Source organism: Mytilus californianus, unplaced genomic scaffold, assembly GCF_021869535.1.
Source record: "Mytilus californianus isolate M0D057914Y unplaced genomic scaffold, xbMytCali1.0.p SCAF_18, whole genome shotgun sequence".
Classification (NCBI taxonomy): domain Eukaryota; kingdom Metazoa; phylum Mollusca; class Bivalvia; order Mytilida; family Mytilidae; genus Mytilus; species Mytilus californianus.
In genome coordinates, this window is record NW_026262666.1 from 962360 (window position 1) to 1023307 (window position 60948).

Below are 60948 nucleotides of genomic sequence, written 5' to 3' on the forward strand. Positions count from 1 at the left end.
CTACCCCAATTACGACCCTCATATAGAACTATAGTGCATGATTTTGTAAAGTTGTCTTGGCTTACTTAAAATCTCAAAGACAAGTCGACCTTCAGACAGTTTTGGTTATCCTTTAGTATTTTTGATGCTTACAAATTAAAAGTTTATGTATTTTGTTATAACATATGTCATAACAATGATAGCATCATGAACATGGAAACTAGTATCAATGATTTATATTGCATATACTTATGAATTGAATAGAAATTTGCTGTTTTTTTCTGTATTAAAATTTCATGGTTTTTATTCAACCACAAAATCCATGAGTGTTTGTTTCTCTTCAATAATTGTACCTTTGAAGTACAAATGATCCTAAATAAATCATTTAACTATAAATCAATCTTTTCCTTTTTTAATTAATTTACCTTCGTTGTCAATACGGTATGATAAAGAACTTGCAAAATCTGTGTTATTTTCAGCTGCTTCAATACTCCTAGGCGTTGGAAAATCATCAAAGGATTGATGAATTCCTTTTGACTTCACCTTTTTTTTCTTTTTGACCTTATGTGACCTTGGGGTCGTATCTTCCTCCGTTTCGTTGTCAAAAGATAACGTTTTACCTACCACTATATGTTTGCTAGGATTTGTGTCACTATGGAAACTATTTTGATTTTCAGTATAAGGGTTAAGTGTATTCACTTCAATCTTTGAAACAGATTGAACAGAATGCTTTGAAGGTTGAAAAATTTCTCCCATGTCCTCATTTTCTTCAATTTTTTCCTGTAGAGCTTTCAATTTCTTTTTCTTGCGTTTTTTCTTTCCTGTTGGTTGGTCTTCTGATGAAAACTTGGTACCTAATGGTTTCTGAAGGGGAGGTAACCGTGGCGTTGCGCGACGACTTTTCTTAGAGGTTGTGTCAATGTCACTATCCTGTTCAGAATCATAAGGTAATTTGTTTTCACTACTTAGTGTGTTTAAATTTCCATTGTTCATGTGATTTTCATCATTACTTAATCCATTACGTAGACCTAAATATTTCAAAGACCGACTTGACCTTATTTCACCTTCAGATTCATCAAGGTCATTATTAACAGTGTTATTATCATTGGTATCTCGTCCTAACATCTTCAGCTCTAATTCCTTCTTCTTTCTCTTTTCTTCTTTCATTCTTTTTTCCTGTAAGGAAAATTAAACAAATAAATCATGGCATTTCATTGATGTCTCATTTTTTTTATAATAAAAAATAAACATGTTTTTAATCAGGCAATAAAAATTACAAAAGAAATTGGCAATGAATATTCAAAACTTTTTCTGATGACGTTCTACTATAACATGTACAAATACACTACTATATGACTTGAATTTTATGTTGTGTGGTCCTTTTTCATTGATGTATACCCCAACATATCCAGTTATTCATGTTTTTCTACTCAGGTATAAACTCATTTCCACCTGCCCACAGTAGGCAGCACACTTCTTCAATCTCAAATTAATTCGAGATTTATCTAAAAATATTAAATCCAATAGGTTAACCTAAATATTTTTTCTGATATATAGAAGGTTCAATTCATACGAAATGACATGTACTATCAATAGGATAGGCACAGGGAACCAGAAACTTTGCCAACTCCAGTTTGCTCCAGCATTGACAGATGGTAATAACTAAATTTAAGTTTACTGTAGTGTACATCTCATTTTATTGTTAGTTCCCATAAATACACAAAATAATTTTAGTAAAGGCACAATTCAATACTGGTTACAAAAGATGTCTACATGTATAACATGTATAAACAGACAATAGAATAGTATTCCAATGTCCCTTTCCTCAACTTTCATCTCCTATATTCTTAATTTCTAATCAAGTAATGAAAAGGACATGGTAACTTTATTTAATTGTGTATGTCCAATGTGAATAAGTATTTTATATAAGAAAAAATTCAATCAAGAAAAATATCTAAATATTTTAAAATTTGGCTTAAAACTCTTAAAAAATCTGTAGGCCTATCTATCTTATACTAGGTATTTTCGCTCTATGATAAAATTGGTGGGATAAACTTTCCCTATGCATTATATTATTGTTGCTCACTGGGAAAATATACACACAAAAACCACTGACTTGTATTAAGATATAAACAACATAAACCTGATTGAATGACCAGAGAATCGATAACAAATACACGTATACATGTACTACACACTTAAATACACATCATTCAAAGAACATTCAAGGAAAGTGAATAATGTACAACGTTTTTGTGACAATGCAGCATGCTAAAAAAATTTAAGGTTTTGATAATTTTTGTGATGTTATAACAGCATATTTATGCAAATATCCATGTAAATGTGATTTATTTTTCATTTTATTATTATAATTATGTGCAAAATGTTTGGGTTTTGACAACAATCAATATATATCTTTGTTAACATTAATGAACATGTCACCGTTAATTGGGGATATGTGGCTGTGCAATTGATATAAGTTAAATTCCTTCTTTTCATTCAGAAATTTGTATCTCTATTTGGACAGATATGTTTTAGCTTGTACAGTAAACTATCACATATTTTTTCATCCTTTTTATAAGTTAAACCCTATCATCTCATAATCATAAGATATTCAGAATTTCAGTGTACTGTAAATTCAGAATTAATGTGTGCATTTATTACACAGCTGATTACTGCTTAAAATGTGAGATCTATTTAATGCGATTGCAAAAATTTTGTGAATGAAAATCACTACTGAAATTATTAATTCAAGTCTTAATTGGTGCGAATCTAATACTGGCGCATTTTTCTCATTAATAAAAACATCACAATAATTTCTGAATTTATCAAAACTTATAAAATATATTTTTATTCTGAATTATGTTATCTAATATGTATGATACTTATTTCTGTGCGTATAACAAATCTCTCTGTAAAAACCTTCATTTGGAACACTCAAGTCTAAATGTTTGGAAAGAAAATATTTTGATACAAGATTATGGAGCTTCATAACCAAAAAAAAGGCTTTAGCAGTAAAGCCAAAATAATCTGAAGTCACCTTTTGCTTGAGGAAGCTTCATTCTTAATTAAAAATATTAAAAAATCAATAGTTCACACGAAAATTTAGAGAGTGTAGCTAGAACATGCATCAAAGAAAGACAACTCTTGTAAAAAATCATGCAGAGGGAGACAATTTTTCAATGGATCCAAATGGGAAAGAGATCTATGTAGCTTGTAATATTTAAATAAATCCTGATTCCTCTAGCTGTTTGACTTAAAATGTATAAATAAATGCATAAACTTGTCAAAGATATTTTGTGGTCAGTATTGAATTATTCGCTTTGAACAGACAGAAAATTTTAAATTAAACTAAAACCACTTATGATATAATTTCCAGAAAAAAATGCATACATTTGTCAAAGATTTTTGTGGTCAGTATTTAATTTATCAACTTTCAACAGAGGGAAATGTTAAATTAAATAAAAAAAATAGATAACATAAATTCAACCATCGTCCAATTTAAATACAAACAAACAAAAAGTCAACAGCAATCTGCTTCTGTTTGACAAGTTATTCAAGCTACTTGCAGAATTAATCTGTTATGTCATCAAGAGAACTTGATAAGAGTCCACATTATACAAGTAGTTCACCTGCATTTTTTATTGTCCTTTTGCCAACACAATTTAATCTCACATTTTGCAAAAGTTTTGAGTTCAAAATCTTAACTTATTTTTTCTTAAGAAAAATTATTATAATTTTCATGGGTGAGCCAAAAATATAAAACATTTCAGAATCATAAATGTTTCCTTCGAAAATCCGGTTAAAAAAACAAAAAATAGAACAGAATAAAAAAATCCAAGGTCAACATTGCCTGTAATGTCTTATAATGAAAGAAATGGCATGCCCACTACATAGAATGGGGAAAAGGAACTGCCAAGATTAAATGAGAACTGCTTGAAATTACAAATTAGACACTAACTAATTTGTGTTCATTCACTTCCATATGCTATAAGAAAATATCATCAAAGAAACCAGGCTAATTTTGTATGCCAGACACGCCTTTCATCTACAGAAGACTCATCAGTGACATTCCTATCAATAAAGTTAAAAGGCTAAATAAAGTACGAAGTTAAAGAGCATTGATCATGAGAACTCAAAATTCTGAAAGGCAACTTTCATCACTGGCAAAACAAAGTTTATTACAAGCTAAAATATTGGAACTTTTTTCATTTAAAGGAGAAATTTGCATCTATTCTTTTAGCAAACAGCAGTATTGTGCATCACTCTTTAGTTACCATGGTTACACAGCAAACTTAAATACTAACTTTCAAGGGAGATTATCTGCAACAAAAATATTCAAGATAATCAAATCAACTGGTAATGTCGATAAACGATATGGAGGACACAATTTTCAAATGTTGAAGAAAATCCCCCTTGTCTGCAAATATTTAGTAGTAAAAACAACATTCAAAACAAAAAGCTCACTACAACACTAATGTATATGTGTACATACATGTATAAACTGAATATAAATCATAGTGTCAAAATACAAAACAAAGCACTTTTAGTTTTTGAGTCATTTCACAGTTTTCTTATCATTCTAATGATAGTTTAATTGCACGAAGACTGAAAATACAGGCTACTTACAAATAGTTAAATCAGTAATAATTATATTTGTGTATACAACTTATCCATAAACAAATGAAATCTAAGATATTTCCCCAAAGCATTACTTTAAGTGTTAATAAATAGGCAGTTTGCACTATTCTGACTTTCTTAAAAGTTTAAATAAACAAGAAAAGCTGAGCATTCTTTAAAAATTCTTTAATCAATTTTAATCAATATGTCTGCCATAGGCTCATATTCAAAGGATCTTTAAGGACAGTTAAAACTAAATTTTCTTCCCTTCCCTCGCCAATTATAGTCCTTCAAATGCTGTATATCATATTATGTACAAAACAATATCTTTTCCATAATTCTGATATTTTTGTATTCTCCATCATAAAAGATATAAAGTAAGGAGATGTGGTATGAACTATCTATCAAAGACTAAATGACAAGCTTGTAAGCAACTTCAGCAACTACTTGATTTAAGCTTAAAAAAATAAGCAAATATAACATGACAGCAACCAACTACAACCACTGAATTCCTAACTAGTGACAGCTGGCACCTAAAGAATGTGGCAAATATAATGTTATTTTAATATTAACAACTTATATCCTAAAAGAAATTAGTACCTTTTCATTCAGGCTATTAACATCAACACGTTTAAATGGATCACCGTCTAATTGGTCTTCATCGTCACTCACAGGTTTTTCTATCCCTAACCTCTTCCTTTCTTCCTCTTCTTTCTTCTCTCTATCAATGATAAATGACCAAGAACATCTTTCAATACATACTTGAGTGTTAAAAAATTAGGTAGGTGGCAATACTTCTTGACTATAAAAGGTTTATATACATATAATTTTAATCAGTAACTTTGTCATAGTAAATGCTATGAAGAGTTCCACAAATTTTTTTTCATTAACAAAAAAACAAATCTTTTGTATTTAAACTTAGCATGTTATAGTGATGACTTAATGTATCATTCCTCTTATTGGGAAGTGCTGATTTAATATTTGTTAAGTTCACTTCACCATAAAAATTCATCAAAAATTAAGTAATCTGTACACACTGAAGACACTACAATTATGCATCAGTATGAAATATTAAATAAAGCTTTGTAAAATTTTGTAAAAATCAATGAAGAAAATTGCAATTTAAATGAAACGAATAATGTCAATGTCATGAATATTAATTATTTATTATTATAATGTTGTTATCAACCACTTGAACTTGTTAAGTCATAATTCATAAAATACAGAAACACATTAAGTTTTAGGCATTTTTATTAGAATTTGATGGGTAGTAGTTATTTTAGAAAGATAGCTTGAACAATTAAAGGGAGAAAAAAATGCATTGCTGGGTGAAATTAAAAGTGATTCCCCAATACGTTTTTTTCTGGAACAGCCCTTATAAGGAGAGGCTATAAAGAGCCTGTGTCTCTCACCTAGGTCTTTGTGCTTTTTCAACAATGGACACTCTCTAACATTGATGAATAGAATATAATTCATGACTTAATTTCTGTTTATTGTTGATCTTTTATTGCTGATAATTTTTTTCTGTTTACAGTTTCTCTCTATCTTTTACTTTTTGCCCAATACACAAAGAAGGGTAAAAATCTTCATTTAAGGACAATAAGTTGAATGACTGCTATAAAAAGAAAACTGACAATTTTATCTATGCTGACCTATTTTTTGTGAAAAATATACACAAATAGGTTTTGCAAAAATCAAACCTTGAATTTAAATTTTGATATTATTACTTTTATATAGCATTTCCTGAAATCACAATAATCTCAAATGTTCTTGTTTGTTCAACAATTGAATAATAAGTGCATGCAAAATTTTTGAATTTACAGTATTCTATAATAGGTTTCACTGTACCTTTCTTCTCTTATCTTGCGTACCCTTTCCCTCTTTTCAGCTAGTTCCTTCTGTTTCTTTGCAGCCTCGACCTCCATATCCTTTTCCACGCGAGGTTGGTATACAAGCCAGTTATGCTCTAACGTGGCACACATCCATTTCAGTCCAACTTTTATATTATTATCAATCTTTTTACCAGTACCTTTAAGAGCTGAACATGTTTCCTAATTAAAGCAGAAAATATTTTATACAGGTCAAAGAAATGTGTTTTGATTTAATTAATGTTATTTGAAATGGGAAGGACTTTTTTCAGGATGTCGGGTTTGGGCCTATATGTTTGCAGGAATTCAGAATTAAAATTAATCAGTACTCTGGAATTAATGATTTATCTTTCGGAATCAGGTAAAGAATGTTTTTCTTTTCCGGAAATCAGGATGACATCCACCTCCTTCTCCCCCTGTTATTTGATTTTACGTACCGCTGACTGTAGAAGGGGGCAATATGTTCTGTGTCATATGTTCAGTTTCAGGTTTAAGTTTTTGAAGGTAGTTTACAATCATGTACATCAACTTGAATATTAGAACACAATGATATGTTCATTTTAATGCGAATTTTTAAAGCTAGAACTGTACGCTGGACTGTGCATCTCTATTAAATCCAACATCTTACTATGAAATAAAAACTTTGAGGAATTAGCTCTTGTAAATTGTTAATTTCTTGGACTTGAACAGTAACCGTGCCCTACAAGTACTATAAACTGTAATCTACTGTCAACGTAGAAGTTTTGTGAAGTTTTTATCATTGCAAAAATTGCAACGGTATACAATGTAGGTTTGGCAAGCAAAAAATGTGCATGTCATATTTTAATAGCATTATTTGTATGCACCAATTTCTGAAATCCCAATTAATCTGGCAATTGTTCAAAAATGGCACACAAAATTTCTGAACTAACATATACAGTAAATCATTTTTCACAGACTTTTTCTGAGTTTAGCACTTTCCAGCTGACTTAGCGATAACATTTTTTTTTTTTTTATGTATTCAGATATGAGAAGATTCAAGTACATGTTATATTCTCAGTGATTTATATCAATATATTTTTCTACTCACAAAAATCACATAAATATATATATTGCTCTAAAAAATTAGTCAGCTGTAATATACTCACAATTCTACAAGGACATTTATTAGCATTTACTAAATCTTCTAAGCCAAGTTGGTCACATATATCAACTTCATCCATGGCATTTTGGTGGTCTTGCTTATTGGCAAGTCTACAAATATACATTGACATATAATTAAGAAATGTTATGTATTTCATTGGAATGGATATCACCAAAAGTCAACAACAAGATTGAATGAATCAAACAGTTAAATCATATATATATTATATTAAAATTATTTTCTACTTGCAAAAATCATATAAACATGTATATATATTGCTCTAAAAAATTATTCAGCTGTAATATACTCACAAATCTACAAGGACATTATATCTCTTGTGGAGAGTTGTCTCATTGGCAATCATACCACATCTTCTTATTTTTATAAAGCATAGTATTTCACTTAAAGATCACTGCTGCTGGTGTTGAGTGAATTACGGTGAAAAAAGGTGATTTATAGTAATCACACTCTGAGTATGACCCTGGTATATGTTATCTATTGAATATACAGAGAACAGGTGGTACCTTAAGAGCACAATACTCTATATGAGATAAACTAGGTGACTCATAATAAAAAAATCTCTAGATTCTCAATCCTCCAGTCACCTCATCCAAATTTTTTCAGAACAACAAAAAATCTTATTTAGATTTTCGCTATTTTCTTTTATTCTTGTTAGAATTTTTTTTTTTTAATGGCCAAAAACTTTTAAAACATTGTCTTAAAGAATAGAAAATTAAGATGTTTTCTAAGGCTTAAGTGATTTCAGAATGTTTTTTTAGCTGGCAGTCATGAATTCTCACCAAAATGTACTTTTTTTCATTCAAATGTAGTCGTCTAGAAATTTTAGCTGACCCATACTCCTCGGTGAGACAGTCTCTATAGTCTCATGATCATATCCTTGATTTGAGAGATTTTTACTGATTCAGACAATCCTCATAGAGCCTTGATATCTTATCGATGCATGTCAAATTTCTTCTGTGGTACTGCATAGATGCTGAATACTGTGACAGAATGATCAAGTATCCAAATATAAAGGCTGACTGTAAGATGTCGTTTAGATTTTGGCATCTTTTGGTTGCTACATTTATATCATTGACAATACCTCACATCTACAAATGTACTTTAAGTCATCATCAAATAAGTTAACTTACAGTAGTATGGGTTTCCCTGCTACTTTATCGTCTTCTAGTAATCCTTTCAAGACCACTTTTGCCTCCTCGATTCTCTCTGGCGTAGAAGAATCCACCACGAAAATAACTCCATAAACTTCTACAAAATATTCCTTCCATATCCTCCTGATGTTTTTCCCACCACCCAAATCAAAGATTTTTATTTCATAATGGTCCAAAGTCAGACTTTCACTTGTAAAACCAACTGTTGGTGTTGTGTCATGGTGGGTCTCTGAAAAAAGAAAGAAGGTCCAGTTTCAGACTCTCACTTGTAACCTTAACTGTTTTGGCTATACATTGTATCTCTGAAAAAAATTCAATACCAGGTAAATTTGATTTTCAAAAGTCCAATTCAAGACTTGTAAGCTCAAAATTTATTGGGTCATCATTGGCATCTGACAGAAGAAATAAACACTAATATACATAAAAATGCAAGCATGCATGTCATCTTGTGCTACTTTTGTTGGACAGGTAAAAATAAGGCACCAAGAAGAAAAATTGGTCTCATTTTATTGCTTTATCATATTTCAATTTTGGCATATATGTACTTTATCAGAGAAGCCAATTTATTTTGTTTCAAACTACTGTAGATTCATTATTATTCGTTGGAGACCAATTTTAGTGGGTTTCGTGGGTACAGGGGAACCACAAATTCAAACGTTCAAATAATTACAAATTTTCTATAGGCTTTGTATGCAGAGTTTGGCAAAACCACGAAATCAAATATCCACAAATATGCAAGTTTTCCTCAATCCATGAAAACTGATACCCACAAAAATAAATGAATCCACAGTATGCTTTTATCACAATTGAAATGGTTTTAAATGGGTTAAAATGGTTATAAATGTATCTGCAAATAAACATGTCATAAATGTAATAAAACATACAAAGAAGAAATGTTTACTTTTATTCAATGATTCAATGCTAATATTTACTTTCATCAATTTATTTTTTACATTCAAACAATTTAACAGAACTGCAGATACTTTGAATTCTAAATACACATGTATGACAATGAGGAAGAGAAAATCAATCTTATCTCTTGAACAAAATCAATAAGTTCAGACAGAGGTGTTCATAAAAGGGGGAGGGGTATGTCATGGGTGTACAACATGTACAATAAACATGACAGAATGTGAGAAAAAAAGTTTCTTGATTTAATAAAGTACAATGTACAGTTATTCCCAGGAACAAAAATGAAATAAGCATAATTTCTAGCATTTTTTTCCAATTTGGCACAAAACAGGGTAAATTATACATGTGACTTTCACCAAAAGGACACATGAAAAAAACAATAAAATATAGATTATGCTTATTGCTAAAATATCGTTAATATTTTTCCAATATTTGATCTCGCAGAAAAAATCACACAACTTTGTCAAGATGTTATTTCAAATGCTTTCTTATATGACAGTATGCAAACTTAACATTTACAATTGACATTCAAAATACTCATGAATTCCAAACTTATGTTTCAAACTTCATTTTTGTTTAGTTTTGGTATTTTAATTTATAACAGATCAATATGAATGTAAAGAAGAGTTTTTTATATGCAAATCTAAATGCTATCAGAAAGTGAATATATAATTAGTATCATATTAGAACAAGCTTTGAATGTTGTTAGCCTGGCATCTATTGATGATTTAACATGTTTAATGTAATTCTTCTAAATTCTAATAAGATACAATTCTAAATAAAGCCATTAACCATGTTAACAGAGAAGGGGCATTGAAGCCAGTTTTTGGCACAAGAAAATAAAGGTTTTAAAAACTATTTTAAATTTACACATTATGTTTGAATATATGTAAACAATGTATGCTGTCAATATAAATGAATTACTGTGGATTCATTGTTATTCGTTGGATACCAATTATCGTGGATTTCGTGGGTACAGATTAACCACAAATTCAAATGTTCAACGAATTGCAAATTTCCTATAGGCTTGTTACAGACTTCAGCAAAACCACAAAATTAAATATCCACGAACATGTAAGTTTTCCTTAATCCACGAAAATTGGTACCCACGAAAATAAACGAATCCACTGTACACAGGAATTTTTATAATACTTTGCGTCATAATATGCACCGTTTTCATGTAAATGAAGAAACTGCTCAATATATGCAGTTTTCCATCCATACATTTTGTATTTCCTTTGTGGGAACATTAATAATATATTGCGCACAGCCAAGAAACAACAAAATAATGTATAAAAATTGCTTTATTATAAATCATAAGCTATTAACATAATCTCATAAAAAATAAAGTTGATTCTGGTGTGCCCACATACTTTTCCAATGCAATACAAACCTTTAAGTTGATGTATGTAAAACAAGGAAATTTGTGAAATTTTAACAAAAATTATGCAAATTTGGTCATGGTCTGTTGCCATCGTGTAACTTAATAAATGTGATTTTTTTTTTTTTTTTCTAAACACCTTGTTCCTTAGTATACATAAAGTTAGGACCAATTCAAGAACATGCCTGCTAACTTTTTCATTTGCATTAGTACTTGGACCAAATAAACGCCTTATTGCCCTTACCATGCTTACTCCTATTAACAATGTTATCCTTCCACAATAGGATATAATGATTTATTTAGATAATTTTTAAATTTAATTATGTTACATACATTGTATATAGTAAGAAACATTTAAATCTTACTTGACATGTGCTTGAGAATTATTCAGTATGAAAAAATGTATCTCACCTGAAATTTCAACAGTTGCAGCTACATGTACATTGTAAATGAATCTGTTTAATATCTTCTTGTAGCACAAAGGAAACATTATTCACTTCAACCCTCAATTTTTTGCTTTAGTCCTTTCAATTGTTAAACAAGTTGTCATGTGACTACATTATTTCATTCTGTGCACACAGAATATTGGAAGTTTATTTAAGCATACCATTTCAATGACCTGCATATATATACATGATATACATGTACATTGTATTGATGAGATTTTGCTCCTCATCCAATCTAATGCAAATAACATGAATGAAGGGCATATTAACCAATGTACATTAAGGGTACATGTACGTGATTACAAGTACTGTTCATGCTGTTAGGAAATAATGTGAGAATGCAATATCTTGTTCAAAGTGAAAGTCTCTCTGTGAAAATCAAAAAAATGGTGGCCGTGAGTTGATGGTTTCTGCTACAGGAGGTATGAACAAGTATGTACTTGAATAACATGTATAAGGAATCGAAGGATGTCTGATTTATCTTCTTGAACGGATCTATTAGATTTATGGACAGAAACTTATTGCCCTGAGACTTGGACGACAATTTCCATTTTTTCTATATCATATATATGGACTGTGCTCTGATATCCAACAGCTCAGCAAGTCCTAAAAAAGGCTGTCAGACATCAGAGCAATCTCAGACTAACATTACACCAACATATATATATACTAACCTCCAAGTAAAGCTTTTGTGGCAGTAGTTTTCCCTGCATTGTCCAGACCCAAGATAGCTAATGTTACCTCCCTGTAAAACAGAAAGTCAATTATAATTAATTCACCCTTTAAACATGTACTACATGTATATGTATGCTTAAATTATAAATTTAATATTTCTACAGTGTAGATATTAACATGATTAATAACCCCATAATCCATGTAATTTAATATGTTTAAGTATTTCTAGATGTGCTACATGTATATCTCAAGATTTGTTTGTGTACTTAGGTTGCTGCCTCAGTTAAATATATCCAGCATGTACAATGTACATTTTGTACCTTTATTCACAATAGACACTCATCAAATGTTTAATACAAACAAAAATTAATTAGATTTTAATGCATGTTATCGCTATTTTGCGTCTTTTTTCTTTTTTTGTGATAATTTTTCATATCATGCTACTCTCTTGAGAGAACACACGCTATTGTAAATGTAACCATCAAGGATGTCACAGGCAATATAGCATTAAACACATTATCAATGGTCTTTCAAACTCGAGGATGTTTCTTGGCCACATCTCATCTCAGGGCTGTTGCACATCGATGAGATTGTAGCTGAGAAACACCCTCTCTTTTGAAAAACCATCGATAATCTATAAATATACATTTTGGTACACTGTTTACGTGATTAGTTTCTTGGCTAGGTTCTCATTGAGGATAGATATGAGGTGTAGCTGAGAGACTTCCTGGAGTTTAAACGACCATTAATACATACTGGTAGTTTGTTTAATCCTATTTTCCTACAGAACATCAATACATACATGTAGGCTTATGATGTCACAAAATAAAATATAAATACATTGTACATGTACCTCGTACAACATGGCATTTTTTTTTTTAATATTACTTCAAAAGGTTAATTTCCATTAAAACACTCACCTTCTTGGCTGGGTTTTTCTTTTGAGGCATGAAAAACATTTCCCCATCAGGCTAATCATTTAATGTAAATTCAGGAAGAAAATACAAATAATTTCTGTTAAAAACTTGTTAGAACTTGATGATAAAAACCAGGTATTAATTCAAGTTAATGTAATTAAATTAATGTAATTAATCTGCTGTCAAGTCTGGGTTGATTAAATAGTACTGCAGGATTCAATATCGTAAAATTATATTGGTTAAAAACAAATGTTTTCTGTACACAATATTATATCATCTTTGTATTGTCATAATTTGATCTCATGAAAATAAAAACCATGTACTTTTCTCCTTGTTACAGACTAAAAATAAATGAAATTGAATATATCCCGTCCTTTAAAATGTCCATTCCCATATTCTTCACAAGAAAATGTTGAGATATTTGAATCCATATGCTGAAATTAGGCAATATCTAACACATTCTTAAAATTTTCCTTCCCATCGTAAAAGTGTCCGCCATGATGACAACAATCCGGTTGTTTACGTGAGATGGCGCATCACTAAGAAACATAGAAACGCGCCATATTTGTAACAGGTGCGCGGGATGGAAATATTTTCAGTCATGATAATGAAAGAACATTAAATTATTTTTTTTGATATTTCATCTAAGTTTCTTTGAACATTATTAAAATCAGAAAATTATTAAGTATAATGATTTAATTTTCTGCAATGAATGTAACAGTGCGATGGCCGAGTGGTTAAGGCGTTGGACTTAAGTTCCAATGGAAGTATTTCCGCGTGGGTTCGAACCCCACTCGCACTAACGTTTATTTTTCGTTTTTATATTTGAATTAATTATGGTCCGACGGTGACTGATCAAATGTGCATACAATTTGCGTGTTATAGTCGATTTTACTGTGGTTGAGTGATAAAAAAGATTATCATTGGACATTGAGAAACTTTAAGGTGAAAAATAACATGCCGTCTAACAGACAAGACCACGACCAAAAAGGAAAACGACGAAAAGACACACTGTCAAACAATAGTCTACAAAACGTATGCGCTTGTCCATATGATATAACAATAACAGCAGTTTATAAATTTCGGCCCTCTATTATTATTTCCAATGCATATTTACTAATAGATAATAGAGGGTCAACATTTACTTTCAATTGTGCGACATAATAGTAAAAGGCACAATATGAAAATATCAAGCTCACTTTTCGGATTGCAGAATTTTTATTTGAAATTCCATCGATTTTATTTCCTTTGTAAAGGTTCGAACCCTTTACAGACACAATTAAGTTATACATGCAGTCAGCAAGTGCCAGACCTCGCACCAACACTGTAGCAGACTGGGACTAATAATTATACTATACTAGTGTCAGTAGTAGGTGAATAAATCTTCCAAAAAAGTGCACAAAAATACGATATTCATTAAGATAGAAAGATATGAGATAACTAAAGTAGCAACAAAATTCATAACAAACGGTAATATCCGGCATTTTCTATGACACAGGCTGTATGGCTACCTATTTAAGACATAGAAAAGGCGGTATCTGGTTTTAATGAGCTATCAGATTCAGATTCAATATTTTATTAAAGTCTCACCACTTGTAATACATGTAATACAATTATCATAATATATACATTGTATGATATTGTATAAAACAGTAATTTTATAAGTTAAAATACAAGTGCCATTATATAAAGAATTATGAGAGACTATTATAGAAATTAAAATAAATTATAACTATATATATATCATGTCTATAAAACATTTCCGTTCTGTAAAAACATATAACTACATTTGTCATGTCTATAAATATTTCAGTTCTGTAAAACATAACTATCAATCAGGGACTTTCTATACTAAGTTAGTATAGAAAGTCCCTGTATCATCAATCAAGCATATAAAAAACTATTTCTTCTACTTAAAATATCAAAGCTGGTCTTGGCAACCACCTCAAAATCAATCATTACTTTTAAAAAAGATATATAAACTTGTCATCATCAGATAAAATATTAAAATCACTATTACTTCTTTTAACTTCGTAAAATAAACATTCATGCAAATATGCATATAAAGGACAGTCTCAAATAAAACATGGTTCTCATCTTCAATTTTATCATAACAAACTAAGCAAACTTGTTCATTTACAGGTTTGTTTTCATAGCAACCTGTTTCTATTCGCAATGGGGCAACACCACACCTTATTTTGCAGATGCACTTCTGTATCGACTTAAAATTTTCTTCCTCAAATACATCTCTGTTTCAAAAATATCTTTTAACAATTCATAAGTCCATATTTTTTTCCAACATTTTGTGATAATATTCTATTATGCCAATTTACCTTAAAATTTTCAAATAAAAAATCTTCTAACTGTGTTATAACATTTTTATGCAACGCATTATCTAAATTAGTGTATAAATCTAAATTTCTTTCTCCAAATTTTGTCATAATTCTGCTACACCAGTTTTTCTTTTTATAAATAGCATTTTCTAAAAGCCCATCGAAATACTTTATAATTCACTCTATCTGTTGACATAGCATTACATCTAGCCCAATGTGTAAAACCACAACTTCACTGCTTAACACATGGAGGTTTCCAACCCATATCCCCATTAATGGCGTCACTAGATGTATATCTAGCAAGACCCATAAAAAAACGGATAGCTCTGTGCTGAACAGCGTTAATGCAAGAAAAATCTCTAGGGCCCCAGATGGCTGCACCATAACTTATAACTGACCAGACTAAGCTATCAACAAGTTTGGTATATGTATTAAAGCGGAAACCTTCATGTGCTTTACTCTTTACAATTAGTAAACTTAATGCTATCCCTGCTGACCTGGCTACAGCTTTCGCCATCTCATTATAATCAAGAAATTCGGTCAATAATAAGCCGAGATATTGATATTTTGATACAATAAAATTGAGAATGGAAATGGGGAATATGTCAAAAAGACAACAACCCGACCAAAGAGCAGATAACATCCGAAGGCCACCAATGGGTCTTCAACGCTGTGAGAAAATCCCGCACCCGGAGGTGGCCCCTACATAAAATTGTGTACTGGTTCAGTGAAAATGGACGTCACACTAAACTCCAAAACATATAAAGGAACTAAAATTAAAAAAACATACAAGACTAACAAAGGCCAGAGGCTCCTGACTTGGGACAGGCGCAAAAATGCGACGGGGTTAAACATGTTTTGTGAGATCTCAATCCACAATACACAACCCACAATACACAAGTGTTTTTCACCAAATAAAAGTATTACATACCGAACTTAAATTTGTTCGTTTCGACTAAGAGTTTGATTATCCCTGTGTCTTTAGTTTTCTATGTTGTGTTTTGTGAAATGTTTGTCTTTTCGTCGTTTTTCGTTTGTTGCCATGGCGTTGCCAGTTTGTTTTCGACTTATGAGTTTGAATATCCATTTGGTATCTTTCGCCTCTCTTTTAAAATAGTTCGTATAATTCTGAAACCATTAAGTATTCGGTACTTTATCGTATTAAAAAAAATTCTATACTGTTATGAATTTTCATTCCTGAAAAAAATTCAGAATGGAAACATTAAAACATTTGAAATATAAATCGACATTTTTAACAAAAATAAGTGAGGTGATAAAGCGATGAATATTTGTTTTTATTTATATATTTTCCATGCGTTCGATCCCATTTGTTTATAAACTTTGTCATAACTGCTGTAAAATTGTTTGGTGTATTAACTGTTTTCTTTCAGAATCGATTAAATATTATCTTATTTCAACTTTTGTTTACCTTTTCTTTCATCACAGTTTTTTTCCTCACACTTGCGCTGCGCGGTTGCCTTCATATGGAAAACATTCGGTCAAGTAGAGTACGGGAAGACAACAATTCAATAGCAGAAAGTAAAAAAAAACAAAAATACCGAACTCCAAGGAAAATTCAAAACTTAAAGTCCCTTAGCAGTACATTTCTTAAGATTTGGATAAAAAGAAACACACGTACAAATGTTTCATAGTAAAACGTAGTCATTGAATTATATAAAACATATTCACGTTTTTTAATTAAGAGTATCTTATGACTTAAAATCAGGGATTTCGTTAACACACATTACCTAAAAATCATTTCACTTTTGTCATGTCGGGTCCTTTTACAGCTGACTGTATAATGTATATATATACCGTTCGTTGACCTATAATTGCAGAAATTCTTGTCATATTAGACTCTGTATGGTAGTTGTTTCATTGGCAATCTTACCCCCGTCTCCCCTTTTATATTATGTACAAAATGTCAGTGTCAGTGATCATAATTTGGCTATTCCATCGAACCTGTCATGAATAAATGCGAATGCTTTTTTGTTTGTTTGAAATGCATATTGCAATACTGTCGTAATTGTTTTCACATGAGAAAAGTATAGCATTAATGATTTTTTTCATATAAAAACATATCGCTATTCTATTAAAAAAATATCGCACTCATATAAGAAAATATAGTCTTATCAATCTATTACACGTGATAATTGCTTACAATGCAATTGAACACATTGAAAGTGCATTCCACTGTCTTTGCTACACGATTGTCTTAGTATATGTACACGTCAAAATTATAGATGGTACAAATAGGTTTCATTTAATCCAATTTGCTTATTTTCTCGTATAAACACAAAATTCTTGGAATTATATGTATACAATGCATGGGAACTTATACGGACGTTTGTCCTGTTATAGACGTCCTTGTTTTAAAAAAGGAAAAACAATTATTACCGGAAAATCTTCCTTTTTCTGCTATTTTCCCACAATGCATCTCGTTTACAAAAGAAAATATCGATAATCTATTATATAAGAAACTTTTTTTTTCGATTCACACTTTCCTTAGACTGTTACTGTATATCAAATACTTACGGAAGAATTTGTAAAAATACTTGACCAGAGGCTATGTTCGTTGTTGTTTGTCTCTGTAAGTACGTTCAGTTTTTAGGTGTTTTTGGTTGGTGTTGCTTGTTGTACTGTCAAATATCTTTGGTAATTCCTGTTACACTTTTCATATATTATTCATCATTTTCAAATTCAATTTATGTTCCTTCCAAGAGATATCTGTTATCGACGAATTTCTCTTAACAAAAAAAAAAATATCATCTTGCAATGTTCTTTAATCCCGGATTAGCTTTCAAATTTTATTGATGGCGTCCTGTCACTCATTAACACTCATTTTTTTAATTTTTTTCCTCGATATTGACTCAAATTAGAACTAGAATCTAGGACGTGAGGATTTCAACTTTCCAATTGCCAACTTCCCATTTCTCAGCAGTAACATACTCTGTGTCCCATCTTATGGCGTTTACATATCTTAATAAATACGTTTATACGTTCGTGCATGTCAGAGTCATACTATACGGACTTCATCAACAGGGGATGTGCTCCTTACACAAAAACTGTGTCAACAGAGATATGAAGAAGAACGACTGAAATCCACACTACATAAGTTTAACAGTCACCATCACGAATTGGTTGACCAATACGACGTGGCTGTGCACATGTATCAACTCACTAGCCACATGTTTTCACGGTCTTGGATCTTTAGATATCAGAATAGTCATGTGATCTGTACAATTTTACCGATTGTGTCTTATTCCCGATTGTGACATTTTGACTGAGTATGGATTCACATGGCGGGTGATGCATGCATAGCAGGAGAGGTTTACTGGTCAAATATATATCTGAAAGTGAAAATAAAGAACTTTGCAAGATGTCGTTTTTTGTCTTTTTGTCTTTGAGAAGGTTTGACATGAATTCTGTATACGAATGTTACATTTTATAAACGCTAATGTCACAGAAAAATGACCGCATCAATAATATATCATGTCCTGAGAACAACAGTACTGACCAATGTGCTGGTTATACACTCGGTACGTACGAGACGTCCGGTAGCAGTGTAAAGTTTTGTTGAGTGTTGTTATTTCACGCCTTTTCACCCTTTGACTTGATGCTGTATTTTTTAAAAGTAGTGATGAGGTCATTCGGATTTCCAGGAAAGTTTCCCAACACAAGTCACGTGAAAAATTGATTCCAACATATAAACTATAAAAACTGACATGTCAACAAGGACTTGCATATTTTATGTGAAGTAAAGAGACTGATGCATAAAAAGGAAATGTTCATAAGTTTTCAATTTTCATAAATTTTGACACCAGCAATTAATTCAATATGTGTTCTCGAATAATATATGTTTTGTTAAAATCCAAACACTATGTATTTTAGTGGGAATTTTTGTAAATGTTGGTCAACCAGTAATTTCTACACAGAGAATCATTTCGTATTATCAAATGAGACCTTTTTCATTCCAACATTAATACGCCGAATTTCACCAAAGTATAATATGCACATCTACTTATTATGCACAATAACTGTGAACTGTGGAAAATTTCATTGGTCTCCTAACTATCCTTTGAAATTTAGACGTGACAGACAGGCGGACAGTCAGACGGACGGACGGACAAGGCGGAAATTTAAGGACTCCCACATCCTCGATGCAGGGCCCTAATAATGTTTACCCGTCCACTTTCATACCTTGTCACCTTGTCTAAACACCATATATTTTCAAAAGGAGTATCGTCCTATGGTTGAATGAATCAATTGTTCTCTGCTTGTTGATTAATTGGCTTTCCGATACCAGTCCCTGTAATATTATTTCTTTCTGGTACCCATTGTTATGCCCTGCGCACAATAGGAGGGGACATTACATGTTCGTGTCAGTGTATCCGCCCGGTCGTCTGTACCGTATCAGATTAAAATTTTTGGTTAAGGTAATTTACCATGAAGGTGGGGTCACATCAACTTGGAACTTTGTACACGTGTATATAGTGTTGTGAACTCTTAGGATATACCAAATTACAATTTTGACCCAAATTTCAGTGTTTATTGAATAGTGGTAGCGGTCGGTGTATACTGTGCAATGACATTCTTGTTTTCTATCAAAATGTTTTATTCTCTATTCTTTAGTTTAATTATCATTATCTATAATTATTTTTCCTCCATTATTCTCTTTTCTATAAACACATCCAGACCCTCACGAATGTCTATTTGAATTAGCATGTGGTTTTAAGCAAGAGAGCATGTTCCAGCCACTTTTCATTATGTAATTGATTTTTTGACATCCGATGGAAAACAATAGAACAAGAAAACCTCCAGCGTATTTAAAGGAATTTATTCTTTTATCCTTTGAAATGCAGAATGATTTTGCTTCAGTTCCCGAAGCAGGTTATATAATTAACTCTGAAAACGTGGTTCATCGTCAGACGTCAACACCAAAATTAGAGGAAGCAAGTGCTAGCGTTCGTGCAAAAATACCTTCATCTACGAACATTGTGAATGAACTTGACAAAACAATTCAAGAATTAACAATACAAAACAAAATATTGGAACGAGATTTGTTGGCGAAACAACACGAGCTTCTTGTAGCCAAGAAAACATCCGGTGGTGAAACAAAGACTTTATATTCAGGAACTAAAGCGAAGGACAATGGTTAAAAAGTTAAAACATTAAAGCTCCCATCGCTGAATGAGTTACGGGATAGAGATAAAGTCGAAAAACAGGCTAAAGAGCTTACTCGGCAGCTTCTTAATCAATCTTAGTCTTCTTCCGATGATTCTGATTCTTCAAGTGACAACGACGAGGATAAGGACCAAGCCCAAATCAAAGGTAATGATTTACCATATTTAATTTTCAAAGACAAACAAAAACGCACAGAAGTTTCCGGTGAAGCAAGGGCCGCTAAGGATCGAGTAAAATATGATGTGCCATGGCCACATTAGCATGCACAAACTAAATCAGTAAACTATTCTGATAAAGACTTCGGACTAGCACAGCTAGTCAGAGGCGAAACATTCATTATGCATAACATTGAAAAACAAGCCATTTCTGTGCTCAGACAAAAGCATTTGATAAATCTGCTTTATCTCGCCGAAAAATACCCCTTTACCGAGATAAAGGAATTTCATGCCGAAGTTTTGCGTTCGGTGGAAAGGGGTCACAAAAATTGGTCTCATGCATTTGAAGAAGAACAAGGCCGTACTCTCGTCACCCCCTCACATCTTCTTCATCTACACTGACCAAGGCAGTTCTCAAGGATAAGGTTAATCGCAATCCAATTTGTGGCGCCTATCAAGCGGGAAACTGTAGTCGTTTTTGGAGCCTATGTGGACAAAAAGCTATTGCATGTTTGCAGGAAGTGCGTCCGTAAAGGAAAAGACTCAATAGATTCGTATGTTCTACATCCATCGAAAGATTGTCCGCATCATGAATGATGTTCAACTTCAGTGCTACATTGTGAATCTACTAAAATGAGCAATAATTGTATTAATCAACATAATTTTGTAATACCCCCTGTTGTGTCAGGTGTGAACTATTATGAATTTACTAATACTATTCAAAAAGAGAAATCATATTCCCCTGCAATTGTGGGCGTGTTATTGTGTGATAATTCCGAACATGATGTTATAATATTGTGAACCCCCCCTACAATGCCAGGTGTGAGTGCTTCCCCTGATTACTCAGGTGTGTATAATGAATTAACCATGTTTAAAGAGAAATCATATTCCCCTGCAAATGTGAGCGTGTTATTGTGTGATTATTCACAAAATTCATTTGGAATATCCTCTGCAAATGAGGAAGGTGTGTTTAGTAATATTTGTGATTTTTCATCCTGAACATCTATAGGCGAGTGACAGTCAAATTCCGCTAGTTTAGATTTAACAGGCGTTTCTTATTGTGGTAATGCTTGTATTGAAAAAAATTCCCATGTGTTTACAGGTGTGTCTATTTATGAAAATGATTCATATTTATTGCAACCTTAAAGTTTATTATGTAGCACTGATTTTGACACCGTTGTCAAAGATAACAATCACACGAATTACAATGTTGTTGATGAAACCAATAATGTACTTTTAGCTTCAAGTATTTGTCCTTGGTTTACGAAAACAGCAGAGTCTATTGATTTTGAGTATTCACCAGATATGAGTGGAAATATTTTGAAAAATGTGTCGATCAGATTTTGTGAAATGGATATGAATAATTTTTCACATGTTCATGAAGCCGTTTTTTACAGAGGCAAGTCGAATTTTGCGTATTGTAAAATTCCAGTACGTTCTAATTCTAACATACAATTGTGGGAACAACTGTTGGAAGATTATCATGATAAAATAGTGGTTGAATTTTTGAAGTACGGATGGCCGTTAAACTATGTCAAAGATGTACTGCCCGATCCCCCCACACGTCGACAAAATCATCTTTCTCGGTTTTCAAGTTTTATTGATTCCTACATTTCCAAAGAATTAGACCTTGGAGCTATTTACGGTCCTTTCCGAAAGAACCCCCTTTGTTGTCATTTAACTTTATCACCATTATTCAGGGTTCCTAAGGGAGAGTCCAACAGGAGAGTAATTGTTGACTGTTCGCATGGCAACACTTTGTCTATTAATGAAGGAATCCGTTCGGACACTTGAATGAAAATTTTAAACTTTATTATCCTAGACATGAAGAATTTATCGCTTTGCTCTTAAATCACGGTCGTGGGTGTGCCATGTGGAAATTGGATTTGTCCCGGGCCTTCCGCCAACTAGTATTAGATCCGCACGACTTGCATTTACAAGGCTATGAATGGAGGGGACAAATTTTTATTGACAACCGTCTTATTTTTGGTATGCGCTCTTCACCACAGGCCTGTCAACGGACAACGAATGCTGTTTCCTATATGTTATGGAAATCTAACATCCATAAAATTAACTATGTTGATGATTTTGGTAGTGTTAGTGACAATCAGAACGCTGAACATGACTATAATTTTGTTTTAGAATTGTTTCAGAGGTTAGGATTAGAGGTCAGCAAAGAAAAGTGTTTGCCGCCGACAAAAGATTTGACATTTCTCGGCAATGAGTATAACTCAATTGACATGACAGTTCGAATTCCAGAGACTAAATTACAAGAGACTTATGAGCTGTTACAAAGATTTGCCAGGAAAAAAACATTGCACTAAACGTCAGTTACAACAAGTTATTGGCAAGTTAGCTTTTATATTTCCGAATGCGTCCGAAGCGGAAGACTTTTTATTTCACGCATGTTGCAGACATTATACGAAAATATCATTTCAATCATTATCGTGTTCAAATCACAGATCATGAATTTAGACAAGACATTAGGTGGTGGTTATTATTTTTACATGTCAGACTATAATGGAATTAGTATTATTCCTGATGTAGATTGGTCTTCACCAGACGCAATTATTTCCTCTGACGCTTGTCTCAAGGGTATTGGTGGTGTCAACTTCACGACATTTGAATATTTTCATTCGGACATACCGGAGTCTTTGCGGGACATGCACATATCTGTGCTTGAAATGTGTGCGATTTACATAGCAATTCAATTTTGGACATCCAGTATCTCATATAAACGTGTACAGCTGTTTTGCAACAATCAATGATGTGTCGAGATTTTAAATGGGGGATCAGGACGTAATCAGAAATGTTGAATTTGGCACGTCAAATGTGGTACTTATGTGCGACAAGTAATGTTCAATTGCGTGTGAGTTATATAGCATCTGTTGAAAATAGGTTTCAGATTTGCTATCCCGTTGGAATCCATCGGAGAAGAACAGATCACAGTTTTTCATAAAATCTAAGATGTACAATTTAGATTTTGTCGAGAAAGAAGTGTTTAGTCACATGTTTAATGATATCATTAATATCTAGGTGGTCATACATGATACATTTATACTATTTTAGCGCATAATTGGTGATAAGAGTAACTTTGATAATTAATATGGCATTGTTGTTTATCTAATTACTGTTATCTTGTGACTTCCAGGTCTTAAGTTAAGAAGAGCAGTTTTACAGAAAGAGGCAAGCTTGCTAAGGGTGCAGCCTTTCGGCCTGGTACTTATTCTAATCTGAAGAGTCAACTCAATGCATGCCATATTTTTTGTGTGTTTTATAAATTTCGACCATTTTCTTGTATTAAGGATACCTTGTGTGCTAACGCATGTTTTCTATCCAAGAGTTTACGCAGTTTTTCTTCTGTAAAGAATTATATTTCTGTCATTAAGACCTGGAGTCCACTGTTTGGTTATACTGTGGAACCTTTTTTATCTACAGATTTGAAATTGACTTTAAGGGGATTAAGCCATAAGAATCAGCATGTGATTGTGTCAAAATTGCCATTGTTACCGACACATTTAATTGATATTGTTAGGTTGTTGAATATTTATGATTATGTAGATGCTTGTTTATGGTGTTTTTTAACGTTTGTTTTTTTTGGTATGCTTAGGGCGTCAAATCTGGTCAGCAGAAGTTCTGCTTCTTTTAATTCCCGTGAACAATTGATCAGGAAGAATGTTGTTGTTAGTGATAGGGGTGTCCTTCTTTTATTGAAATGGTCAAAGACTAGACAAGATCATGATTACACACATCAGGTTTCTCTATGTTGCTCAGTCGAGCCATTAATATGTCCTGTTCGAGCTTACAGACATCTCGTTTCAGAGAGTTAATTGTTCTTCTTGGTTTAGACCCTTCACTTTATTCTTTTCATTCCTTGAGGCACGGAGGGGCTACATTAGCCACCAAGGCTGGAATTCCTGAGATTTTATTGAAACATCATGGAGACTGGCGATCTGACTGTTTCCAGACTTACATTAAACAGGCCAGTGTTGATATGTATCGAGTTACTTCAGCCATGAATTATTTGATCGGTAGTCAGTTTTAGGGTATGTGCGCCGGTGTATTATTATATGTTTGAATTTTTTGTATTTTGTATTTTATATTTTTTTCCCTCGGTTTGGCGACTTCGTTTTGGGTTCAGGTGCTTCATATTGACACTTTGTTCATTGTAGCTTATTGATACCATGTTTGGTATAACTATATTTGATTGCATTATTATAATAAAGCACACCTTTCGCCAAACACTATTAGTTGTCAATTGTGTTTCTTTTTTAAGAAATCAATCTAAAATAACTTTCTGTATTCAATCACAGTTAATTGACTTTTATTCAAAATTTATATTTTTAATTAACGTATAAATAAATCAATGAAAACCAATCAATCAGTTTGTATTTTTTTTGTATGGGTTCACTTTCTAAAATCTATATGAGTATCACAATTCAATTAATATGCGGAGCGTTATGTGCCCTGACTTTAAATATTAAAATCATGTGACATCTTTCTTTTGTGTAGACATATTACCACCATTGCAGATTATATGTTGTTAATTCCGATTGAGGTACGTATTTTATTTCATTGGTTTCCTGTAGGGTTAAATACATTATACAATTAACATTACAAAAAAATCACAGACACATGCACACACTCACACACACGCACAAACACCAATATCTTGAGTTTGTTTACTAAAATTGTTGATTTTTTATCAACTTTCGTTTTGTGTCTTTCATAAGATATGTTTGAACATATTGAATGTTTTATCATTTGTACCTATTACATACAATTCTGGTTACCCTAATTTCTCTCACTTGATTTCTTTTTAGTTTACGGTAATATTAACATTGCACTAAAATAGTACAAAAAAATGCTACGAATTTCATAATTCGTTGTCGTGGAATAAATTTGTGATAACGAATCGGAGAAATTAGTTATTGAAAATAAACTCATCATAGAAACCAGGATTGAAATTTTGTACGCCAGACGCGCGTTTTGTCTTAAAAACACTCATCAGTGACGATGGAATCAAAAAAGTTAAAAAAAAAAAAGGCCAAACAAAGTACGAAGTTGAAGAGCATCGAGGACCCCAAATTCATAAAATTTTTGCCATTATAGCTAAGGTAAGCATGGTAAGTCGTTGTCAAGGATCAAATTCGTCATCACGGATTAAATTCGCTATAAAAAAAATCGTGATCACACATTGTTTAGGTAACTTTTTACAACGAATTGTAACTCGTTATTTCAGATTAAATTCGTTATCACGGATTAAATTCGTTATACCGATCGAATCAGTCGAAATTATTTTTCACAGATTTTTGTAATTTGTGATCACGAATCAAATGTTATCACAGATTTTCTATAAATCGTGATTAAGAATTTAATTCATTTTGAAGAATTATGGGATTTATAACAAATTCAATCCAATATCACAAATTACAAAAACATGCAATATTTAATTCCACATTTTCAATGAATTTGTTTATCACGAATTTAATCCGTGAAAACGAATTATAATTGCTTTTACCGAAAATTACATTCATGAAAACGATTTTTTAAATTTGTGATATCGAATTCACAATATATTATTGGGAGATCTGTTATAACTCACTTGATCCGTAATATCGAATAACACAAACTGCAATAATTAACAAACAAATTTAATCTCTGATGACGAATTGTTTTTCGGTGTAACTATTTATAGATTTCGTGATAATGATTGTAATCCGCGATTTTTTTTTCAATTTAGAACCTCTAATTTGAATTATATTTTTGGGATATCCTAAATGGGTTTCCTGTGACCTAGACAAGCAAATAGGCAAACGTATGTGACCTGTGACCTGTAACCTTTATCTCACGCTTCATTAATTTACGTCAAGTGGGAATATTATTTCAACGTTATAATCTAACTTATCAGTAGCTTTAAGAAAATAAAACGATCGTGTAACCATGCGTAGACATGTGTCTTGTGAAGACAGTCATCATAAGGACAAAAGAAGGTAATTCCATTGACTTAAATTTACAAAAAGTTCGAATCTCGGTATAACTATCAAAATAAAATAAAAAAAAGAACCGATAATTATTTGGGATAATTTGTATCATGTTTGGATGAATTGTAACTAAATATAAGTCACGGTTCATTGAAGTCAGCTACGTTTAACGTTTAGCGTTCAATATAAAGTCTTTGTAACTATAAGAAAAAACAATCAGCAAAGCCTTGTAGAGATATATATTCTAGAGTTCAGCAAATGTGTATTTAGTCTGGGAAACCATGATTCATTTACTAGTTGTGATTGGCTTTGAACTAGCTTTCAGTAACGGCTATTTCTCTTAGATCAGTACTTTGTGATTTTTAACGGATTTTCGAAGTAAAAATCGGTTATTGATTAGGCGATGTACGTCGGGCAGGCGGGCGGGAGGGCGGCTGCCAAACAGTGTCCGTTAATTTAAATGAAAACGCTTTGAAGAAATTTTTTTCAAATTTAGATATGTTGTTTCCTGTTACTAAATGAAGGTCAAGTTCAATTTTCACGATTTTAGCTTTTCTCGTTAGTCAGTTATAGCCCTTTTCCAAGAATTCAATTTTTGATGAATTAATCCATTTCTGTACGAAGCGAAATAACTCATGCATTCTTAAAAAGATTTTTAAAAGACATTGTATTAATGATAAATGACATTTTGGATTTTTTTTCTTTTCTTTGGTAAATTGTTTGAACAATTTTGTGGTAGGTTTGTTTGTTATTCTGTATAAACTAATTGTCTGAGTGTGTGTTAATTTTAGTTTTTACTTGATCCTGTTCCAGATTTGCAAATTCGTTAAATAACAATCTATTTGTATTAAAGGATATATTTCATTACATTACATTGTGTAGATAAACTTGTAGAATTTCATAGATAAGTTTCAGATCTTTATTAGTTTGTTACAAATGAAAGAAAAAACATTGGGAACTATTAACTATGTATATAAAGTTTGATTACACTAAGTGTTTTTAAATGATTTTCAACTTTTATCAAGATAACACACCATCTGGTAATTGTCAATCACTCAAATATAATTGTAGTGACAGATTTATCTGAAAACTGTTAATTATATTAGATTATAATTTGAAAATAAATATAACATCATATCTAATTACATCATATCTAATTTTAGAGAACTAAAGTTAAATCAGATCTAATTCTAGATTTACATTATTGGTTCATGGAAATAAAGTTATTTCCCTTTGAACAGCAATGGTTTAACTAAGAAGTATTTCATCAAAAATTGAATTCTTGGGGTTCCTTGATATGCTGATTCTAGCAATGTACATAGATTTTGGATATTGGACCATAATAGGTAAATGTCCTTTTTTTTAATTTTTCAGTTCTTTGACCACATTTATTTTGTGTCACAAACCTATGCTGTATCAAATATTCAATCACAATCCAAATTCAGAGCTGTTTTAAGTTTAAATGTTGTGTCCATACTTGCTCAACTGTTCAGGGTTCGATCTCTGCAGGAAAATCCGGTTTGCTGTCACTCTGACAGCCTCTTGTTGTTGTTTAGTTAGTTGTTTCTTTTCTTTCAGAGTCATACACTGTCCATCTGATTTTTACAGTTTGTTCTTAATGAACACAGGCAAAATTTTCTCACGTCAATTTCATATGAATCTCACATGAAATTCACGTGAAAAATTTCACGTGAGATTCACCTCAAACGACCTTATACATGAAACTCACGTGAAAAAGTCAGAAGATTCGCCTCAAACGAGCTTATATATATACGTGAAACTCACGTGAAAATTTACATGAAACTCACGTGAAAATTTTCATGTAAATTTCACGTGAATTGAGATTCACATGAATTTCAAGTGCACTTTACAAAATAATGGTATTTTTCATGATTTTAATTAAATTTGAAAATTTAGATATTATTCGAATTACTTTATTTAAAAAACTCATACGAATTTCACGTGAAAAAAAATCATGTGATTTTCACATGAAATTCATGTGAGTTTCACATGAGATTCACGTGAAACTCTCATGAACCGATTTCATGTGAGTTTCACGTATAAGCTTATTGAGGTGAAATTCACGTGAATTTTACGTGAGATACACATGAATTTAAATTCACATGAAATTGAGGTGAGTGAAATTTCCCTGTATATATGCTGTTACACCACTGTCTCAGGTTAGGGAGGTGGTTGGGTGCTCGCAAACATATTTAAACCCGCTTAGCTGTATGTGCTTGTCCAAAGTCAGAAGCCTGCATTTCAGTGGTGTTCGTTGGTTGCTGTATATCATATTAGTTTTTCGTTTATTGTTTTATCATGAATTCAACTCTTGGTGTTTTCATTTGAATTGTTTTTCATGTTTTCCTATCAGAACTTTTTATAGCTGACTATACGGAATATATTTTGCTCATTGTTGACGACCGTACGTTGACTTATAGTGCTTGCATCTAAGTCATTTGGTCTTTGGTGGATAGTTGTCCATAAGCAATTATACCACATCTCCTTATTTTTAGAATGGTCGGAATGAGACGACCTTTGTAATCGGAGGTTAACTTTGTTTTGTTCTTAATTAAATTCTTCTTAAATAAGTCACAAGATTGGAGTGATTTCGTCAATCTAGGTAAATATTCCATGAAAGTATTAACTGTGTAAAAATCTCTCATCATATGAAGCTTTTTTACACAACGGGGGACTAAATTTGTCAAACAATGTTTGTTGCCTATAGTTTTAAAAAATAATTGTTTTGTAAGAAAAACGTATAGCAAAATGACTTATATTTCTTTTAAATTCTGTTTAATTTTCCCGATTTGAGATTTAACTTATACTTTTAACATCGCCCTAATGAAGTGAATGTTCGCTATTGGGTGTTTATTGGACTTATTTCAGAAGCATGTTTAAGGACTAATCTAATTTTCAAATTACATTTTATGTATTAATACATGCACTTTGTTATGTGTGTTACATATATGTTGCAGGATCATGGCCAGTAATTGGAGTAATTGTGGTGTCTGTGATTATCGTCATATATCCAAGCCATCAGTAGTCTGGTGTTCCCAATGCGATGAAGGACTATGTGGAGATTGTAACGAACATCATAGTATTTCCAAGGCATCACGAAACCATGAAACAGTTTCCATTACCGAATACAAGAAGTTACCGAAAGAGATTCTCCAAATCGCCACGGCCTGTAAAATACATAACGAGAAATACGAACTTTTCTGTAGAAAACACGATTGTCCGTGCTGTAAGAAATGTGTGAATTCTCACAACGATTGTAAAGGTTTAACCGACATTAATGAACTCATAAAAAACGTTAAAACCTCAAACGCCTTTTATGAAATCGTACAAACCCTGCTGGAAGTCGCTGAGAATATCAAACTAATCAAAACTAATCGGGAAGATAATTTAACATCGTTAGAAAAGCAAAAAAGAGAAATTGAAGAAGAAATAAAACAAACCAGGACAAAGATTAATTATCGTCTTGATTGTCTTCAGGATGATTTGTTGAAAGAACTAAAAGCAGCTGAACAAAAAGAGAACTGTAAAATACAGAAGTTGTTGACTGATCTAAAAATAAAGTAAAGAGAGATTACAGAATTCAAAGAAAACATTGATAATATTACACAGCATGCGTCAGAACTGCAAACCTTTTTGTCCATAAAACATTTCGAAAAAGAAATTTCCGATGACGAAATATCATTCAATCGATTATCAAAAGTGACGCCACAAACCAAGCCAATATTTCATGCCAATTTACCAAGTCTTTAGCACAAATCACAACCAGCGTACAGAAGTTTGGAGAAATTAATGTCAGTTCTGATCCATGCAGTTTGTCAATTCAGAACCGGAAGCAAAATCAAGCCCAGATTATGGTAGCTATTCCGACTAAAAATATTGATAACCTGACTCTGACGTTACAGAAAGGTTTCAATACAGAGTTCTCAAATGTCCGAGGTTGTTCAATGCTCCCTGACGGAAAGATGGTATTCTGTTCTTATGAACAATATAAAATAAAACTAGTCAAATCTGACGGATCAAAAGATTTCGAATTAAATACTAGTAATGTCGGACCTACGTTTGATGTGGTATTGATTGGTGATGATTGTATTGCTGTTACATCTGATGGTGCAAAACAGATTTATATAATCGACTTAAAGAACAAAAAACTGAAGAAATCAATAAAAGTTAGTTCAGCCAATGATGGAGCAGTATACAAAGACGGAAATTTGGTTTATTGTGCCAGAGAGAAAGGACTACAGATGATCAGTCTGAAAGGCGAAACCAATACCAATGTTTATAATACCAAACTCTCACAATATGCGTACATTACAACATTTGGTAACAAACTGTTCTACACAAACAGGGACAATGACAGTGTAACCTGTTGTGAATACCATGGTAACATACTGTGGACGTTCTGTGATAAAAGTGTTCTGAGTTCTCCACTCGGTATATCTGTAGACAATGATGGTAACGTGTTTGTAGTGGGACGTGATACTCACAATGTGATCGTCATCTCTCCTGATGGACAACGCTACAGACAACTTTTATCACGTGATGATGGACTGAATTACCCACAGGTTCTGCACTATGACACATCTACCAATAAATTGTTAGTGGCAAATTTCATGGAAATTGCGTTTTTGTATGATGTTAAATGATATGTTGTGATTTTTGCAATTTCGAGTACAAGAGTTAACAAAATGGTCCATTTAACAAACTTAGCTCCAAACTAACACCAATCCTTGGCTTTCAAATATTCGGTTTTGAGCGTTCATGATGAAGGTAAAATCCAGAAAAGCGCTTCGGACGCATGACATTTATAACGTGTTGTTTTTATTTTTAACCGGATTTTCGAAGGAAATATCGGTTATTAAAATGGTGATGTACGGCGGGTGGCTGGGCGGATCTCAGGCGGCTGCCAAACAATGTCAGCACAATAACATGAAAACGCTTTAACAATTTTTTTTCAAATTTAAATATGTTGTTTCCTGGGACTTAATGAAGGTCTAGTTCAATTTTCAAGATTTTATAGTATATCTCCTTTGTGAGTTATTTCCATTTTTAATTTCCAAAAGTGGAATATTTAAATATTTTACTCTTGTTATCTTTTTTTATGACTAAGCATAATGTCTTATCTCACAATAAAAATTGGAGTGACAGATTTATTTGAAAATTATCTATTTCCTAAGTGGTAATGATTATAAGCTATATAATATTATTAGACATTTTGAAGTTAATTACATTATTAATTATTAATTAGATCTGGGTTATATCTTAGCATATTATATCATTGGAGTGACAGATTTATTTGAAAATTTTCTGTTTCCTGATAAGATCTGTAGGACTGTATATATAAAGTTTGAAATTTACTAGAAGGACTGTATAAATGAAATTTGAAATTTACTGTTCATTATTAGACATTTTGCAGATAATTAAGTCTCCCTAAACCATATATATTCTTACCCCTACCCCCCTTCAATTTCAGAATGTGCTTTTATCTTGTAAATGGTTGAGATCCCCACCCCTAAACCATATATACTCTTGTATGGGACAAAAAAACAAATCTAATGAAATATTTGGGGAGTCCCCGGATTCACCAGCACCCCCTTCTTTTTGAAAACTTGTAAACGGTCAAGATCCCCACGCCGAAACCATATATCTTCTTGTATGGGACAAAAAAACAAATCAAATGAAATATAAGGTGAGTCCCCTGGGGTCACCCCACCCCCCTCCTGTTTAAGAACGTGTAAACGGTCGAGATCCCCACCCCTAAACCATATATATTCTTGTATGGGACAATAACACAAATCAAATGAAATATAGGGGAAGTCCATGGGGGTCACCCCCACCCCTCTTCTTTTTGAAAACTTGTAAACGGTCTAGATCCCAAACCCTGAAACCATATATATTCTTGTATGGGACAATAAAACAAATCATATGAAATATTGGGGAAGTCCATTGGGGTCACTCCACCCCCCTCCTGTTTAAGAACTTGTAAACGGTCGAGATCCCCACCCCTAAACCATATATATTCTTGTATGGGACAATAACACAAATCAAATGAAATATAGGGGAAGTCCATGGGGGTCACCCCCACCCCCTTCTTTTTGAAAACTTGTAAACGGTCAAGATCCCAAACCCTGAAACCATATATATTCTTGTATGGGACAATAAAACAAATCAAATGAAATATTGGGGAAGTCCCCTGGGGTCACCCCACCCCCCTTCTTTTTGATAACTTGTAAACGGTCTAGATCCACACCCCTAAACCATATATATTCTTGTACGAGACAATAACACAAATCAAATGAAATATAGGGAACGTCCATGGGGGTCACCCCCACCCCCCTTCTTTTTGAAAACTGATAAACGGTCAAAATCCCCACCCCAAAACCATATATATATTGTTGTATGGGACAATAAAACAAATCAAATGAAATAAAAGGCGAGTCCCCTGGGGTCACCCCACCCCATCCTGTTTAAGAACTTGTAGACGGTCGAGATCCCCACTCCTAAATCATATATATTCTTAAATGGGGCAATAAACCAAATCAAATTAAATATAGGGGAAGTCCATGGGGGTCACCCCCACCCCCCTTCTTTTTGATAACTTGTAAACATTCGAGATCCCCACCCCTAAACCATATATATTCTTGAATAGGACAATAAAACAAATCAAATGAAATTGAGAGGGAGTCCCCTGGGGTCACCCCCACCCCGTTTTTTTTTGTTGAAAACTTGTTAACGGTCAAGATCCCCATCCCGAAACCATATATATTCTTGTATGGGATAATTAAACAAATCAAATGAAATATAAGGCGAGTCCCCTGGGGTCACCCCCCACTCCCTCCTGTTTAAGAACTTGTAAACGGTCGAGATCCCCACCCCTAAACCATATATATTCTTGTATGGGACAATAACACAAATCAAATGAAATATAGGGGAAGTCCATAGGGGTCACCCCCCCCTCTTCTTTTTGAAAACTTGTAAATGGTCAAGATCCCCATCCTGAAACCATATATATTCTTGTATGGGAAACAAAACAAATCAAATGAAATAAAAGGTGAGTCCCCTGGGGTCACCCCCATCCCCTCCTGTTTAAGAACTTGTAAACGGTCGAGATCCCCATCCCGAAACCATATATATTCTTGTATGGGATAATTAAACAAATCAAATGAAATATAAGGCGAGTCCCCTGGGGTCACCCCCCACTCCCTCCTGTTTAAGAACTTGTAAACGGTCGAGATCCCCACCCCTAAACCATATATATTCTTGTATGGGACAATAACACAAATCAAATGAAATATAGGGGAAGTCCATAGGGGTCACCCCCCCCCCCCCCCCTCTTCTTTTTGAAAACTTGTAAATGGTCAAGATCCCCATCCTGAAACCATATATATTCTTGTATGGGAAACAAAACAAATCAAATGAAATAAAAGGTGAGTCCCCTGGGGTCACCCCCATCCCCTCCTGTTTAAGAACTTGTAAACGGTCGAGATCCCCACCCCTAAACCATATATATTCTTGTACGGGACAAAAAAACAAATCATATGAAATAAAGGGAGAGTCCCCTGGGGATCACCCCCTCCCCCTTTGAGAACTTGTAAACGGTCAAGATTTCCACCCCTAAACCATATAAATTCCTGTTCGTAATTTCAAGAAGATTTGAATGACATACAGGGTCAATCCATAGGCGTCACTAATGCATATCATAAACCAATGTGTACTGGACATTGCCCAATGTCAAGCGACAATGGGAATGACGAATTATTGGAGCTTTGTTTGGGAGACAATTGAGACTTCGTAACAGCATTCTGTTACAATTATTTCTTGTTACTGATAAGTTTTATAGATTTTGAAATGACATTGTATTAATGATCAATAAAATTTTGGATTTTTTCTTCTTTTCTTTGGTAAATTGTTTGTAGAATTGTGTGGCAAGTTTGTTTGTTATTCTGTGAAAACTAATTTGCTGAATGCTATATATTTTTTTTATGTAGTAAACTCCTTTAAAAACTAAGCTTATATTGTCTATTAATAAACATATATTTAGATTTCTGATTTTGGACCCAGTTTTCAAGTTGGTCCAAATTGGGGTCCAAAATTAAACTGTGTTTGATTTCAACATAAATTGAATATATATATAGGGTTCTTTGAAATGCTTAATCTAAACCTGTATTTCTTTTCATTATTAATAAGATAATACCACATTGAGGTCCAAAGGGTCCTAAATTACACTTTTGATTAATTTCAACAAAAATTGAATTCTTTGGTTCTTTGATATGCTGGTTCTAATAATGTTTGAGTGTTAAATCATATCTAATTTTAGAGAACTTAGTCATCACTGGTTGTTGTTATTATATTATTGATTATAATTTGAAAAATTGCATCATATCTTATTTTAGAGAACTATTTATCCAGTTTGAGTTATTTCCCTTTGCACAGAAAATATTATGGATAAAATTAACCTGTGTTTCATTTCAACATAAATTAAATATATATAGGGTTCTTTCAAATACTGAATCTAACCCTGTATTTAAATAGTAGATTTTTGAGCCAAGTTTTCAAGTTGGTCCAAATCAGGGTTCAAAATTAAACTTTGTTTGATTCAACAAAAAAATAATTTATGGGGTTCTTTGAAATGCTGAATCTAACCATGTATTGAGAGATTTTGGATTGTGGGCTCCTTTATCAAATTGGTCCACATTGAGGTCCAAAGGGTCTTAAATTAAACTTTTGTCTGATTTCATCAAAAATTGAATTCTTGGGGTTCTTTGATATGCTGATTCTAATATGTACTTAGATTTTTGATATTGGACCATAATAGGTATTTAAATGTCCAATTTCAAGTATTTCAGTTCTTAAACCACATTCATTTTGTGTCAAAAACCTATGCTGTGTCAAATATTCAATCACAATCCAAATTCAGAGCTGTTTTAAGCTTAAATGTAGTGTCCATACTTGCTCAACTGTTCAGGGTTCGACCTCTGCAGGAAAATCCGGTTTGCTGTCACTCTGACAGCCTCTTGCTTTTAAATGTTCTTAAAAATTGAAAATAGTATAGGATTATTATCATACCTGGAATAACTTCAACATGTGGTGTAAGCATTCTAGAAAACGTGTACATACATTTTTCTCACGAGCTATGAAATGATCACAATGACAATCAACACTATTTAAGCATAACAAAAAAATGTGATCCTTTGTAATTTTGAAAAGATAACAATTTTCCTTTTATATCTCCTCGTTTAAGATCCACTTTCTTATTTTGTTCGGATACAGAAATAAGAACGCACTCATTTTTAAACGACCGCAAAAAATTTTGCGGTCGTATATTGGTATCACGTCGTCGTCGTTGTCCGCGTCGTCCGAAGACATTTGGTTTCCGGACAATAACTTTAGTATTAGTAAATAGAAATCTATACAATTTAAACACAAGGTTTATAACCACAAAAGGAAGGTTCGGATTGATTTTGGGGGTTATGGTCCCAACAGTTTAGGAATTAGGGGCCAAAAAAGGGCCCAAATAAGCATTTTTCTAGTTTCCAGACAATAACTTTTGGAACGGTGTATGGATCTCTCTGAAATTATACCACAATTTTCCATACCACAAAGGGATGGTTAGGATTGGCTTTGGAGTGTTATGGCTCAAACCGTTTAGGAATTAGGGGCAAAAAAGTGAGAAAAAACAAGGGTGACCTGGTTAATGGACAATTATTTAGGTACAATGTTGTGTTTGAATCACCTCCCTTACACTGCTTTTAAATTATGTATAAAGAAATGTTGTATTGTCTTGAGGTGACTAGCTGTCAATTTATTTTTAGAAGTTACTATTTTTTATAATTTTAAAAATGCTGATTAAGGTATATTGATTTTAGCCATGATTATGTATGTCATTTTCTATTTTAAGACTTTTATGATGTTCAGGGTTGGACCTCTGCGGTCGTATCCAGCTGCGCTCGGCAAAGCAATTTATTATTTTTGTTTTAATTGCATATGATTGAAGTAAAACTGTAAAAATAAAGCCAGATATCATACTTGGTAGTTGTTAATGTTAATGTTTTGTAACGGTTAATGTTTTGTATGTTAATGCTATGAATGCAAGACATTGACCCTATATATGCTTCATTGATAAAATGGCACGATCTGTTTCATATACTAGTACATCGAAATGTAAAACATTTTTAATGCTGTGTTCATCAATAAAAAGACACTGTGGATAATGTCAATGAGACAACAATATTAGTTTACTGATGTTCAAATCTCTAAAATCCATTAACGCTCACACAATCATGATGGAAAAACATCCTGAGGGAATCGAATGAACTTCAATTAAAGTGCTATTGACAACATCAACAAGGTAAGTGTCTGCTATGCATGCATAACTAATAACTAGAGACCCTAAAGCGCCTATGTCGATCACCTGGTTCTTTGTGCATATTCAACAATGGCCATAAAATATAATTCATTACTAAAATCTCTTTCTTGTCGATTTTGTGTTTCTGATCATTTTGTCTGTTTACTTTCACTCTTTCTACTTTAGTTTTTGCCAAAAACACCAAAAGGATAAAAAAAAACATCATTCAAGGACAGTAACTCCTATAAGAAAAGGATTGACAATTTTGGCTTTGTTTATCGGTCTTACTGATCATTTTTACAAATTCTCTCTATATTCCATGAGTTTTTTTCGCGTAAAAAGGTGTGAAATTTATATGAAGTTAAAATAAATAATAGAACTATTTTATAAAGTTTTGATTTTTTTGTCGATTGACTGGTTGTTATTATTTACCCAACATCTCCTTTTAAACATATTCTAAAGTAACTGGTTTGGACATTTTTCTGCAAAAACAAAGGACCATTAGATTGTAAATTAACACAATGAAATCAACATGAAAAAACCTCAGTGATAAGTCTAATTCGGTTGGTCAAATTCGAGGAAAAAAGGACGGAATTGTGGTTACAACAATGGATCATGTCCGTCGTCATCTGTGAAACAGTCAACCAACTCTTGATAGCGATCTTAAAATTTTCGAAGGGATGCTTTCAACTTCACCACTTTGAACTCTTGGTTTTATAGCTTCCTTGTAAGTAGCAACCTCATTCAAGGTAATCATGATGGGAAATGCAAGTTCTGAAATATTGTATCAACTGGGAGATATATACTCCATATGCAGGTTCTACTGGAATGTTGCTACATAGAAATTGAAAATTCACAACTGGGAAACTGAAATCATCTATTATATAGTAAAGTTTTGTTCTCAACCGACCAAGTAAATTGCTATTGATGAATTTTTAATGACAGAAATGGTATCTTTTTCACGATAACGCGTCAGCTTCCGTGGGTTTCGCCCCCTACCCGGAGGTCCTCTGCCCTGGAGCCGCTGAGGGCGGCCTTCAGACCACTCGCCGAGGTTCATGAGTACACTTAGAAATGGCTTTTCTACGCCACTGCAAGCTCATTGGCAAAAACGCAACAAAATTGGTAATTGGTCAGCTATATTTCTTATAAAAAGTTTACTGCCGATTTTGACATATCTTGTCTTGTAGATAATTTTTTGCAATTTTAAATGTCTTTCTATTTATGAAAGTAATAAAGATAAAGGGCAAAAAAGGCAAAAAATGGTAAAAAGAGCTTACACGCTCAAATGGGTCGACTGCTTTACTGATCACGATGGATTTTATATTGAAAATATTTTAAATACAAGTTTTACTACAAATATCACATAAAGTATCATTATCAATGATCTGTGTAAATCAGGTCTAGGTCAGATTAACCTTGCTAGACCAGTGCACCTTATAATTATTCCATTCGCCAAAAAAAAAAATAACCTTTTGCTTATAGAACGCCTACCTTACCACGAAACTTGACATTGACCAACTAACTGTTAAAAGGAGGTCAAGGTCATATAATATTTGCCAGACAGACTTGTGAAACTTACATTCATTCCATTCATCAGATACAGTTGGGCTATTGATTAAAGTATCAAAGAAACTGATGTTACTAGGTAAACATAATATTTGACCAACGAACCATGCATATGAGGTCAAAGTCAAACAAACCCTGCCAGACAGATATGTACACATTACGATCATTCCATACATCAATATAGGTGACGTAATGCATATATATATAGAAAGGACCAAATTACGGAATGAACCATGAAAATAAGGTCAGGGTCAGATGACACCTGCCAGTCTAACATGTACACCTTACAATTATGCATTACACCAAATAATGTTTACCTACTGCTTAGAAATGGACATAATCACATAACTTTAACCTTGATCAATGATCCATGAAACGAGGTCGACGACAGGTGAATCATGTCAAACGGACATATAGACCTTGCTAGAATTCCATAGACCAAATATTACTATATCAAAACCAGGAGATGTGGTATGATTGCCAATTTTGCAACTATCCACAAGAGTTCAAATGATAAATATGAAAAACAATTATAGGTCATTGTACAGCCTTCAACTATGAAAAATACAAATGCCGTATAGTCGGCTATAAAAGGCCCCGACATGAAAAATGTGAAACAATTCAAACGAGAAAACTGACGGCATAATTTATACTATACAATTTATTAACAATAAATGTGACCCACATGAACCAAGGGCAACCACTGAATTACAGGCTGTGGACTTGATGCAGACACATACATAGTGTGGCGGGGTTAAACACATGTGTTTGCGCTCAACACTCCCCTTACCTGGGACAGTGGCGTTACAGCACAATATAAGATAAAACTAAAAGCACAAATATTGCACCAACTAACATACAAACAATAGAAAAAAGCACCGATCTAAGAGTACTCGCAGTCACTGAAATTTAATTCAAAGCCAATTACAACAAATTAATAAATCATGTTTTCCGAGACAAAGACAAAAGTATCAATCAGTACATATCGAAGGATTTAGTGTATGGATGTCAAATAGTATGACCTTGTGCAATGCCAAAATATAAGTAAACAATTTAAAGATATACGCGGAGACAAGTAAACGGTTATTTCCGACAGTAAAACTACCGATGGACGTCCGCAAAGCTTCAAATACAATACAGTTATCTCTATTCTAATGCAAAATAAACAAATCATTCAATTTTAGTCATTATTATAGTGTAAATTTTCATTAAACGAAAATTCCGCGAAATGGTGTTATCTTCTTTGGCGCCGAAACTAGGTGACGTCATAAGTATGCTTCCGGCATCAAACGTAAACACCGGGTGTTTTCTGGCTTCTTGTCCGCTTCAGAATGTAATAAAATTTGATAAAAAGAAGATTTCTAGGTGCAAAATATGAGTTTTTTGGCTAATTATTGGAGAAATTACATGTCAATACATTCCGGAATTCAAAATGTCGGCTTCCTTAGTTTTACGCTTATTGTCATCCAATCAGAACCATTGATACAAAATAATTGCATTAGAATATCGACTGGATGTAGGATCATGAGTTCTCATAACTATATATATATATATATATATAGGGGAAAAAAATAAGGCTGAAAATGCACCAAATATTTATATTCAATATGAATATTCACATTTTGTCTATTACAACTTCAAATTGTTCAAAAATGTTCTCCATAGTATCCTACCGGTTTCACTGTTTAACAGATCTTCAAGGATATGGTTGCTGGCGACGTCGTCAGAGGTAACGTTTATTAGCGACATTATTATTGAGTCCTCAACGTCATAATATAGCACAACGTAGGTACTTAAAACGAAAGTAAAAGTACTGTAAATTCAGAAATTATTGCGATGTTTTTATTATTGCGAAAAATGCGACAGGGTTATAATCGCAATAATTTTAACTCGCATTTTGAAATTTTTTATATGAATTAAACAGGATTTTTCTTGATATCGTAAAAATTAAAATCGCATTTTAGTCTAAAATGACAAAATCGCAATAATAAATGCACGCAATAATTTCTGAATTTACAGTACATAATTATAAAGAAATGCCTGCCAGATTCTCATTTCATCTATTTAATTTAGGACGGTATTTCTTAATAAAATAATTTTCTTTATTAATTCTCATTGGTTTCGTTGTATTATCTGAACACTGATAAAATGGAAAAATGAAGAAATTTGGATGATTTGATCCAGCGCATCTCAGTATCAATATGTTCGCTAAGTGGGATTTTTCTAGTGCTCGGGACTTGAATTTGCTGTCTATGTACTGTCATTCGTTTTCTAATGGTATTGCCGGTTTGTCCAATATAATTTTCTTGACAACCACTGCAAGTGATGATGTATAGAATATTTTCCGATGCACATGTAAAACTGTTCTTGATTTTAAAAATGTGTCCTGATTTAAAAACGAATTCTGTTCCTTCGGATAAGTATAAACAAGATTCACAGTTTGGTCGTCCACATTTTTGTACCTTTGGTTGACTATTTTCAGTTTGGAATGTTGCGCGGGTCAACAATTTTTTTAAAGATTTCGGTTGCCGTTTGCTTTTAATTACTTTGTGTGAATTAAATAATTTCAACATCCTCTGGTCGCTCTGTAAAAATGGTAAATAGTTATGTATAGTGTTAAAAGCTTCATTATTTCTGGGGTTGTGAGTAGAAATGTACGGTAAAACGTTTTCTTTTAAATGTGATTTAGTTTTCCGTAATTCCTGTAAGCTAAAAGATTTGGCTCTAGTTATTCCGTCATCAATTATTCTCTTCGGATATTTTCGGTCCAAGAGCATGTATCTTAATTTATTTAATCTTGTGTGCCTTAATTCTGGATTTGAAATGATAGTACATATGTTATATTAAAATTTTGTCTTTGGCAATTCATAATTTTACTATAACAACTTTGCCGACAAATTTTAATATAACAGACCAAAACTTAAGTGAAAATTATTCAATTTTTACAATTCGAGTTAAAGTATTTTGAAGTTTAAATTTTTATTTTATTTCTAAAATTTCTCCTTATGTAAGTTACATTATTTTTGGAATGTTAATTTTTGATAAAGAAGAATGACATACAACTTGAATATTTAGATTACGTAATTAAGACGGATAACAAAGAGACATGTAAGCGCTAAATTATTTACTTTGGATTATGTACCTTACATGTAAATTAAGGCTTTTGTTAAACAACCTTTTCCTATTACTCATGTGTGAAATTGTTAATAACACCTGTCACCCGTGACTTGATTATTGGCCAACCAGTGAAAATAGGTTGTGGTCAAGGGAGCTTCACAAGGTAATTTTTGATTGGTGAAAACAGGAGAAAGTTAAGAAATCAGTGATCATGTGACCACGCCCGCATGGAAACAATTTATGTTTTCAACGGTCACTTTGATTACTGATTTCAAGAAATAAACATCTATATTTACTAGAACTTTCTCTTGTTTTACACCAGGCGCTAAAAGTCATCAGACGCAGCAGAAAAGTCAGTACGACATTTGGTGGAGTGACCGAAAGATCCAAAGCTAGTCCCAAAACAAGAAAGAAAATAAAATCAGCAACATACAAATGCCAGCACCACTGAATAGCTACCTTCTCCGCAGTCAAGATACAATAAGACCAGAAACAAGAGTGCATCAACAAGCAACTGAGACAACAGCTTCGACGTCAACAGCTTCAACTTCAACAGCCCCTACAACATCAACAGTACCTGTCCTATCAACAGATACCACATCAACTGTGACCACAACAACAACATCAACAGTATCAACTGCATCAACAGCATCAACACCATCAACACCTGCAGTAGTTCAAGTAATTAGAGAAGTAAGTGTTAACATGCCATCAGGAATCAACCTAAATAATTATGATGGAAAATCATCCGCAGCACAATGGTGGGGATATTTTATCCGTTGGACACTCATTCAAAAAATGTGTGAACAACAACAATGCAATTCCTTTCCATTCTTTATGGCAGATGGTATACCTAAGCAATGGTTTGCTATACTTTCGGAAACTGTTCAAAATTCATTACAACTATTAAAGGATGAATTTTTTAAACGTTTTGAAAAATCCCAAGGACTTTTTGATGTAAATATACTTCAGTTAAAACAAGGTGTAAACGAACGAGTTGATGAGTTTATGGCAAGATTACAGGAAAAAACAATAGGACAGGACATTCCTGACAACATAAAGATAGGTATTGCTATACAAGGATTCAGAGGGGAGATAGGGAAAACAGTGCATAACACTTTCCCAAAGCCAGCTACTTTGGAACAGTTAAGGGCAATCGCAGAAAATGCAGAAAAATCCGAACAACTTGTACCAGCATCGTCCATTACTGCTGATACAATTGCAGCAATACTGGAAGCCAAGATGCAAGAACCATTGGAAGAGATCAGAAGACTACATACATCTATTAACATGGCAAGACCAAACCAGCCTCAACAGAACAAAAACAGGTACAACAAACCAAGACAGAACTACCGACAAGGAACTGGTAACCAACAACAACATGCTTTTGTACCCCAACAACAATACATTCCACAACAGCCAGTGTATAATGGACAACAGTACAGCCAACCAATGCCAGCAGCAGTACAAAATCCATATCACCAGCAACAACAACAACAACAACAACAAGATGATGGATCATGTCAAAATTGTGGTATGTTTTGTGGTTCTAATTGCCCAGCAAGAAATAAAGAATGTTATAATTGTCATAAGATAGGGCATTATGGTCGTAAATGCAGAGGTTCTCAAAAATCTGGTCAAAACCCCCCATTTCATCGCTAGGGATTCGCGCCTGTCCCTAGGCATTTGTCAAAGGATAGGCACAGAGGTAGAAATTCTTTTGCAGAGGTAAATTTGGTATTGCCTATGCAGAAAAATACTTCAATTATTGATATCAATGGCAGAAAAACACATGCATTGATTGATACTGGTGCAGAAATTACTTGCTGTAGCTTTGATTTTTATAGCAAGTTGGCCCTTTCTGATAAACTTTCACAATCAGATATTCCATCAATTAAAGGTGTAAGTGGACATAGGTTACAAGTGCTAGGAAAAGTTAATTTACCAATTTCATTTAAAGGTGCTGTTTTTAATTATCATGTTTATGTTATAGATGGGCTACATCATTCTTTTATAGTTGGTTGGGATTTTGTACATGCAAACAAGATTAATATTGATTTTTCTAAAAGTGTTTTACAGGTACCAGATAAAGAAAATGCAGATATTCCTAAAGTATGTATGATACAGACTACTAGTACTGGACTTGCTAGAACGTATTACCCTGTCACTATTTCTCCATTTTGTGAAATGAATGTTGGTGTAAAAATTTCTAAAAGAAATTCAGGAGAAATAGTTCTTTTGGAACCAGTAAGTAATTTAGTGGATTCCAATCTTACGAGTGCTAAATGTTTGGTCAAAATTATTAAGAAAAGAGCGGTCATAAGATTGATGAATCCTACAAATCAAGAAATACACATTCCCGCAACAAAAGTGCTAGCTTCTGTATCAGACATTGATTCAAATTTTATTCATGATTTAGATAATAACATACCATCTGTTGCTAGTTTACAGCAAACTAAGGAAGTCAAGGAACCTATTAATTTTGATTTCAGCACTTCTGATTTAAGTTCTGAACAGAGACAGAAAATGCAGACATTTCTTGCTTCCTATAGAGATATTTTTGCTACTAATTTATCTGAATTAGGTTTTACTAACAGGTACAAGCACAGAATTGAAACTTTTAGGGATTCCAGACCAGTCAAAATGGGATTCTATAATCAGTCTCCTCATATGCATAAAGAAACTGAAAGACATTTGGTAGAAATGAAGAAAAACAACATCATCAAAGAATCAACCAGTGAGTATCATTCACCTGTTATATTAGTGAAAAAGAAAACTGCACCGGGTCAGCCTCAGCAGTACAGATTTTGTGTGGACTTTAGAAAATTAAATCTTCAGACAAAAAATTCGTCATTTCCAATTCCCCGTCTCGAAAACGTATTTGACACAATTGGTGAAGTGCAGCCGCAAATTCTGAGTTGTCTCGATCTTCACAGTGGTTTTTGGCAAGTCGAGATGGACGAGGAAACCAGACATAAATCAGCTTTTATTACTCGCAATGGTGTCTATGAATTTCTCAGAATGCCTTTTGGTCTTAAAAATGCTCCCATTAGTTTTCAACAGCTCATGTCAAATGTTTTACGTGGTCTTAATTGGCAATTTGTTTTAGTTTATGTGGATGATATTTTGGTTTTTAGTAGGAGTTTTGAAGAGCATCTTTCGCATCTAGAACAAGTTTTCACTCGTCTTCGTGATGCAAATCTCACATTGAAACCAAGCAAATGTGTGTTTGCAGCAAAAGAGGTGAAATACTTAGGTCACATCATTTCAAAAGAAGGTATTAAGGTTGATCCTGAAAAGACAAAAGCTATTAGTACTTTTCCTGTCCCTACGAGACAAAAACAGGTTCGCTCATTTTTGGGAATGTGCAATTATTACCGACGCTTTGTTGATTCATATTCGAAAATTGCCACTCCTTTAAATGGGTTGTTAAAGAAGGAAAGAGAAAGAAGTTTTAAATGGAATAGGGAATGTCAGGTAGCTTTTGACAATTTAAAACAGGCTTTATTAACACCTCCTGTCCTGGCTTACCCTGACATGAATAAAACCTTTATGCTGACTTGTGATGCTTCAAATTCAGCTATAGGTTTTGTTCTAGGTCAATTAGACAGTCAGAGAAAAGAACGTGTCATTGCTTTTGGTGGTAAAAGTTTATCCAAAACTGAACAGGTTTGGAATACAACTGAAAAAGAGTGTTATGCAGTAGTTCAAGGTGTAAAAACATTTAACACTTATCTTGCTACTGGCAAATTCACTATATATACTGATCACAAAGCATTGACATATCTCATGAATCAGAAGGCAAATACAGGTAAACTTACAAGATGGGCAATGGATTTGCAGCATTACAACTTTGAGATTAAGTATAGGAAAGGTTGTAACAATCAAGTAGCTGATGCTCTCAGTAGACGCTCATATCCTGAACAGCCTGACGATGAAAATGAAGTCGCAGCTGTAAAGGTATCTGAAGTGAATACTAGAACAGAAGCTAGTGGCAATGATAAGACTTCTGAGAGTATCCAAGTGGAATTCTTTTATGATGATTACACTATGGTTGCTCCATTAGATCCCGTTATTGCCAGACCAGAATTGTCAAACCTTCCTGCTATTGCAAAGTTGCAACAAATTGTCATAATTTTGGAAATATGTACAGATTTCTTAATCAGGGTATTCTTCCTGCAGACAATGATCAGAGTTCAAAAGTTCAAAAATCTGCTCAAGATTACTCCATCTGTAATAATGTTCTGTATAAGTGGTTTCAGAAGAGAGTCAGAGTTGACAACGGTGAAAAGTGGATCAAACAATTATGTCTCCCTCAAGCTCTAAGAGAGGATGCTCTTTTAAGTTACCATGACAGTTTTGTAGGTGGTGCACATCTTGGGATTGAACGTGTTTATCATGCTTTGAGTCTTAAGTACTTTTGGCCTAAAATGCACCAAAGTATTGAAAACTACATTCGATCATGTGATCGCTGTCAGAGAATTAAAAGAGATACAAAGGGTAAGAAACCACCTCTTAATCCTCTGCCAGTTGACACAACCTTTGAGAGATGGCATATGGATTTTCTGAAACTCAGTAAAACTAATGAAGGTTATTCTTATGTGTTGCTTTTAGTAGATTCTTTTTCAAAATGGAGTGAGGCCTTTCCTATGAAAACCCAAGAAGCTTCAGAGGTTGCAAAGGTTTTATTTCGTGAGATTATTAGTCGTTATGGTGCAATGAAGTGTCTAGTTACAGATCTTGGTCGAAATTTTGTATCTAATTTGGTGAATGCTTTGTGTGAAATGTTGAATATTACAAGGCATCATACGAGTTCATACCATCCACAGACAAATGGATTAGTGGAAAGGACCAATAGCACACTGATACAAGCAGTCAGAGCTTATAGTGATAAGGACCAGAACAATTGGCCAAATAAACTCCCTGGTATTTTAATGGCTTTTAGAAATTCTCCATCAACTCAATCATCAGAGTATTCTCCCTTCTCAATGGTGTTCGGCAAGGAGATGAACTTACCTTTTGACGCTTCTGTTTTACCAAAAGACAATCTGTCAAAAGATGCAAAACACCATTTAGAGGAAATTATTTCAAACCTCAAAATTACCCAAGATTTGGCTGCTGAAAATATTAAGCTTAAACAAGCAAAAATTAAAGAACGATACGACAAAAATACCAAAATTCCTGAATTTAGGCTTAGAGATAAAGTTTTACTTAAAGAACATGTAGTCCCTGTCGGTCGTTCATCAAAATTAGTTGATAAATATAATGGTCCTTATTACATAACTGACTGTGGGCCGAATTTTACATATAAATTAAGACGCTGCAGTGACCAAAAGGAACTTAAAGCTATGGTCAATGCGAGCAATCTTAGGCAATATGTAGATCCCACTGACTACCGTGATCCGCCACAAGCGCCAGAACGTCATATTCCAGATGATGCTCCTGGAGAACAAAATAATCCACCTGCAGATAATGATCAAGATGATCAAATTGCAGAAAATGAGAGTTCAGATTCAGAAACTGACAGTGATAATGGAGATGAACCAAACAATGTTATTGATGATACGTTTCATGAGGTTGAGAAACTACTAAATAACAGGAATACAAGAGGTATACAATATTTTCTTGTAAAATGGAAAGATGGTTCCAAACCGACATGGGAACCAAAACAGAATATAGGAGAGGGCTTGATACAAGAATATTTTACAAGGAAAACTAGGAAAGGAAGGAGGAGAAAACGGAAGAAATATTTTACGAGGCCATAGGTGAAAACAAATTACTGTATAAATTTCACTGGAACAACACAGATAAAGCTTTAATGGCGAATAACTCACTTACATTCAAATAATCTGGATTGTACTCCAGTTTTGAATCTGCGCAGTGGACCATTCTTTAATTATTTGACCCTTTGATTAACTTTTTTTCTAATTTCAGAAATTTGATAGGCAAATTATGATGTGAAGTCAAACCTAACAGAATGCATCAGTGTTTTGTTGTCAGTAGTGCTAGAGTACGGCCGTGCTCATTCGACTAATCATCACTTTTTTTTTTATTTTAGCAACTGAGTGTCCTAAGAAACTAGAATCCATTCCAATATTATAGTTATGTATGATGAAGTTAAGTGTTCAGTGAAATGTTACAGAGAGCCAAAGTGGAGGAGTTTAAAGCGTATTAATGTTTAGTTTATTTCTTTTTGTAGGATTTTGAACACAGATATATCTTTAGCATGTTAAACATTTTTCTAGATTACATTATACCATAGAGATTGCAGATCATGCGCTTGCAAGAATTGAGCATGCAATGAAATGAAAAGTTCATTTTCATGTTCTATATTTGAATTTTATATTGTTATATTGTCTTATTAATATGAAAATGTATTGGTATTTTGACTTTTCTGTTGCACTAGCACCTGGTTTTCTTGATTTTTCATTATTGGAAAACTGCATCAGTATTATTTTAAAACACACATATTTTAGTGTGAAGTGTTAATATCCCTCCTCATATTGCAAAAATGACAATACTAATTAAATGCATATTTGCAAACATGCAATACCTCAGTGCCTCCCCGTTACAAATATATTAACATACACCCTTTGAAATTTTGGAAGTGTCTTATTGAATATCTGCAATTATGACCATATACATTTTGTTTTTGATTCTTAATTTAATTTAAGTATTTTATGGGCATTAGATCACAAAACTACATTCACATAAATGTGATATATAAACATTGACTCTATATGAAAATTTACATTATGTTTATCATACTTTAATTCTTTGTACATGTATATATATATAATTATTATTCTTATTTTATCAGTTCAGATGATGTTTCAAATTCAAGCTTTGGGACAAAGCTTAGTGAGGTTGAGGAAGAGTTGTTATAGTAAAATTATGAATTGCCAAGACAAAATTTTAATATAACAGACCAAAACTTAAGTGAAAATTATTCAATTTTTACAATTCGAGTTAAAGTATTTTGAAGTTTAAATTTTTATTTTATTTCTAAAATTTCTCCTTATGTAAGTTACATTATTTTTGGAATGTTAATTTTTGATAAAGAAGAATGACATACAACTTGAATATTTAGATTACGTAATTAAGACGGATAACAAAGAGACATGTAAGCGCTAAATTATTTACTTTGGATTATGTACCTTACATGTAAATTAAGGCTTTTGTTAAACAACCTTTTCCTATTACTCATGTGTGAAATTGTTAATAACACCTGTCACCCGTGACTTGATTATTGGCCAACCAGTGAAAATAGGTTGTGGTCAAGGGAGCTTCACAAGGTAATTTTTGATTGGTGAAAACAGGAGAAAGTTAAGAAATCAGTGATCATGTGACCACGCCCGCATGGAAACAATTTATGTTTTCAACGGTCACTTTGATTACTGATTTCAAGAAATAAACATCTATATTTACTAGAACTTTCTTGTTTTACACCAGGCGCTAAAAGTCATCAGACGCAGCAGAAAAGTCAGTACGACACATATATGCGTTTAGCTAGGTTATATGGTATATTGACTCTAGTATTATATATATAGCAATATATCTTAAGTTAATTCTTATCTTTCAAAAACGAAATCAATGTTAGTACCGATAAAACAATAATTAAAAGATTTAACTACTATATTAAATTGATTACCTTTAAGAGTTTTATCATAAGGATCAATGGGTTTACGTGGATCATATCTTAATTTACGGGCTTTATGAACAATATCACCGTACAAATTAGGATGTGATATCCAATTTTTCATAAACATTCTACACGTACAGCCAAACTTCCTTAACAAATCTTTGTATATATGGAAGAAATTGGTCAAAGTTTAAAATAATTTTAGGTAACGAAATCCCAGACTAAATAATTCACTAGTTTTTCATATCATAAATTGCATTCATTGACATGTAAATCGCGACTAAAGACACAGGCAGAGCGAGCACGTTGTGACACACACACACCGTAACAAAGACAAAATGAACATAGCCATCCAAAAAGGAAATTCAAAATATTGAACGAAAATCGTCTCTTTTGTCGTAAATTCTTGTAAAAAGTCTACCGTGTGGGTCAACGCTGGTTTTATAGCTAGCTGAACCTTCCACTTGTATGACAGTTATTTATAGTTCCGTTACGATGACAAAATTGTGTGCGCAACCTAAATAGACATAACAGATTAAGGTGTCAATAATTGGGATCCAGCAGCCAAAAACTGTGTAAAGAAACACCGTTTTATCATATATAGCTGTTTCATTTTCAGTATTATGGAATGAATATTCAAAATTGACAACTTATTTCCACACATAAATTGAACACAGGCATAATTATAAAATATTTATTTATTTGTAAAATGTTCTACCAGATAAAATGACACAGTATGATGACAGCACTCACTTCAAAACACATTATGTTACAAGAAACATATAAAAACAATTTTATGCATAATAAGGATAAATAATTTATCAAATTATTGAAAAATCTGTTATTCAGATACTTAATATAAAGATAAGGAGATGTGGTATGTTTGCCAATGAGACTACTATCCACCAAAGTTCAAATGAAGTAAATATAAGCAATATAGGCAACCGTACGGCTTTCAACAATGAGAAAACCCCATGCCGTATAGTCGATTATAAAAGTCCCGACATGAAAAATATGAAACAATTTTATTGAGAAAAGTAACGGCCTAATTTATAACAAAACAATTTACGAAAACCTAATATGAGAGACAAGAACCAACGATAACCAATGAACTACAGGCTCCTGATTTTGGACAGGAACATATATAAAGGATGTGTACGTGATTGGGTTAAACATGTTTGTGTGCGCTCAACCCTTCCCCTAAAGGGGACAGTGGTGTCACAGCACAACATAAGAACAAACTATAAAAATCAGTTGAAAATGGTTTAACTCATCAGATCGATACAAAGCATAAAATCATCTAACCAAAACACGTGGCAGGGAATATATTCATCCCATTTATTCCTTAAGTTAATTTTGAAAAGGGACCATAGGAAACTGTTATTGTTTTTATGGTCAATATAGCATGTCTTTAATGAAATTTTTTATAATTCATATTTAATAAATATATAACTTTTTAAACAACTTTTGTTTACTTTAAGCATGTAAAGATATTATGAAATATGGATATACATGTACATGTAATTTGATACCAACAAAATGTTATTTTAATGATGTTTTAACCTTTATTTATTTAGATCATTCAAATGGGTTATTTTGAAATTCATTGTAATCAGATATAATCATGATTACTTGTCAGTGTAATCATTAATTGTATTAGTTACTTTGAGAAATGGTGAAATCATTCATCTAATTTAATCGTACAATTGACAAAGTAACTGTTATTAAATCAATTACATTGAAAGTAATGACCCATCTCTGGTCTGGTCCAAATTCCCTCATATATCTCTTTTTTTTGGATAGTTTGCACTGCTTACGTTTAAGTGTTTCTTAAAATTTGGATATATATTTTTTTTCAATTTTAAGATGGTACCCCAACATTTGGTATGTCACTTGTACGTACTGAATGAAAATTCTGCAAATTAATCAACAAACTCAATTATTAAAGGTCACACAATTTATTTTTATCGAAAAATATAATGCAATGTACATTTAATCAAAATTCCAGTTTATGTCAAAGGAATACAACAAATAATTTCTTCAGATTTATTTTCAAAGAATTATCTACGCTAGTTCCATTTCTAAAATTTTTCATTATTACAAAGGAGAAAAGGCAATGATAAACTGATATTTCAGTGAATATCCCAATATTTACACAAAAGGAAATTTTAATGTACTGTATCAAAAAGATCACTTAAAACATAAAGTCATTATTCTTAATTATTTCAGTTTCTTTTTACAATAAAAAGTGAACTTATCAAAGTAATGCGTAGAAGAAACATTTATATAAGGCCATAAATATTTGAATTCTTCATCAACACAATATTAAGTGGGGCACCGAACATACAAATCTGATAGTAGGATATTAGTACATTCTCAAGTTAAAATTTTCGGTTGAGATAGATTATGGAAGGTTTAGTCACATCAACTTGAAACTTTGTACACATGTTTGTAGTTTTGTGAATTTTTTAGATTATATACACAATTACAATTTTGACCCCCAATATTCACTTTTTATAACACATATGATATTGCTAGCCGGGCTGGATGTCCAATGACACATATTTTTTGTTCTCTTTTATAAGGTTTTATAAAAATATTCTCTATTCTTTAAACATCATTATCTATAATGTTATAACTCCATCCGGACCCTTGTAAATGTCTAATTGCACCCAAGTGTTGCTTTTTACAGAAAATTAATTTAAGATTTTCTGTTTTCAATTGATATTAATAAAATTCACGTTTATTTAAAATTTATATTTGTTAATTAATGTTAACATAAATATATGAATGAAAACCCAAAAGCAATCAGTTTGTATTTTTTTGTATGTGTTCACTTTATAAAGTCTTTAAGAGTATCACAATTCAGGTATTTGCAGGGTTATGAACTCTAACTTCAAATATTAAGATCATGTGACTATCTACCTTTTATGTAGACATCTTAGAGACTATGCGTTAATTCCAATTGAGGTACGCATTTTCTTTTATTGGTTCCCTGTGAAATACATATACAATTCACATCACTAAAAAAATTACAGACACACACACACGCACACACTTATCTTGAGTCTATTTACTAAATTTACTTTTTTTTTTATCAACTTTCGATTTGTGTCTTCCACAAGATATGTTTGAACATGTTGGATGGTTTTATCATTTTTACCTATAAAGTACGGTTCTGGTTTTATTCTCTCACCCGAGGGTATCACCAGCCCAGTAGTCAGCACTTCGGTGTTGACATGAATATCAATTATATGGTCATTTTTATAAATTTCCTGTTACAAAACTTTTAATTTTTCGAAAAACTAAGGATTTTCTTATCCCAGAAATAGATTACCTTAGCCGTATTTGGCACAACTTTTTGGAATTTTGGGTCCTCAATGCTCTTCAACTTTGTACTTGTTTGGCTTTATAACTATTTCGATCTGAGCGTCACTGGTGAGTCTTATGTAGACGAAAAGCGCGTCTGGCGTATTAAATTATAATCCTGTTACCTTTGATAACTATTGATTATTTTTTTGTTTACTGATATATAAACACTGCAATAGAATATTACATAACATACTACGAATTTTGAAATTTCGTAATCATGGAGTAAATTTGTGATAACGAATCGGAGAAATTAGTTATTGAAGTCGTTGTCGCGGATCAAATTCGTCATCACGGATTAAATTCGCTACCACGAATAAAAAATCGAGATCACAATTGGTATGATTAATTACAACGAATTGTAACTATTTATTTCAGATTAAAGTCGTTCTCATGGATTAAAATCGTTAAGCCGATCGAATCAGTAGAAATTATATTTCACAGATTTTTGTAATTGTCGAATCAATTAATATCACAGATGTTCTCTAAATTGTGATAAAGAATTTAATCGATTTATAATTCCCGATGTTCCTTATTAATTCGTGATAACGAATTATAGTTTATATATCCCGTATAACACAATTCATGATAACGATTTTGAAAATTTTTGATATCGAATTAAAAACATATTATTGGGAGAACTCTTATAACTCACTTGGTCCGTAATTACGACCAACACAAACTGCGATAATTAATTTCACAAATTGTCACACATTTAGTCCCTAAGGACGAACTTTCTTCGTTATGTCTATAGATTTCGGGATAATGATTGTAATGTTATGTTTATAGATTTCATGAGAATGATTGTAAAAGAGGGACGAAAGATACCAGAGGGACAGTCAAACTCATAGATCGAAAACAAACTGACACCGCCATGGACAAAAATAAAAAGACAAACAGACAAATAATAGTACAGATGACACAACATAGAAAACTAAAGACTAAGCAACACGAACCCCATTAAAAACTGGGGGTGATCTCAGGTGCTCCGGAATGATAAGCAGATCCTGCTCCACATGTGGCACCCGTCGTGTTGCTGACGAGTCGTGCATGCACTGTCCATCTGATTCTTACAATTTGTTCTTTAAATGCATATGCAGTTGCACCACTGTCTCAGATAAGGGGGATGGTTGAGTGCTCACGAACATATATCTAAACTCGCCTAGATGTATGTGCTTTTCCCAATTACAATCAAAACTTTTTATAGCTGACTATAGAGAATAGGTTTTGCTCATTTTTGGTGGCATTACGAAGAATATTTTGTATGAAAAACGTTTAGCAAAATGACTTTTATTTCTTTTGAATTCAGTTTAATTTTTCAGATTTAAGGTTTAACTTAATATGCTTTTAACATCGTCCTAATATGGGTGAATGTTCACTAAAATTGATTTTCAAATAACATTTTATGTATTGACAAAATTGAGAATGGAAACGAGGAATATGTCAAAGAGACAACAACCCGACCAAAGAGCAGAAAACAGACCAAGGCCACCAATGGGTCTTCAATACAGCGAGCAAATTACGCATCCGGGTGGGCCTTATCTGGCCCCTAAACAATAATGTATACTAGTTCTGCGATAATGGACGGCACACTTAACTACAAAAATGATCCAAAATTAAAAAAAAAAATACATGATCTTGTAATATGTGTTGCATATATGTTGCAGAAACATGGCCAGCAATTGGGGTAATTGTGGTGTCTGTGATTATCGTCAGGTTACCAAGCCATCAGTAGTCTGGTGTTCCGAATGTGACGAAGGACTATGTGAAGATTGTAAGGAACATCATAGGATTTCCAAGTCATCAAGAAACCACGAAACTGTTTCCACCGCCGAATACAAAAAGATACCAACCCAAGTCATAGAAATCGCAACGGTCTGCAAAATACATAATGAGAAATACGAGCTTTTCTGTAGAAATCACGATTGTCCATGTTGTATGAAATGTGTGAAATCTCATACAGATTGTAAAGGTTTAACCGACATTAATGAACTCATAAAGAACGTCAAAACTTCCAACGCCTTTTATGAAATCGAACAAGCCCTTTTGGAAGTCGCTGAGAATATTAAACGAATAAAAACTAATCGAAAAGATAATTTAACATCGTTAGAAAAACAGAAAAGAGAAATTGAAGAAGAAATAAAACAAACAAGGACAAAGATAAATCGTCATCTTGATGGATTGCAAGATGATTTGATAAAAGAATTAAAGGCAATTGAACAAAAAGAGAATGGCAAAATACAGGAAGTATTGACTGTTCTAAAAACTAAGGACATAGAGATTACAGAATTCAAAGAAAACATTACTAATATTAAACAGCATGCATCCGAACTGCAAACCTTTTTGGCCATAAAACACTTCGAAAAAGATGTTGCCGGCAACGAAAATTTTATTCAATCCATTAATGAAAGTGACGCCACAAACCAAGCCAATATTTCATGCCAATTTAACAAGTCTTTACAACAAATCACAGCCAGCTTACAAAAGTTTGGAAAAATTAATGTCAGTTCTAATCCATGCAGTTTGTCCCTTCAGAACCGGAAACAAAAACAAGCCCAGATTACGGTAACTCTTCCGATTCAAAATATTAATAACCTGACTCTGACGTTACATAAACGTATGAACACAGAGATGTCAGATATCCGAGGTTGTTCTTTGCTCCCTGGTGGTAGAATTGTATTATCAGTGCCAAAAGGTGAAATACGAGTATTAAAAACTGACGGATCGATTGATTTTAAAATGAATAATATCGTTTCTGCGTTTGATGTGGTATTTGTTGGGGATGATTGTATTGCTGTTACGAATAGAGTTTCAAATTCAATAAACATAATCGACGCAAAGAACAAAAAGCTGATAAAATCAATGGAAGTTCATTCAGACATTGATGGTGCAGCATACAAAGATGGGCATTTGATTTATTGTGCTAGGCAGAAAGGACTACAGATGATTAGTCTTAGCGATGAATCCATTACCAATGTTACCAATACCAAACTCTCAAACTTTGCGTACGTTACAACATTCGGTGACAAACTGTTCCACACGAACCCTAAATATGACAGTGTAACCTGTTGTGATTCCCATGGTAGCATTATGTGGACGTTCTGTGATACCAGTGTTCTGGAGTATCCACTCGGTATCTCTGTAGACAATGATGGTAACGTGTTTGTAGTGGGATGCAGTTCTAGCAATGTGGTTGTCATCTCTCCTGATGGACAACGCTACAGACAACTTTTATCAAGTGAAGATGGACTCCACTTACCGCAAGTTCTGCACTATGACCGATCTGCAAACAAATTGTTAGTTGCAAATCGCGACCATACTACATTTTTGTATGAAGTTAAGTGATTCGCTGTGATATTTGATATTTTAAGTACAAAGGTTAACAAAATGGTACCTTTTATAAATGTGTTTGAAAAGCAAAATGCCATAAAAAGATCAAGATAGGATAAAAAGATAAATATGCTGTAAATAAACGGATTTTGTGTCATGGGTGGACACCCTATATCCTTTCTTTTCTATAATAATTATTAAAAAAATAAGCACCAAACTTACAATTTAAAATAAAGATGTATAGGACAATATAAAATACCTTGAATAACACAATTGTATATCTCCTCGTTTAAGATCCACTTTTTTCTAACGATAAAGAAAACAAGAGTTTACAAGCTGAAATGTCTCGCCTTCTTTACTTATCATGATTACATTTGTGTTGAAAGTCTGTAATATGAAGGTTTTATTCCTTATAAATGTTGAACTAGTAGTATCTGCGAAATAGACAAACCACAAAAATAAGATCATAATAATGAGGTCAAGGTCATATGAAACCAGACAGTCGTGAGCATGTTAAACTTGCAATCATTACATACACCCACTATATAGTTGATATATTGCTTACAGTATCTGAGATACGGACTTGACAACGAAAATTAACCTGTAGATAAATAAAGGCAACAGTAGTATACCGCTGTTCAAAAGTCATAAATAGATTGAGAGAAAGTAAATCCGGATTACAAAGTAAAACCGAGGGAAACACATCAATTATAAGAAGAAAACAACGGAACAACAGAAACACTGAAGTGCAACAAAAACAAACTCCAATGCAACATACATAGAAACGAACTATTTGATAATAACTGCCATATTCCTGACATGGTACAGGACATTTTAAGAAAAAATGGTGGGTTGGACCTGGTTTTATGCCTAGCCAAACCTCCCGCTTATATGGCAATGTTAAAAATACCGTTAAAATGACAACATTACGTGACAGGAATACAGTACAAATAAATAATATAAAAGTACATTTCGACATGTAAACAACAAAATAACAACGAACACCTAAAATTAATTTAAGACAATACACAAATACAGCATAATAGAATTATGAACTGAGCGTCACACGAATGTATCAACGCCACAAAAAGTGACGTCACAGGTAAATTTTTAAAAAATGGATATAAAATCGGAATAAAGTTTGTAATGGTGTTATTTGATGTATTTTCTAACAATTACAAGAATATTAATATAGAATTGTGTTAGTAATGGTGTAATGAATTGTATTTTCTAACCAAATAGGTTTTTCTTCTAAATCAAACTATGTAAAAAACAAATAAATCCTGTGCATAAAGTTGCTTTAAACCAAAGATCATACAAATGAACTAGTTGATTAATTATCTTTACTTTTACAAATAGAAAATAAAAATAGAATTAAAACCACAAACGATAAGACATAAAACAATATCCAATCAGAATTACAAATAAAACATCATAACTAAATACATGAATGTTGGATGTACAAATACCGAAACACGTCTAATAGCAATGCGAATTCAGACTCAGCAAAACAGTCATATTCGGGAATAGGTCACGTTCGGTCCTTAAAATTTGGTGATATACATTTGATGTGGCTCTGTACTTATGCTTCCCGTCCAGACATGGGGTCAATTACTTTGAAAGTAATTAATTACATTCAATTACAATTACAAAATCTTCAATTAAAATACACATTACATTTGACTTTTTTTGACAATGTAATTAATTACTTTCCAATTACTTGGCAAATGTAATTAATTACTTCAATTACTTTTGAAAGGAAAATTTAAAACATGCATTTATTCTATCATATGTACATAATTATCATACATTGCTTTATAGTAATAACAAATGAGATCTACAGTGACTATTTTCAAATTCAGCCAGTATCAAAGAAGAGTAAAAGTTAGATATCTGGTGTGTTACGGGAATAAAGAAAAAACAAACATAAATCTGAAGTGCACATAATACTTTGTCTATCAGGAATCATTAGGACTAGATGTCTGGTTTAATTTAATACGCATAATAATGAAAAGCCTTATTCAATATTTGAAAAATATCAAATTTTGTTTAATTTACCTATTGAAATTTTATGTTTTAATGTATTTCATTGAAAATGATACAAGAAGAGAGCCCTATAGATAAAATTTTTTTTTTTTTTTATTTAAATCACAACTTATTAAAACTATTTTTCCTAAAGAAATGACTTAGAAAATCTGATTTTTTAAATAAAATGCTCCGCTGGGGCGCAGCTTGATACGACCGCAGAGGTCGAACCCTGAACAGTTGGGGCAAGTATGGACACAACATTCAAGCTTGATACAGCACTGAATTTGGATTGTAATTAAATATTTGACACAGCATAGGTTTCTCACACAGAATGAAAGTGGTCTAAGAATTTTTAATTTACCTATTCAAACCATATAATTATTATTTGCTTTTATATATAAATCAGAAATAACCAATTTAAAATGGAAAATTTTAAAGAAAAAAAATGAAAAAAAAATCCCCCCCAATTTTTTGAACCCCCTTATGATTCATCACCGTCAAACTCAATCCCAGCTTTCCCTTTGTGGTATGGTACCTTGCAGTATAATTTCAGAGAGATCCATACACTTGAACACAAGTTATTGTCTGGAAACTAGAAAAATGCTTGTTTTTAGGCCCCTTTTTGGCCCCAAATTCCTAATCATTTAGGGCAATTACCCCCAAACTCAAACCCAGCTTTCCCTTTGTGATATGGAACCTTGCAGTACAATTTCATAAAGATCCATACACTAACACACAAGTTATTGTCCTGAAACTAGAAAAATGCTTGTTTTTTTGCCCTTTTATGGCCCCTAATTACTCAAATTTTGAGGGAATTACCTCCAAAATCAATCCCAGCCTTCCCTTTGTGGTATGGTACCTTGCAGTACAATTTCAGAGAGATCCATACATTTGAACACAAGTTATTGTCTGGAAACTAGAAAAATGCTTATTTTTGGCCCCTTTTTGGCCCCTTATTCCTAAACTTTTTGGGCAATTACCCCCAAACTCAATTTCAGCTTTCCCTTTGTGATATGGAACCTTGTAGTACAATTTCATAAAGATCCTTACACTTACACACAAGTTATTGTCATGAAACTAGAAAAATGCTTGTTTTTTGCCCCTTTTTGGCCCCTAATTCCTAAAATTTGGAGGCAATTACCCCCAAAATCAATCCCAGCATTCCCTTTGTGATACAATGTCAGAGAGATCCATACACTTACACACAAGTTATTGTCCTGAAACTAGAAAAATGCTTGTTTTTTGCCCCTTTTTGGCCCCTAATTCCTAAAATTTGAAGGCAATCACCCCCAAAGTCAATCCCAGCATTCCCTTTGTGATATGGAACCTTGTGATACAATGTCAGAGAGATCCATACACTTACACACAAGTTATGTCTGGAAGTTACAAAAATGCTTATTTTTGGCTTATTTTTGGCCCCTAATTCCTTAACTGTGGGTACCATAACCCCCAAAATCAATCCCCACCTTCCTTTTGTGGTATTGAACCTTATGGTAAAATTTCATTGAGATCCATTCACTTAAACTAAAGTTAGAGTGCGAAAACTAATGTGTCTTCGGACGACGACGACGCCAACGTCATACCAATATACGACCACAAAAATTTTTTTGCGGTCGTATAAAAATGTAATGTAGTTTTGAGTAATCCTGTTATTAGTCTTTTGATATGTTTTGGCTGACTAGGTGTAGCTCATTTACGTAGTTTTGTAAATCTACTCACTAGTATCATTGTAAAATATGTGATTTCAAAAAGCCTTTGACTCCAGAATGAAAAGTTGGTAGCTGCTGGTGTAAGTATGTTTATTGATATAAAGCGGTGTTTTACGACACATGTACTTCTTTACATGGTAAGATGACAAAATAAATTGACCAAAAGCAGGCAGTAATTAAATTGCAGTGGAAGCTTCACATTCTTAAAAACATTTTTCTATTTCACATAAAAACTAAAACTATAAATTTTACACATATAGATAGTTTTCGGTGGCGGATCCAAAAAGGGGGGAGGTGGTGGTGGTGGAAAACGCCTTTTTCGTGATGATCAATGGGTTAGAACCCCTTTTGAAAATAGCTGGATCTGCCCCATAGGTAGTCTAGTGGGTAGTTTACATGCATGAAATATTTGTCACTGGACATTAAGCAACCAATAATCAATAAATTCATGACAAAATAGATCAAATTGCTTTAATTTCCCTTCACAAGGTTTCATGGTTCACTCTTTTTTGTGTACAAAGTAATAGCGTGGAAAATAAATGATTACAATTTTAAGATGGTGTTGTCCTCTAATCAAGGTATAAAGAACCATATTTGTTACTTTTTATTTAAATGAAAGAAACTTTTAATCGTCAAAAACATTTTAAGATTCAAAAATTAATAAGTAGGATGTTTAAAAATCAATTTGAAAACTAATTACAAACTATTTAGTTTGATTTAGAACACGGAATTTATTTCAAAATAGCCAGTAGCAACTTTTGTTTAATATCTTGTTTATGATACAATGAAATCTTACACTTGTGGTCATTCATGCGTAGTTACTTAGTACACGGAAAAAGTATGCACTATGAAAATTAGAAGGCAAATTCAAGCAATTTGATTGGACGAGAAGTTGTAAGTATGTGCTAACCTTGACATAACTGTTGTAAAAACAGTCATTATATAGTTTATGATATAACAAATAGCCAGAGGTTATATTTATTATGTTAAATCAATGTCTAACAATATCCATCTGAATATACATGTAGGTAACAAGCTTATTAAGGTATAAGACAGTGACTTACTAATGGTT

At 32.8% G+C, this 60948-nt stretch overlaps 2 protein-coding genes, 1 long non-coding RNA gene and 1 other non-coding gene across 7 annotated transcripts in view; 2 read left to right on the forward strand and 2 right to left on the reverse strand.

The window, feature by feature from the left end:
• The window catches only part of LOC127726524 (ADP-ribosylation factor-like protein 13B), a 21143-nt gene extending 7527 nt beyond the window's left edge, over positions 1-13616 (reverse strand). For both annotated transcript variants that reach the window (XM_052233902.1, XM_052233901.1), the window contains exons 1-7: positions 13097-13616; positions 12176-12246; positions 8742-8991; positions 7595-7700; positions 6448-6650; positions 5200-5320; positions 405-1155 (exon numbers count right to left, since the gene is read on the reverse strand). In XM_052233902.1, coding sequence (XP_052089862.1) covers positions 405-1155; positions 5200-5320; positions 6448-6650; positions 7595-7700; positions 8742-8991; positions 12176-12246; positions 13097-13155 — 1561 coding nt within the window. In that variant the 5' untranslated portion in view covers positions 13156-13616. The remainder of the gene's footprint in view (positions 1-404; positions 1156-5199; positions 5321-6447; positions 6651-7594; positions 7701-8741; positions 8992-12175; positions 12247-13096) is intronic.
• A 196-nt stretch (positions 13617-13812) lies between these two features.
• Trnal-uaa (transfer RNA leucine (anticodon UAA)) lies at positions 13813-13895 on the forward strand. The gene has a single exon. It is a non-coding gene; the product is annotated as a tRNA-Leu (tRNA).
• An 11387-nt stretch (positions 13896-25282) lies between these two features.
• Positions 25283-57279, forward strand: LOC127726529 (uncharacterized). 3 transcript variants are annotated; one of them, XR_007993557.1, is made up of 2 exons: positions 25283-25323; positions 29728-36792. XR_007993557.1 is itself a non-coding variant. In XM_052233907.1 (2 exons), the coding sequence occupies exon 2, from the start codon at positions 54481-54483 to the stop codon at positions 56152-56154; it is 1674 nt and encodes a 557-aa protein (XP_052089867.1). In that variant the 5' UTR covers positions 25283-25323; positions 54477-54480; the 3' UTR covers positions 56155-57279. The 3 variants fall into 3 exon arrangements, 2 of the variants coding, with proteins under 2 accessions (XP_052089867.1, XP_052089868.1); XM_052233907.1 differs by lacking the exon at positions 29728-36792 and adding an exon at positions 54477-57279; XM_052233908.1 differs by lacking the exons at positions 25283-25323; positions 29728-36792 and adding exons at positions 52366-52410; positions 54477-57279.
• Positions 57280-58260: 981 nt separating this feature from the next.
• LOC127726551 (uncharacterized) lies at positions 58261-59914 on the reverse strand. The gene is made up of 2 exons (XR_007993569.1): positions 59188-59914; positions 58261-58864 (listed from the first exon to the last, which is right to left on the reverse strand). It is a non-coding gene; the product is annotated as an uncharacterized LOC127726551 (long non-coding RNA).
• Between the last annotated feature and the right edge of the window lie 1034 nt (positions 59915-60948).

What these genes read in the sequence shown, in the direction of transcription:
- LOC127726529 (XM_052233907.1), top strand. Translation starts at nt 54,481, where the DNA reads ATGGCCAGCAATTGGGGTAATTGTGGTGTCTGTGATTATCGTCAGGTT.